At 39.6% G+C, this 72,089-nt stretch overlaps 1 protein-coding gene across 1 annotated transcript; it reads left to right on the top strand.

Annotated features, from left to right (window-relative positions):
- The first annotated feature begins 60,876 nt into the window (after positions 1-60,876).
- Positions 60,877-64,258, top strand: LOC127097040 (pentatricopeptide repeat-containing protein At5g04780, mitochondrial-like). Its single transcript, XM_051035555.1, has one exon. It carries the CDS (start codon positions 60,953-60,955, stop codon positions 63,536-63,538), a length of 2,586 nt encoding a protein of 861 aa, XP_050891512.1. The 5' UTR covers positions 60,877-60,952; the 3' UTR covers positions 63,539-64,258.
- Positions 64,259-72,089: the final 7,831 nt, after the last annotated feature.

Here is a 72,089-nt window from a genome sequence, read left to right as displayed (position 1 = left end):
TCCTAAACTAAAATTCATTTGCAACCTAGTACGAATTGAGGTGTGCTTTGAAATTTCATCTAGCTAAAACCTTTAACAAGTTCTATACTGAATTTTGCTTGAGGACAAGCAAAGATTTAAGTATGGGGGAGTTTGATAACACGAAATTATATCACATTTTAAGACTTAATTTAATTAGATTATATTATCATTTACTTTAATTTATCCCATTTTATCAGATATTATGCAGTATTTCTTTTCTATTTACATCAGGTACCCATTTTGAAGCAAAAGTGAAAAAGGGAAGAAAAGGGGGTGTAAAAAGCAATGAAAAGGAAACAAATAACCAAGACCAAGCCCAGCCCAAAAGAAAGCGCACGTTGCCCCTGTGACGGGCGTCACAAGGGTTGTGACGAGCGTCACGCGAAGTAGCCTTGTGACGGACGTCACACATGGTGTGACGAACGTCACACCAGTCCTCTATATTTTTGGCGCAAGGAACTCAACTGACCACGTTGAAGCCTACTTCCACGCACGCTTAACCCTCGGAACGAGACCACGCACACGGAAACCCTTGAAAAGTAGTTACACCAGCAGCTGTATAAATAGCAGCTAATTGGGAACTTCCAAACACACAGTTTTTGCACGCTCAGTTTTGCGGAAGCTCTGCCAAATTTACTTTTCACGCCTTTGCTTATTTTTCTTCCTTTCCAGCATTGTTCATTTTATTTATTTCTTTTGCAAGCTTTACTTTCTTTTTCCCCTTGCAAATTTACCTTTCCTGTTTTAGCTTTTAGATATTTTTCGCATAATAGTTTCTACACCGGAAACTATTGTGCAACTTTATACCGGATTTAACCTTACGTTATATTCGAGTTTTATTTCCTTGACTTAATTTACTGCTTAATTGAAGAATCGAAGAACAAATCCTACCGACTTGTGGTGGAGTGTTCAAGACCATTGTATTACGCATTCAGGTTCTTTAATTGTTATTTAATTTTTTTATGTTTTATTCTATTGTTTATTCATATTGCCTGCCTGGAATGAGTCTGTTTATGCATGATATAAATTCTTATTTATTTAGCATGTCTGGCTAATTTGCCTAGGTATCGGTATGTAAAGTAAGCAGAATAAGGGGTCGAGACTGAGTCGGTCCATCTAAACTTAAAATTAGAATCAATCTTTTTACGGTCTCAACTTACAGGTTTAATAACAAGATTTTTTACAAAAAGTAAAGGACATAAAGAAGTTAAAACCAACAGAGCGAGAGTTTGAGGTTTTGACTGGACAGTGTGAGTTAGGCATTAATTCTAGATCAGGGCGAGAGCAAGTTTTAGAGTTAATTAAATTCTGACCTTTTCCAAAAAAAGTATTTTTAAAGATTGAATGTGAGGACGAGAGTTAAGCATTTGGATTTAATCATATAACCTAAGTCAACAGAGCGAGAGTTTGAGATAAGGGTGTTTAAAACGGTCAGTATTTTCTTAAAAGGAGTTTCTGCAACTTTATTGCTTTCAAAATATGGTTTTTGACTTAATTATAAGTGACAGCAACATTAATATAAAATCATGGTTTATTCAACAGAGCGAGAGTTTGAGATAAAACCTTTAACCAATAAAGTTAACTGAAACGATTTATTTTAAAAACCTAGATACCGACAAAGACTTGATTCCCTAGTTTTGACGAACTACATACCGATATCCGTTTTATTAATATTTAATCTAGATATTAGTTTAGCTCTTAGTTTTTCCCCAAACAATCAAACATTTTCACCTTAGATTTACGTAGTAACTTTAGATAACGGTATATCGATTCATAAGTCCCTGTGGGATCGATATCTTTTAAAACTACGCGATAGAACTGTGCACTTGCAGTTTGTATCCCATTCTCGACTCACACAGTCGAGCGATCATTTAACAATTACCATGAATTTTCTGTTGAGGAGTTAGCTGCCATTCTCCGACTCCCGCTGAACGGACCTGGAGCGGTCCCAAACGGGTTTTCTCCTAAGGATTTATGGATCGCCATAACTGGGAGGACATATTACTCCTCCAAAGGTGCGAAAGCCTCGAGCATCCAGAATCCCTGTTTCAGGTATGCCCAAAAAGGGTTAGCCTACACATTGTTTGGTAGATGCGACAGCACTGGAGTAACTACTCAGAGAGAGCTATTTTTCATGTACTCGATGGCTTAAAACAAGACCATCAATGTAGCTGCCTTTGCAGCAGACTACCTGGGGAGAGTTGGCCGAGCAAACTCCGGAGGCATTTCCGTGGGAGGTTTGATCACCCAAATTGCATTGCATTTCGGGTATCAAGCTGTTTTACTCGAGGACACGCCAATTGCAGGTAATACTAAAATTGACATGTCTGCTCTGATTGCCCAAGGTATGATTGTGGTTGCCCCCACCTACTATTCCGTCCTCATTCATAAAAGATTTATCATCGCTCTGCCAGATCCGAACAGAGTTGCTATTATTGATTATGCGAATTGGCTGTATGTGAGCGCCGATCCCGATGCGGATGAGGGCCACGACACTGACCATTTTTATGCAAGTGAGCAATTTGTTGATGATCAGGCAGAAGGAACGGCAATAGAAGAGGAAGATCCTCAAGCACCGCCTGAGCAGTTTGCCCCACAACATCAGGAACCCAACCAGCAGGCGGCGGGTTCCTCATCTTGGTCAACTGACCAATGGGGCTGGATACAGACCGAAATAGGTGACTTGAGGACTGAATAGCAAAGGCAAGGCATCGAGCAAGCCCGTCAGGGGGCGATGTTGGATGAGATGAGCAGTGTCGCAACCTGAAAAATCAGAGGTGCGAAAAAACAACCGGCGAAAGAAAATGACAGAAGAGTCGCCACCGTGCGTTATTTATCCCAAAGGAGGGAAGGGAAACGCTCGAAGTAAACCAGGAGAAAGCAAAGGAAAAGACAAGGTCTCGCAACCAAATCTTGGGTTCGGGAGTCGATTATGCGAAGGGAAGGTATTAGCACCCCTACGCATCCGTAGTACTCTACGGGATCCACTCTTGTTTGTTTCTTGTCTAAAGGGTGTGTGTTTATCTAATGTACTATTTACTAAAATAGAGGGTCAAAGAAAATGACTCGCACGGATGTCGCATCCACTGCATACGTATCTCATCTGGAATGAGAATCAGAGTCTTCGTAGCTCGGGTACCTATGGGTGAAGGATAAATGTGCTCGCTAAGACATCGCGTCTTATGCCTACGTATCTCATCGGGAATGAGAATCAGAGCAAAACGTAGTTCAAACTAACTACGGGAACAAAAGTCTCGATTGCAACTAGGGCAAGAGAAAGGGAAGGTCTCGATCGCAACGAGGGCGAGAGAAAGGATCGCAACAAGGGCGAAAGCAAACAAGGATTAGTTGTTAGTTGTTAGTCAAACTCGGCAAGACATCGCATCTTGTGCCTACGTATCTCATCTGAACATGAGAATCAGAGTTGCCGTAGTTCGGCTACATAGGGATTGCCATCTGAACATGGACTTACAAAGGAGGACACCAGTTGTGTCAAAGGAGAGTGGGCAATGTGTTCACGTCCTAGCAGCAGGTGTCACAGCTCGCTGAATCGAGTCTTAGGCAGTTACCTCTTTGCAATAGAACGGACTACATGCCACAAGATCGGAGACGCTCTGAAAGGTCTAAAGATGGGGAAGCTCTTCCCTAGAGTTGTCATGCAATATGTACTTAAGTGTTAGGATTTACAAATGGGACTATCTACCTAATGTTAGCATGCAAAGAATATGGGAATTCTACCTATGTTATCATACAAAAGAATAAGGGAATCCTACCTATGTTATCATACAAAAGGATATGGGAATCCTACCTATGTTATCATACAAAAGGATATGGGAATCCTACCTATGTTATCATACAAAGGGTTCTATCTAATGGGTGCTACCTAAACGGAACAAGAATCGACGAATGGAGCAAGGAGAGGTGCTAGGGATAAGGATAGATGGCGATGCATGAAGCAATTGACTTACAAGGTTGATGGCGATGCATAAAGCAATCGACTTACAAGGTTTATGGCGATGCATAAAGCAATCGACTTACAAGGTTGATAGCGATGCATAAAGCAATCGACTTACAAGGTAAATGGATGAATACGTGCTGGTTCTGTTAAGTTTTGAAAATGATTACTCGACGTTGGGTCGAGGTTTTGATCTTGTTATGAAATGGTTATCGGATGTTCATTTTATTTCTTGTATTAACAGATGAATAAAGAATGAGAGAAATAAACATTATACAATTCATGGGAGAGGGATACATTTGTAATGAATGGGGATTGTACATGGCAATCAAACAATAATAATATACGCCTCATACAACATACAAGTAGGCCACAGTTAATCAAACAAGTAAGATATAAACAAGTATATAATCAAACCAAATAATCAAAGAATGAAATAATGAAGTATTAAACGATGTATGAGAAGTATAAACATATTAAACAATCAAACAATAAAGACATGTATGAAAGAAACAAGTATAAAAATATCAGATGAATAAGACAAGTGAAATTATGCACACAAAGAATCAATGAACAATTTAATCGGGAAATGATGCAAGGATCAAATAAAATCAAGATGAAAGGCCTCTAATATGTGGCACATGAGATGAACAAGGGAGGATCAAAAGATCTCTTCAATTGTCCTAAGCAATCCCTATGTCAAACATCAATCATAGAAAAGTCAACCGAAAAGTCAAGTTAACTTAAAAAATGTCAAATAAATAGTAAAATTAATCACAAAAATTATGAAAAATTAAACTAAGTTAGGTGGGGTCAGGACATCATCATCCCCCAAAAAGATTTCAAAAATAATGAAAATTGGTTATTGAATTAATTGAATCAAAACAAAAGTCAAACCAAAAGTCAAACAACAAGACTACGTGACAAAAACAACATGTCTGTGCTATTTTTATACATAAAAAAATAAAAAAAATAAAATAAGTGTTCACTACGTGACAAAAACAACATGCAGCAAATAAATGCTCACTACAATATACAACTTCAGTATACAACTTCCACTTCCCATCAAATGGCATGGTGTAAAAAGTAAAACTCAAGTATAAACTGAGTAGAATGCAATGGAGCTTTATTTTATACAAAATAATGACTTTATCATAGAGAAATATGGACCACAAGGTAGGCTCATGCAAAGATTTTCAGAAAAAATAAATGTCAAAAAAACTTAAAGTTTAAAAACAAGGCCTCATGGTGAGGGTTTCATAACAAGTATGGTATATTATTAACATGGAAAATAAGTATGGTATGGCATGGTATAAATGAAAAAATAGCATGAAGTATATATGGTAGGCATGGAAGAAACAAGTGGTGAACAAGTATAATAATCATGAAATGAGCAAGGCCATGGAAGAGAGTAGCAAATTTACCTAGTGGAGAAAGTCCACTGCTTCTTGTTGGAATGAGAGGAATGGAAAGGAATGAGATGCTCTTCAATGGTGCTTCAATGCTTGTGAGAGAGAAAGGAGTGAAACTTGAAATGAAACAAACTTGCCTTCCCCACAAAGTTCTGCAGTCACTAACCTTTTAGCTAGGGTTTAGAAGCTCTTAAATATGTAGGGTTTGAAGTGTGTAAATGTGCTTGAAAGATTTGTTTTTGATTATGTGCATAATGAACCAAAAATGTGTAAAAGTGAGGTGTGGAAAGAAATGGCTAAATGTGGCAAAGCTTAAGTGAGTGAACCAAAAGCAAATGACCAAATGAGGTAAAAATTGGTGTGTTGGTCGTTTTTGGGGTTTGGGTTGGTTTTCTAGTGCAGCACAAAAAATGGCCCCAACAGGGTGACTTTAAGACATTGTAACTTGATGAATACATGACTAAATGACAAGGCAATGCAAACAGTAGAAAGAGGGTAGGGAGTTTAACATATTTCATGTTGAACACATCTTGAAATGGTGAGTGGAAAGAGGTGAAAAATGGCCATAAAGTTCAGGTCTCATGGCTGCAAAATGGTTGGGCCAGTTTGGCCAAAATGCTGTCAAAAAATTCAGCATATGATGCCAACTTTAGATGAGTGTATCTTCCAAACTAATTATCCAAATGGGGTGGTTCCAAAAAGGTGTGAAAGAGGACATAACAAGGTACAATTGTCATGAAGAAAGTGTTTCCAAAAGATGCCTTGAAGTGCAAAAAATCTGGCCCATAAGTCTTGACAAATTTTGCAAATTCTGGACTTAGAAAATTTTCTAAGTGTCCTAAAATAAAGTCCTACTTTGACCAAGCATAACTTTCTCAATTTTAATCCAAATGAAACAAACTTTATATCTCTAGAAAGCTTGGAACAAGAGGAACAACTTTCATGTTGGAGAAAGTTTCAAATGGAGCTTGCATCTTGATGGAATATAGGCTTAAAGTGGGTGCAAAAAACCATAAAACTTGCCTTAAATGGAAAGTCAACTATTTCCAAATTTGGTAACTTCTCCAACTCCTGATTAAATGATGAATCCATGATCCAACCTTGATAAAATTTCACATATAGGCTCCCTTAGGTATGAATTTTGATATTCCACTTTCAAAATGTCGGGAGTTGACTTTTCTGGCCCCACAGTTGACTTTTCCCAATCTGTCTGATTTCCGATTCCATTGATCAATTGAAGCACCTCTGACTCAAATAAAGAGCTTATTTTTTGCATGTAGATCCTTGTGGACATATGGAGGACCATGGAAATAAGTTTCACTCAAGGAATCAGAAATAAACCGATTTTATACCAAATCCTAGTTTTAGGGCAAAAATGACTAGGATCTGATTGCACTGATTGCCAATGGGTCTTTCTGTGATAATTGTGGATCTTCTTAGGCCAAGATGCCTCTATAATCATGACATGAATGAACCCCTTCACTTCCAACCAAACCTTGCCTGTTGCAGGTAGCCATGAAACCCTGATTTTTTGATTAAACCCATATGCACACTCTGAGGGCTCTGAATCTTCCACTGATGAACTGAGGACCATAATAAGACATATGGAACCCCTTGAGACCCTTGAGACTTGTATATTTGGAGAATGAAATTCAATTCTCAGTCTTTCTCTCTGTAGGCTCCTTCTGTTAAGGAGTGATCAATAAAACCCTAATTTCCCAAGTCGCTGATGCAATATGCAATGAGTATGACCTAGTATGATGCTAATGCAATGTGAAACACAATCTCATGCTTCCAAGAAAAATGAAGGGTAAATTTTGGGGTATTACAGCTGCCCCTATTCAATCAACTGGAGACCCGAAAGGAAGATAGCAGCGATTTTCGCACTTTCGAGGTATCAAGGGATTGAATACAATAAAAACCCGGAAATTTACACTGAAGTGGAGTGAAGTAACAATGCCTGTCAGAATCGGCAAAGAGGTAATCTTAATCTGAATATCAACAAAGAATTCGTCTGGTACGGTGAGAGTCCATTCGGACACCGAAAAAAGAATGTTAGTCTGAATACCAAAATAAATGGTAACAGAGGAATAACCCATGACCCGAATGCCGCTCATCAGTCTGAATACTGGAAATGACTTTGTTCTGAGCATCGGAAGACACTAGATTATCGACATCGGTCTGAACACCGGGAAACTGGCCTGAATGCCACTTCGGTCTGAATACCGAAATTTGGCCTGAATGCCACTTCGGTCTGAATACCGGAAACTGGCTTGAATGCCATAAGTTGCGTCGACCTGAATGTCAGAAACTTCTTCGATCTGAACATCGGAAAATTGGCCTGAATGCCACTTCGGTCTGAATACCGGAAACTAGCTTGAATGCCATAAGTTGCGTCGACCTGAATGTCGGAAACTTCTTCGATCTGAACATCGGAAAATTGGCCTGAATGCCACTTCGGTCTGAATACCGGAAACTGGCCTGAATGCCACAAGTACTTCGACCTGATTGTCGGAAACTTCTTCGATCTGAATATCAGAAAAACTGGCCTGAATGCCACTTCGGTCTGGATACCGGAAACTTCATGCCTATCAGCCTCGGCAGAAAAAGGGAAAATGATAATTGAGGCGGCATGTGGGCCAACGACCCATGCTGGGGATAATAAGTCATGAACAAACTTCAGTCTGAGCACTGGAAACAAACTTCTGGCTTATCACTTGGGATACCGAAAATGTTTTATGCTTACATGCGTATGTTTGAATTTTTCAATGGCGTAATGCTCCATGAAAATGGAAATGCTATGCGATTTGGGAGGATGCAATGCAATATGATTCTACATGCAGGGATGCGAAATGCTAGGGAGAATGCCAAACCGAAGCAAGGAATCCTGTTGGGGAATGATCACAATCTTCTGGATTCTGGCACTACTGTTGGAGATGCACAGCATAATGAACTATGTGGGGAAATGACCGGCCGCGCGGTGTTCTGGCAATGGCGAGATACCGAGGCTCTGACTGGGGAGAGAACGGCGCTGCAAACCTGTTGTTGGGGGAAGTGATAGTGGTTCTGGCAACCATAATCTACGAGAGATGACTCAGCAGGGGGGAGCAAACACCGATACGGTACCGAGGTTATGCTTCCAGGAAAGAGATCATCGATTTGGGATTGAAATCCTCGATCTGGCATCGAACTCTGAGGAGCAGCTGCTTCTGCTGGGAAGATACAGTCTGGTACTGTCAACTCCGTTGGGGAGTGTAGTCTGGCACTGTCAACTCTACTGGGGATATACAGTCTGGCACTGTCAACTCTACTAGGGATATACAGTCTGGCACTGTTAACTCTACTAGGGATATACAGTCTAGCACTGTTAACTCCGTTGGGGATATACAGTCTGGCACTGTTAACTCCGATGGGGATATACAGTCTGGCACTGTTAACTCCGGTGGGGATATACAGTCTGGCACTGTTAACTCTACTAGGGAGTGTATAGTCTGAAACACATGCTTGGGAAGCACCTTAGTGAGAACCTGCTGGGAATCTTAAGGAAATGCCCCGAGTGTACCTGTTCTGAATAGATGATTCAAAATACTTAAAATTTACAGCAATTTTAAATGTTCATTGAGCATGTACCTGTAAAGCTCTTATGTTTTATGATGCAATATTTATCAAAAATTCGGACGTCATTTTTGCAAACAAAATAGTAAAATGAAAATGAACACAGAGATGTACTGAATAACATGATTTTATTGATTGAATGGCCTCTGAATAGGCATTTACATCAGGAAGCAATCCCTGGAAAGAGGTAATTGCACAAAAGATAAAATATAAATTAATCTAATGGCAATGTGAAATGGATTTCTATTGGGTTCCAATTCTGCTATGACTTGCCCGTCTTCAAGATCCTCTAGATGATCAGCCTTCGGAAAAAGGTGATTGGACTGTTTCTATCCTTTGAAAGTTTCCAGTCATCGACACAAGATGAGATTCAGAACTACTCAGAACGCAGTCATTCGCTTAATCCCTAACTTTTGTCTAGATCTCCCTTTCGGGTTTTCAATCCACCGGGATACCCATTTTTGCCTAAGTTGCCTTTTCAGGTTTTCAACTTACCGGGTGTACAATCTTTTAATTTTTAAATCCCTAATTTTTGCCCGAACCTTTTCATTTTCTTGGTTCGTCGGGATGCCCATTTTTGCCTGGACTGTTCTTTTTACCATCCAATGGGTCTATTTTATGCGAAGTATTTTTTAACTGTGTCTGAGTTTATCGGGGAAGTGAAGTCTTCGCCATCCATCGTTGCGAGCATTAAGGCCCCACCATCGAAAACCTTGGTGACGATATACGGTCCATCATAGTTAGGAGTCCACTTGCCCCTGTGATCTGTCTGAGGAGGAAGGATCCTTTTCAACACCAAATCTCTGACTTGGAAACATCGAGGGCGCACTTTCTGGTCAAAGGCTCTCTTCATCCGACTCTGATACAACTGCCCATGACAAATGGCTGCCATTCGCTTCTCTTCGATAAGACTCAACTCATTGAACCTTGTCCGAATCCATTCAGCTTCATCTAGCTTGACATCCAACATGACTCTTAGAGAAGGAATCTCCACTTCAACAGGTAGGACTGCTTCCATACCATACACCAGGGAGTAAGGGGTTGCCCCGGTCGATGTACGTACTGAAGTGCGGTACCCATGCAAGGCGAAGGGTAGCATCTCATGCCAATCTCTGTACGTAACGACCATCTTCTGCACAATCTTCTTTATGTTCTTATTTGCTGCCTCAACAGCACCGTTCATCTTAGGACGATAGGGGGAAGAATTGTGATGCTGAATGTTGAAGTTCTGGCACAACTCCTTCATCATTTTGTTATTGAGATTGGAACCATTATCAGTAATGATTCTCTCGGGAATCCCATAGCGACAAATGATTTCCTTCTTAATGAAACGGGCAACCACATGTCTGGTGACATTCGCGAACGATGCTGCTTCGACCCACTTGGTGAAATAGTCGATGGCAACAAGGATGAAGCGATGCCCATTGGAAGCAGTCGGCTCAATCTTTCCAATCATGTCAATGCCCCACATCGCAAACGGCCACGGCGAAGACATCACATTCAGAGGATTTGGCGGCACATGCACCTTATCAGCATAAATCTAACATTTATGACACTTCCGAGCATATTTGAAGCAATCAGATTCCATGGTCATCCAGTAATAACCTGCTCTCAACAATTTCTTAGCCATTGCATGTCCGCCGGCATGAGTACCGAAGGAGCCTTCATGAACTTCCTGCATTAACATGTTTGCTTCGTGTTTGTCCACGCATCTGAGCAAAACCATGTCGAAGTTCCTCTTATACAGTACATCGTTTTTGTTCAAGAAGAAACTGCCTGCCAGTCTTCTCAAAGTCTTTCTGTCATTGTTGGATGCCCCTGCAGGGTACTCTTGATTCTTCAGAAAGCACTTGATATCGTGATACCAGGGCTTGTCATCAACCATTAGTTCAGCGGCAAACACATACGCGGCCCTATCAAGGCGCATAATATCGATCCTAGGAGCATGGTTCCACCGAATCACCTTGATCATGGAGGATAGAGTAGCAAGAGCATCTGCCATCTGGTTCTCATCACGAGGTATATGATACAGCTTTACTGTTGTGAAGAAAGTCAAAAGTCTTCTCGTGTAATCTCTGTAGGGGACCAGAGTGGGCTGGAGCGTATACCAATCACCATTCACTTGATTGATCACTAGAGCTGAATCTCCGAAGATGTCCAGAGTCTTGATTCTCAAATCAATGGCTTGCTCAATACCCAAGATACAGGCCTCGTACTCAGCTTCATTATTGGTGCACTCGAAAGTCAGACGAGCGGTGAAAGGCATGTGGGCACCTTTCGGAGTAGTAATGACAGCGCCAATTCCACTTCCTTTGGCGTTGACGGCCCCATCAAACGTTAAAATCCACTTTTCATCTGGATCAGGTCCCTCCTCAACAACTGGCTCTTCACAGTCTTTCATCTTGAGGAACATGATGTCTTCATCTGGAAAATCAAACTTCATCGGCTCGTAATCATCAATCGGCTGCTGAGCAAGATAGTCTGACAGAATACTCCCTTTGATGGCTTTCTGGGATGTATACTGGATGTCGTACTCTGTCAGTACCATTTGCCAACGAGCAACTCTTCTGGTGAGAGCTGGCTTCTCGAATATGTACTTGACTGGATTCATCTTGGAGATCAATAAGGTTGTGTGAGTCAGCATGTATTGTCTCAATCGCTTAGCAGCCCATGCAAGTGCACAACATGTCTTTTCAAGCATTGAGTATCTCGACTCGCAGTCTATGAATTTTTTACTCAGGTAGTAGATGGCATGCTCTTTTCTACCTGTCTCGTCGTGTTGACCGAGAACACAACCCATGGAATTGTCGAGTACTGTCAAGTACATAATCAGCGGTCTCCCTAGGACTGGAGGCATGAGGATAGGGGGACTCTGCAAATACTCTTTTATTTTCTCGAAATCCCTTTGACAATCATCGTTCCACCTGATAGCCTGATCTTTCCTCAACAATTTGAAAATTGGCTCACACGTGGCTGTTAGATGAGAGATGAACCTTGCAATGTAGTTCAACCTCCCTAAGAAACCACGGACCTACTTCTCTGTTCTTGGCTCAGGCATTTCCTGTATTGATTTCACTTTGTCAGGATCCACCTCAATCCCTTTTCCGCTAACAATAAAACCCAACAATTTTCCAGATCTCACCCCGAAAGTGCACTTGTTCGGATTAAGCCTCGGCTTGAATTTCCTTAACCGTTCAAACAATTTCTGCAGATTCACCAAATGTTCTTCTTCTGTCTGAGATTTGGCAATCATATCGTCCACATAAACCTCGATTTCATGATGAATCATATCATGGAATAGAGTCACCATAGCTCGTTGATATGTTGCCCCAGCATTCTTCAGGCCAAACGGCATCACCTTGTAGCAGAAGGTGCCCCATGGGGTTATGAAAGTTGTCTTCTCCATGTCTTTTGGTGCCATCTTGATTTGGTTATAGCCAGAAAAGCCATCCATGAAGGAGAATACCGAGAACTGAGCTGTGTTATCCACCAAAACGTCGATGTGAGGTAATGGGAAATCATCCTTAGGGCTAGCTCTGTTCAGATCCCGGTAGTCAACACACATCCGTACCTTTCCATCCTTCTTGGGTACTGGAACGATATTTTCAACCCATGGCGGATAATTGGTAACTGCTAGAAACCCTGCATCAAACTGTTTTTGCACTTCTTCCTTTATCTTGACAACCATCTCTGGTCTTGTTCTTCTGAGCTTCTGCTTGACCGGAGAACAACCCTCTTTGAGAGGTAAACGGTGTACCACAATGTCTGTGTCAAGCCCTGGCATATCCTGATAAGACCAAGCGAAGACGTCAACATACTCTTGCAACAGTTCAATCAACCCCTTCTTTACATCGTCTTCCAAAGCAACCCCTATCTTGATTTCTTTCTTGACGTCCTCGGTGCCAAGATTAATCACTTCAGTAGACTCTTGATGCGGTTGAATGATCCTTTCCTCCTGTTTTAACAGCCTGGCAAGTTCTTCAGGGAGTTCACAGTCTTCGTCACCCTCTTCTTCAGCTTGGAAGATTGGGTTTTCGAAGTCGAAGCGAGCCATAGCAGAATCGTTATCAATAGAATCCGGTGATGTGCATCTGCATGAGTGATGGTATGTGCTTATGAGTGTGAACAGTGAGTGAAAACTAAACAAAACATTGCCAAATATTTTTATTCTTTCGAAATTTTGAAAACTGCAAAAAATAGAAAGACAATGAACAAAATATTTGAATGCAAAAGACGTCCTTCATTTATGATAAACAATGCAGGTATTCACATAGATGAGCCCTACAATGAGTCATTACGCCCTGGGCGGAACGTAAGACTTGGACATGCATGAATAAACAAAGAAAAATTACTCCTCTAGAAGAGTGACTTGGACAATTTCCTCGGAAGACCAATTGTTGATGACTTCACCCGGGATCCTCGGACGCACCCAGTTGTCGATGTCGCAATCACTATCTCCATTTTCATCGTTGATCGCAGAGATCTGACCATATTGGATGACGCCAGCACTAGAGAAAGTAATCGGCCCCTAACGAGTCTGAAGTGCTGAAGTTGTAGAAGTCAGCGCTGGTTGATACCCAATCCCGAACTTGTCGTCTTTCATTGGTAACTCCAACAGACGCCCCCAACCAGGAGCAACACCTGAATCCACCAAGGCTTGCGCCTGCTTGAAGGATGAGATAGGGGCTCCTGCTTTAACCCCTTCAATCGGAGCTGCGTCCTTGATCTGAACTGACTCAAAGGCCTGACAGAGAGTCTCTTGAATTTCACCTTCCACCTCTACATACTTGAATGTAGACAGGTTACTGACCAGGATGTCCTCCTCACCACAGACAGTGATAATTCTTCCATTGACCGGGTGTAGCACCTAAAATTTGCACCTATCATTATGCATACATTTTCATACTAGGTCATAGCATATCATGGTCCATTGCATAGCATTTGCATTGTCCCTCAGTTGCCTCAAGAGCAAGCAATCAAGAATCAGGTCAAACTAATCTCCTGATCAGTCGACCAAGCAAGCAAGGGAATTTCTCATTGAATCAAGGCCTTGAGGTTTGTCCAACAAGTTCACATGGCTTGGAGGTCTATTTGAAGTGTTCAAGTCAAGGGTTGAAGACTCAGAGGTCAGCAGTTCACACACAGACAGTCAAAAGTCAAAGAAAGTCAACTGTCAGTCAAAGCAGTGGATGGTGGTCATTCTTGTGGAATTTGGGCACCATGGTCAATAATCAAGAGTTCAAACAACTTGGGACATCATTTGAAGTCAAATTCTCAAGGAATTAGGGTTTGGAAGTCATCAGTCAATGCACAATCAGACAGAAACCCTAAAAGTCAACTGTTGGTCAACTGTCCATTTAATCAGTGATTGGATGATTGGAATTGGTTTGTGAGAGTTCATTCATGTCCAAATAGTCATCATATATCATGTCAAACACCATCATGGAAGAATTTGAAGCCAGATCATGAATTTCCCAAAATGGAAACTGGGCCTGTAACTGAAACTTGCCATAAATGGAAAGTCTTGATCCTCAAACTTACATTGTGATACAAGCCTCAAATGAATTTTTGCCCAACATGAAAGTTGAAGATCTTGTTCTCCCATTTCCAAAAAGTCCTAGAACTCTCAATTCCCATGTGTGGTTGGCAAGTTATGATCGAATCGATTTCAGAAAATCTTGAACTTCAGAAGGCCATATCTCTCAAACCGTTTGACCAATTTTGGTGGGGTTTTTTCCTACAAGTCACATTTGATCCCCTCTTTCCAAAAATATAAATTTCATGTGCCAAAACTTCACCAATCAAAATGGCATATTTTGACTTTTCTCATTTAAATGCAAGTTTGACCAAGAGTTGACTTTTTGATTTAAACATTTTTCCAACATTTGGCCAATTGGGACAGCTCATAAATATCATTTTAAGTGTGTTTGCAAGCTCAAATTATGCAGCACATGTGAATCATTGCTTAGTTGCTTGGAATTTGCAAAAAAAGGACACTTTCATCATGCTAAACCATGCTACTTCATACCATGCCTTGTACCTCAAAAGGACAGCAGCATTATGCATCATTTGCTGTCATTTGAAGCCTCATTTGCAGCCTAAAAAACCAGCAAAACAAAGGCCATGCTTGCTTGCTTGATTTTGGAGAAAAGTACAATTTGCAACCATACCTATCCATACTATCCATGAGCCATGCTTTGTATCTCTTAGCAAAAGATTTTATATCATTTTTTTTCTGTCAATTGAAGACTAGAAGCAACATACACAACAGAACTTGGGTTGGGAAAAAAAGTTTGGTTTTCTCTCAAAAATCCTATTATTTTCTCACTCTTTTTTCTCATTTTTCTCTCCAAGTCTTGAACCATTTTGCATCGTTCTTACTTTGGTCTTCATCAATCATCGTCACTAAGTAATTTTTGAGCAACAACCCACTGGAATTCATGAGAACTCAAGCTCTCCAAAGAAGCATGTCAACAATGGTGAAGTTTTGAAGTTGCAAGGTCATGCGTGTTTGACCCTCAATCTTCCTCCTAAAACTCTCCCTAAGCATTGTGGAAGACTCTCCAAGCATTGCAAGGCTCATTCCCAACTGGATTCACTTCTGTTGCTACAAGAGGTCAAAAACTAACTCTCATAATCTTGTCTTTTCTTGTGTTAGAACGATAGGCCATTGCTTGATGAGTATCATGAACTTTAAATCAATTGAAACCATGCTATAACGAGAGAGAACAGTGGATTTGAAATTTGATGGATGATTTTAGATCTGTTCGATTCATGTTGGTTTTGTTGTTTTTTAAGTGTGTTAATTGTTGTTTATTCATGCTTAATGATGGATCTATGATTCCATGCGTGATTTATGCTTCTGGGACCATTAAGATTTTTCTGGAAAAAATCCGTGCGTGAAGGAGACGATGGCTGCTCCTGCTGTGTTTTGAAACTGGGCATTTTCCTGCGGATTTAGCCGCGGCCTGCATAGCGTCCCGCTACGGATTTTCCTGCGGATTTCACTCCCTAGGGTTTTGCATGAGCCAGGCGCTGTGCATGGGAACGGGCCAATGGAAACATTTCGTTTCCCTGGCCAAAACGTTGCGTTTTGGATAAGTGAGCTGGGAATTACCAGTTTGCCATTCCCGGTTTTTAATTCATTAAAATCATTTAATTGTTTCACATTTTATTTCATTTTAATCACCCAACTTGCAAAATTCATAACTTGTTCATTTTTAATCCAATTGAGTTGGGAATTTTTGCATTGTGTCCATTACAATCTCTAGTTTTTTATCATTATTTTTCCAGATTTTTTGGTTGAGTAATTTTTAAATGGCCTTAGGGTTTGTGACATGTATGCAAATTTTGTACACTTTGCCAAATCAATTGTGAAATGATGAGAATGTATCCAATGGCTCCCAAATTTTTTGTGCTTAAACTAGACACACTCATGGTGATTTTGGTGTAGAGTTTGTGAATTTATCATTTGTGGTTTGTGTGATATGATTTTTTGAATTAGGGTGTGACAATTTGTGTCACACCATTGATGTCCAACTTCATGATTTTCATTGCCATGCCTCCTTACATCCAAATGATCCCAAATTTTGCATGAACCTACTCTTGTATGTCTAGTTGACTTGTGAATTTTCTTGGATTTAATTGAACTATTTTCCATTTGTTTGAGATTTTCCTTCTCTGCCTAGTCAAATGTTGACTTTGTGTGACACATGTTCCCATTTCATTTGTGAAATTCTCATACTTTATTAGATGGACATGAAATTTTGCATGAGATAACTAGACATCCTAATCTCTGCCATGGTTTTGATCCCATTCATTTATCATACACCATTCTTGACTTATGATTTTTCTAAGTTGATGCACGTTTGGTTGACTTCTTTGAGCATGTTCAAAATGGCTTTGACTTTCTGATTTTCATTGACTGCCTTCCACTTGCCCAAATGGGATGAAATTTGACATGCTTACCATGCTATGTGTTAGGTTTGATCATGATTTATTTGGTGATTTTTGGAAAATGTTTAAATTGCTTTTGAGTTAAGTCTTGCTGTTGACTTCTATGAGCTTCTGTCTGTCACGCTTTGGCCTAATTTGTTCATGAAATAATGATAGTGATTGATATGAATGTGAACCCAATTGGTTTTGTTTCCTAATGGTTTGAAAATGATTTTGGATGCTTGCCCTTTGCTGTTTTGACTTTCTCACTCACTTTTGACCCTAGGCTTGCCCTAGTGGTCCTGATACTCCCCTTTGAGCTTGTGATTTCAGGTTGACCATTAAATGGCCGTCGAGACCAATTCTTTTGACTGAACTTGCTTGAACATTGTTGTCTAACCTCTTTGTTTTGTAGGTGGCTTGGCTCACATGCCTTAAGCCTTGTGCCTTGCACATTCATTTGCCTCCAATTAACTGTTGACCTCTGTTTCCTTTTACTTTGTTTGAAGTTGTATACTAACATCTGCTTGACTGTTTCAGGTGCTTTAGTTGCTTTTAGTTCCTTGTGAACTTTTGCTTTGCTTTGCTTGTATAAGCAATTTGCATTGAGGTATGTCTCTTTGTCTTCATGTAGTCTGGAAGACCTGGCCTGTTACTTGGTCAGGCAACTGTCTGAAGCCCTCCTTAAGAGGCAATGTTTGTGGATGTTTAACTTTGTCCTTGCATAGAGTCAAAGTCCTCCTAAGTGAAGAGGCAATTGGTGGAAGGTAGGGATATGCAATCTATCCCCCACTATTCAGTGTGTCATCTGCTTTGCTCACACCACTGTGTTGATGCATTGCAGATACAAACCCAAGATCTTGTGCAATTGTACAGTTGAGTCAGTTTTAAATGTGTAGAAGGGTTCCCACTTTCTGAACCCACACATTCTTGTCTTGAGCCCTCCCTGGCCAGGGATAAGAGCTGTGAGGTCTCATCCTCACTTCATCCTTTCATCTGCTTCACCTTAGCCCCTCAATGGCAAGGTTAAGAGCAACATTCACCCAGTTCCAGAGGTTTGTTTGTCGAGGTTGATATGACCCCTTGACTAAAACCTAACCCTTGTTTGAGCCACTTGCTTGTGTATAGTGTGTGCTATCTGTGCTTGTAGGATTGTTTGACTTGCTTCCTGTGCAAGTTAGGTTTAGTTTAGACTTGCTTCCTGTGCAAGTTAGGTTTTGCTTGGCTTGCTTCCTGTGCAAGTTAAGTGTGTGTGTGGCTTGCTTCCTGTGTGAGCCATACTTAGGATAGGTTGGCCCTTGTGCCATTTAGCTAGAAACCTTAACTTAGGGATGATTTGCATGATAACATCTAGGCTCGAGTCGTAGTCTCCCTAGTTGTGTCTCCCTCTGTTATCTGGTTGGGCTAGTCCTTTATCCCTGCGTAGGGGAACTACATCGCCCTGATCTTCATACCAGATGAAGTATGTAGGCAGGAGATTGAGCTGATCTCTCCGGGTGCCCTTTTTCTTTTGTGTGAGTTGTTTGACAGTTGCTAGGCTCGAGTGCCTGACTCCTTAGCAATTTGTTGTCCTTTTGTTTGAGTGTGTGCTTGACAGTTATAGGCTCGAGTCCCCGACTCCCTACTAACTTGTTTTGTTGTTGTGTGCTTGGAAGCTGATGTAAGTCCATCGAGTGGCATTTGGGTTCCAGTGTGCGTGCGTTTTGGTTCGGATGCTGACATAAGTCCAGTGATTGGCGGTCGGGCTCCACGTTTGCCTATTTGTGTTTGTTTGTGTGCGTGTCAGCCGAGCTACGAATGCTCTGATTCTTCTCTCGTCCGAGAAGATACGTATGCATAGGATGCGATATCCTAGCGAGCATGTGTCGTTTCCCCAGTCCGAACTACTTCGACTCTGATGTCTATGCCTGATAGACTAAGTAGGCCCAGGATGCGACATCCTGCCGAGTCAGTTTCAGTCTGTCTCTTTCGTTTCTTTCAGCCAGTGTGTGTGAGTATTTGAGCAGTGTTTAGCAACCAATTTTCCTTCCTTTTGTGCGTGGATCCCGTAGAGTACTACGGATGCGTAGGGGTGCTAATACCTTCCCTTCGCATAACCGACTCCCGAACCCATTCTCTTTGGTCGCGAGACCATGTTCTTTCCCAGGTTTACTCTGAGCGTTTCCTTTCCCTCTTTTGGGATAAATAACGCACGGTGGCGGCTCTGTTGTTCTTCTTTTCCCGCCGGTTTTTCGCGCGATGCGACAGCTGGCGACTCTGCTGGGGAAATAGAGAAGTTGACCTATGCTGGTCCATCTTCCCTAAGCGAGTCTCTCCTAGCGCTCTCTAGGTTAGGGTTTTGGTTGCTTTGTGCTGTGTTTATTTATTGCATTCATTATTTACTGTTTGCATTCATTGTCTATTGTTTGCATCTATGTTTGCATTAATGTTTGCATTTATTCATCTGTTCACCTGGCTGGTTGTCTGTTTCTCTCTGTTGGGGTGGGAGTTCTATGAGGTAAAAGGCCCAATACCCAGGCTATGAGTGAAATCTAGGAAACCTAGGAATAGAGTGATTCATGGGAAGCGGGTGGTGTACGCCACTTAGCGGAACATTGATATCACGAGCAGTTCAGACTCTGATGGGGTATTATCGGTGCATACATCGGGTGTGCACAGGATGATATTCTTGAAAGGGTTGTTTATCCTGCGTTTCTCTTGACCTTACCCTGGCCTAGACTACACCCGTGAGTGGGGAAGGGTTCATCATTACAGGTACTGTTGGTGACTTATGGTTCTGTTGGTGACTTATGGTTCTGTTGGTGACTTTGGGTTCAGACAACAGTATATTCAGTTGACCTTGGGTTTTCAAGTTGGATTTGGGTTCTGAGTTTAGACCGAAGCTTCGACTTTGTGATCAGAGATGCACCGCCAGCCAGTTGTGTCTGCATCATGTGCATCATAGCATATTTATTTTCAAAAAGAAACGCAAAAAGAAAAAAAAAATGAAAAAAAAGAAAAAAAAAAACTAATCCCTGCATGCATATCATTTCTCAGGTACATTCCAGAGCTTGTTCACTGATAGAGATGGCAACAGTCCCAGAGTTGAAGCGGAAGACTTGTATCTACGTTTTTCACCGGGAGCCTTTGACGCCTCTGATTGAGTTGGGCAGTCTTGTGACCAGTGATCGTCTGGGGGGTTTCGTGAATCAGTATGGGGATATCCTGACAGTGTTGAAGACAGTAGTTGACCCGGTGCCGTTGCAGACACTTCTTCAGTTCTATGACCCGGAGCTTAGATGTTTCACGTTCCAAGATTACCAGTTAGCACCTACTCTCGAGGAGTATTCTATACTGATGAGCATCCCGATTCAGCATCAGGTTCCTTTCTTGGACGTACCAAAGGAGGTTGACTTTAAGGTTGTTGCCAGAGCTCTCCGGTTGAGTGTTAAGGAAGTTTGTGATAATTGGAAGCCCAGTGGGGGAGTTGTGGGTCTGTCGTTGAAGTTTCTTCTGAGAATAGCCAGAGATGAAGCAGAGAAGGGAAATTGGGAAGCTTTTCACGCGCAGCTTGCCGCCTTGATATATGGAATCATCCTATTTCCCAGTATGCCAAATTTTGTTGACCATGCTGCCATCAGCATTTTCATCAGAGGAAATCCAGTCCCCACCTTATTAGCTGATACTTATTATGCCATCCACAGTAGGCATGGTAGGGGTGGAGCCATCAGGTGCTGTCTGCCTCTCCTATTCAAATGGTTCATGTCTCTTCTGCCAGCCAGTGGACCGTTTGTGGATACTCAGAGCACTCTCAAGTGGACTCAGAGGGTCATGTCGCTCACCTCTTATGACATCAGATGGCAATCTTACCGGATGAATGTGAAGAATGTTATTATGAGCTGTGGAGAATTCCGGAATGTGCCACTCGTGGGGACCAAGGGTTGTATAAATTATAACCCAGTTCTTTCTCTTCGCCAGTTAGGTTTTGTTATGAGTAGAAGACCACGTGAAGCTGAGATAGCCGAGAGTGTGTACTTTGAGAAGAAGGATGACCCTGTTAGGTTGGAGCAGATTGGAAGAGCTTAGAAGTCCATTGGTGTCAGAGATGGATCCGTCTTAGGGAAGAAGTTTGCCATAGCCATGCCTGATTACACTGATTGGGTAAAGAAGAGAGTGGAAACTTTGTTGCTACCCTACGATAGGATGGAACCGTTGCAAGAGCAACCACCTTTGATTCTTGCTGATAGTGTGCCTGCTGAGCGCTATAAGCAAGCTCTGATGGAGAGTCGTCGGTTGAGGGAGAAGGAGCAAGACACCCATATGGAGTTGTACAAAGCTAAAGCTGATAGGTTGCACATGGCCCATCAACTCAGGGAAGTGCAAGGGGAAGATGCTAGCAGAGCAAGGAGCAAGAAGAGATCCTACGAGGAGATGGAGAGTATGTTAGATGCAGAACACCGGGAGCGCTTGAGGCTGCAGAGGGTTGAGGCCAGTTATCAGAAGAAGATCAGAGACTTGGAGAAGCAACTCAGAGATAAAGACATCCAGTTGAAGAAAGAGATGGAGTTGAGACAGAAGTCAGAGGATTATCTTGAAGGAGAAGTCTTGGAGCTGAGAAGACAGTTGAAAGAGAAGATCACTCCTTTACCAGATTGCTCAGAATGTTCGCTGTTGATAGACCAGTGTCATTACCTGAAGACCCTCATTCCGGAGGACCGTCTGCTATAGACTGTATCCTTGATTGTATTTTGTTGAGAATCACCTCCAGGCTTGTTGGATGGGATTCATTTGCGTGTAAGACATTTCTTAGATCTTTTGTTAAGAATCACCTCCAGGCTTGTTGGATGGGATTCTTTTTCTTTGTACGTTGTTTATTCAGATATTCTGTTGACATTGGTTGTATGCCTTTTTACCCTTATGTATGTATAAGGATGTCAGCATTTCCCTGTATCTGTTTGTCCTCTTGTTGCTGCAGGTTGCCATCTTTTCAGGATGGGTCAGGCTCTTTGAATGCCTGAGAAATGAGCATATCATGTGCATCATACGCATCATTAGCATCATACTCATATCATTTTGCATCACAGGTGTTCTTGATCGTGACTTCTCACTCTTGGTTCCTGTTCAGGCAGGATAGCTGATCAACGTCCGCACCGCTACTCAACAAGACTGAATCAACAGAGAAGTATGGATCAATTTCAAGCTGAGTTGGCTGAGATGAAGGCTAGCATGGCCCAGTTTATGAATATGATGCAAGGGGTTGCGCAAGGTCAAGAAGAACTTCGAGCTATGGTTCAGAGACAAGAGGCTGCAAATCCACCGGTCAACCATGCTCCACCAGAGGGAGGCCCGGTCAATGATAACAATGTCGCTACTGCTGTACCCGTCAACAACTATGCTGTAGGTGATGAATTGGGGGGTATTCGAATCAACGGTCAACCTATTGTTCCAGATGCCGCTAACGCCAGAGTAGTCCGTGCTCCGGCCCGTAATCCAGTTCCGATTGTTGACAGACAAGAAGATATGTTCTCTCTGCTCAGTGAAGACGAAGACGCTCTGGGAAGGGTTAATGAGAGAGACCGCAAAGTTGAGGCTCTTGCTGAGAAGATCCGTGCTATGGAAAGTCAAAATTCTCTCGGTTTTGATGTTACTAATATGGGGTTGGTTGAAGGTTTGAGAATCCCTCACAAGTTCAAAGCACCGTCCTTCGACAAATACAACGGTACTTCTTGCCCTCGCACCCATGTGCAGGCTTATTATCGAAAGATCTCTGCGTATACTGATGATGAAAAGATGTGGATGTATTTTTTCCAAGATAGTCTATCTGGGGCTTCTTTGGACTGGTACATGGAATTGAAGAGAGATTCGATCCGATGCTGGAGAGATCTGGGTGAGGCCTTCTTGAGGCAGTACAAGCATAACATGGACATGGCGCCTAGCCGGACTCAGCTGCAGAGTCTATGTCAGAAATCCGGAGAGAGCTTTAAGGAGTACGCTCAGAGGTGGCGTGAACTGGCTGCTAGAGTTCAACCCCCTATGCTGGAGAGGGAGTTGACGGACATGTTTATTGGTACTCTTCAAGGTGTGTTTATGGACCGGATGGGGAGCTGCCCATTCGGTAGTTTTTCTGATGTTGTCATTTGTGGAGAGAGGACTGAGAGTTTGATCAAAACTGGGAAGATCCAAGATGCTGGTTCCTCTTCTTCTAAGAAGCCATTTGTTGGGGCACCTCGTCGGAGAGAGGGTGAAACTAATGCTGTTCAACACCGCAGAGATCAGAACAGAATTGAATACCGTCAAGCTGCTGCAGTGACCATTCCGGCACCTCAACCTCGTCAGCAACAACAACAAAGAGTTCAACAACCGCAACAACAACAACAACAACAGCAGCGCCCTTTCCAGCCTAGGCAGAAGTTACAGGCTGATAGAAGATTTGATCCTCTGCCCATGTCTTACACAGAGTTATTACCCGAACTACTCAAGTTGGGGATGATTGAGTTGCGTACGATGGCTCCGCCTACAGTGCTGCCTCCCGGCTATGATGCTAATGTTAGATGTGACTTTCATTCTGGGGCACCAGGCCACCATACTGAGAAGTGTCGAGCTCTCCAGCACAAGGTCCAAGATTTGATCGATGCCAAGGCAATCAACTTCGCACCAGTGCCTAACGTCGTAAACAACCCTATGCCTCAGCATGGTGGGCATAGAGTGAACAACATTGAGGGGAAAGAAGCTGAAGATCTGGTTGTTAATGTGGATGATGTTCAGACTTCTCTGCTAATTGTGAAGGGCCGTCTGCTGAAGGGGGGTGTCTACCCGGGCTGTGATGAAGATTGTTTGGGCTGTGCAGAATCTGAGAATGGTTGCGACCAGTTGAGGACCGGTATCCAGGGTATGATGGATGAAGGTTGTTTGCAATTCAGTAGGGCTGTAAAAGATCGTGGAACAGCGTCAACTATCACCATTTACTTTAAACCGTCTGAAGAACGTGGACAAAGGGTCGTCGGTGCACCTGCAGCAAATGGTACCCCAGTTACCATTCCCGTGCCTGTAACCATCAGTGTTCCAACTACTATCGTCGCGTCTGGAAGAAGGGTTGTTGAGAATAGTAAAGCCGTGCCGTGGAAGTATGATAATGCTCACCGCAATTACAGAAGGGCTGAAAGTCAGACAAGACCAGTGAGTCAAACTCCAGTGACAATTGGTTTACCGAATAGAGTTCCTGCAACTGTTGGTCCGGCTGTGGATAATGTAGGGGGTCCAGGAGGTTTTACCAGAAGCGGTCGTCTGTTCGCACCGCAGCCTTTGAGGGACAATAATGCTGAAGCTCTCGCCAAAGCAAAGGGTAAGCAAGCTGTGGTTGAGGAAGAACCTGTTCAGAAGGAAGCGCCCGAGGGGTCATTTGAGAAAGACGTGGAAGAGTTTATGAAGATAATCAAGAAGAGTGACTACAAGATTGTGGATCAGTTGAATCAAACTCCGTCCAAGATTTCTATACTTTCACTATTGATGTGCTCTGAGGCACACCGTAATGCCTTGCTGAAGATGTTGAATTTGGCTTACGTGCCTCAGGAGATTTCTGTCAATCAACTGGAGGGTGTGATGGCCAATGTGAGCACCAGGCATGGTGTAGGATTCACCAACCTAGACTTACCGCCTGAGGGGCGGAACCATAACAAGGCCTTGCACATCACCATGGAGTGCAAGGGGGCAGTGTTGTCTCACGTATTGGTAGACACCGGGTCGTCGCTGAATGTGTTGCCTAAGCAGATTCTGAGGAAGATTGATGCGGAAGGGTTCGTGCTTAATCCCAGTGACCTTATTGTTCGTGCTTTCGACGGCTCCAAACGTTCTGTGTGTGGGGAAGTTACCTTGCCTGTGAAGATAGGCCCTGAGGTTTTTGATATCATCTTCTATGTGATGGACATCCAGCCCGCCTATAGTTGTTTGTTGGGGCGTCCATGGATTCATGCAGCAGGGGCAGTCTCGTCGACTCTCCATCAAAAGCTCAAATATGTCTGGAACGGCCAGATTGTGACTGTGTGCGGTGAAGAAGAGATTCTGGTGAGCCATCTATCCTCGTTCAAATATGTTGAGGTGGATGGCGAGATCCACGAAACCTTATGCCAGGCGTTTGAGACTGTGGCTCTTGAGAAAGTGGCGTACGCTGAGCAGAGAAAGCCGGGTGTTTCAATCACTTCTTACAAGCAGGCTAAGGAGGTTGTTGATTCTGGCAAAACTGAAGGCTGGGGCAAGATGGTGGACTTGCCTGTTAAAGAAGACAAATTTGGCGTCGGTTACGAGCCCCTCCAAGCAGAGCAGAATGGTCAAGCGGGTCCGAGTACCTTTACCAGCGCTGGGCTGATGAATCATGGCGACGTTTCTGCAACCGGTAGTGAAGACTGTGACAGTGATTGTGATCTGGACAACTGGGTTCGCCCGTGTGCACCAGGGGGGTCTATCAACAACTGGACGGCCGAGGAAATGGTTCAAGTTACTCTTCTGACAGAGTAATTTTCTTTTGTTTTGTCATTTTGCATGAAAATCCTACGTTCTGCCCAAGGCGTAGTGATTCATTTTTGTAGGGCCTCATCATGTTTTAATGATTATCATTAATGAAGGACATTTTTTGAGCAAATTTTGTGATCCCTGTCTTTCTGTTTTCTGTTTTCACTTTTTTTCAAAAAAACAGTAAAAATGGCAATGTTTTTTATTTTTGTGACTTCTTGAACTCTTTTTCTAAAAACGAAGCATCAAACATGCAGAAGCGATCTTATGGCATTCACTATGAACAGTTCTGTTATGGCTCAGTATGATTTCGACAATCCCATCTACCAAGCTGAAGAGGAGAGTGAGGAAGACTGTGAACTCCCTGCAGAATTGGCCAGATTACTGAAGCAGGAAGAAAGGGTCATCCAACCTCATCAGGAGGAGTTGGAAACTGTTAATTTGGGTACTGAGGACGACAAAAAGGAAATCAAGATTGGGGCTGCTTTAGAGGACTCTGTCAAGAGGAAGCTGATTGAGATGCTGAGAGAATATGTGGAAGTGTTCGCCTGGTCGTATCAAGATATGCCTGGGTTAGATACAGACATTGTGATGCATCGATTACCTCTTAGAGAAGGATGTCCTTCGGTCAAGCAGAAGCTTCGTAGAACGAGTCCTGACATGGCAACTAAGATCAAGGAAGAGGTTCAGAAGCAGTGGGATGCAGGTTTTTTGGCTGTTACAAGTTACCCGCCGTGGGTGGCCAACATCGTTCCTGTGCCGAAGAAGGATGGTAAAGTCAGAATGTGTGTCGATTACCGGGATTTGAATAGAGCGAGTCCGAAAGATGATTTCCCATTACCTCACATTGATGTATTGGTCGATAATACGGCTCAATCCTCGGTATTCTCTTTCATGGATGGTTTCTCCGGATATAATCAGATCAAGATGGCGCCAGAGGACATGGAAAAGACGACATTCATTACACCTTGGGGCATGTTCTGCTATAAGGTGATGCCATTTGGGCTGAAGAATGCTGGTGCTACCTATCAGAGGGCAATGACGACTCTTTTTCACGACATGATGCACAAAGAAATTGAAGTGTACGTAGATGATATGATAGCGAAGTCGCAGACAGAAGAGGAGCACCTGGTTAATTTGCAGAAGCTGTTCGACCGGTTGAGAAAGTTCAGACTGAGGTTGAATCCGAACAAGTGCACGTTTGGAGTGAGATCCGGGAAGCTCTTAGGCTTCATTGTCAGTGAGAAAGGGATTGAGGTTGATCCAGCAAAAGTCAAAGCTATTCAAGAGATGCCTGAACCGAAAACGGAAAAGCAAGTCCGTGGGTTTTTAGGGAGGTTGAACTACATTGCAAGGTTCATATCTCATCTAACTGCTACGTGTGAACCAATTTTCAAACTACTCAGAAAGAATCAAGCGATCAAATGGAATGATGACTGTCAGAAAGCTTTTGACAAGATAAAAGAGTATTTACAGAAACCTCCAATCCTTATACCTCCAGTTCCAGGGAGACCTCTGATAATGTACCTGTCAGTAACTGAGAACTCGATGGGGTGTGTATTGGGACAGCATGACGAGTCTGGTCGAAAAGAGCATGCCATATACTACCTTAGCAAAAAGTTTACCGACTGTGAAACAAGATATTCACTGCTCGAGAAAACTTGCTGTGCTTTGGCCTGGGCTGCTCGCCGACTGAGACAGTATATGCTGAACCATACTACCTTATTGATTTCTAAGATGGATCCAGTGAAGTACATCTTTGAGAAACCAGCTCTCACCGGACGAGTTGCTCGTTGGCAGATGATCTTAACAGAGTATGACATTCAGTACACGTCACAGAAAGCCATCAAAGGTAGTATTCTGTCAGACTATCTTGCCGAACAACCGATTGAAGATTATCAGCCTATGATGTTTGAATTCCCTGATGAGGACATCATGTATCTGAAGATGAAAGACTGCGAAGAGCCTCTTGTCGAAGAAGGACCGGACCCGGATGACAAGTGGACACTGATGTTTGATGGGGCTGTGAATATGAATGGTAACGGTGTTGGGGCAGTGTTGATCAATCCTAAAGGTGCTCATATACCTTTTTCTGCCAGATTAACGTTTGACGTCACCAACAATGAAGCTGAGTATGAGGCTTGTATCATGGGGATAGAAGAAGCCATTGATCTGAGGATCAAAACACTTGACATTTATGGAGATTCAGCTCTAGTGGTCAATCAAGTCAATGGAGATTGGAATACGAACCAGCCACATTTGATTCCGTATAGAGATTACACCAGAAGAATACTGACGTTCTTCAAGAAAGTGAAGTTGTATCACGTCCCCCGGGATGAGAATCAAATGGCTGATGCTTTGGCAACTTTGTCGTCTATGATCAAAGTTCATTGGTGGAATCATGTGCCACATGTTGCGGTGAATCGACTTGAGAGGCCTGCGTATGTGTTTGCAGCCGAATCTGTTAATGCTATTGATGAGAAGCCGTGGTATTATGACATCAAAAATTTCCTCAAGACTCAAGAGTATCCTGAAGGTGCGTCGAAGAATGACAAGAAGACCCTGAGGAGGCTAGCTGGAAGCTTCTACTTGAATCAGGATGATGTGTTGTATAAGAGAAACTTTGACATGGTCTTGCTCAGATGCGTGGACAGACCCGAGGCAGACATGTTAATGCAGGAAGTTCATGAAGGTTCCTTCGGTACTCATGCCGGCGGACATGCAATGGCTAAGAAATTGTTGAGAGCGGGTTATTACTGGATGACTATGGAATCCGATTGTTTCAAGTATGCTCGGAAGTGCCATAAGTGTCAAATCTATGCTGATAAGGTGCATGTACCACCAAGCCCTCTGAATATCATGAATTCGCCTTGGCCGTTTGCCATGTGGGGCATTGATATGATTGGGAAGATTGAGCCTACTGCTTCCAATGGACATCGCTTCATCTTGGTTGCGATTGATTACTTCACCAAATGGGTAGAAGCAGCTTCCTATGCTAACGTTACCAAACAAGTGGTTACCCGGTTCGTCAAGAAAGAAATCATATGTCGTTACGGAGTTCCTGAGAGAATCATCACTGACAATGGTTCGAATCTCAACAACAAGATGATGAAGGAGCTTTGTAAAGATTTCAAGATTGAACATCACAATTCTTCCCCTTACAGACCGAAGATGAATGGTGCTGTAGAAGCGGCAAACAAGAATATCAAGAAGATTGTGCAGAAGATGGTCGTTACGTACAAGGATTGGCATGAGATGCTGCCTTTCGCTTTGCATGGGTACCGTACCTCAGTACGTACGTCGACCGGGGCAACCCCTTACTCCCTTGTGTATGGTATGGAAGCTGTCCTACCTGTTGAAGTGGAGATTCCTTCTCTGAGAGTCTTATTGGATGTCAAGCTGGACGAAGCCGAGTGGATTCGAACAAGGTTTAACGAGTTGAGCCTTATCGAGGAGAGACGGCTAGCAGCTGTATGTCATGGACAGTTGTATCAGCGAAGGATGAAGCGAGCCTTTGATCAGAAAGTGCGTCCTCAAAGCTATCAGATTGGTGATCTAGTTTTGAAAAGGATCCTCCCTCCCGGTGCAGATAACAGGGGCAAGTGGACTCCTAATTATGAAGGTCCGTATGTTGTGAAGAAGGTCTTCTCCGGTGGAGCCTTGATGCTTACAACTATGGATGGTGAAGATTTTCCGTCCCCTGTCAACTCAGATGTAGTCAAAAAATACTTCGCATAAATTGACCCGCTGGACAAAAAAAAAAAAAAAAGAGTCCAGGCAAAAAAGGGGCATCCCGGCGAACCAAAAAAACAGAAAGAAAGGTTCGGGCAAAAATTAGGGATAAAATAAAAAAAATTGTACACCCGGTAAGTCGAAAACCCGCAAGGGCGGCTTAGGCAAAAATGGGTATCCCGGTGGATTGAAAACCCGAAAGGGCGATCCAGGCAAAAGTTAGGGATTAAAGCGAAGACTACAGTCTGAGTTGTCTGTACTTCATCGAGCTTTGTCGTCTGCCATCTCGAAAGATGTGATCTGTCCAGTCATTCTTCTCAGAAGCCAAGGAGTTGGGAGGAAAACTGATGATCTGTGAGTTATAACAGAATTGGGAAATAGTGGATGCCGTGTTCACATTGCCATTAGGATAGATTTTTCCTTTTGTGCGCAATTACCTCTTTCTAGGAATTGCTTCCCGATGTATTTGCCTCTTCAGGCACATTTTCAATCAATAAAAATCGTTATTCAGATAAATAGCTCTTGTTTTTATTTTTACTGTTTTGTTTGCAAAAATGTCAGAATTCTTGATAAGCATTGCATATAAAAAACATGAAGGCTACACAACAATGTGCAGAATGATAAAACATTTGAAAATCATTTTGAATGTTGAGGACACTTGAGCGTATCTTGTCCATGTACCCCCTGGGGGCATTTTGTTGTGCTGTTTGTTTCAGATTGGCATCTGTAAGGACGTTTCCTCAACAGATATTTTCCCCAAGCAAGTTTGGAAGCTATCAGAGCTATGTTCCCCTGCGAAGACGTATGTGGATAGTGCCTTCTATTCTCCAACAGATCTAAGGATTGCCTATCCCCAGCAGGCCTGTATTTGCCGATTTCCTCCCCGAGTGAGGCAGGTTCACTGAAATTTATCTCCAACATTTATCCTACCTGTGGACTGAAGGATATCCCCGGCGGAGTTTATCTTTCCCCAGCAGCAGTGCTATTCTTCAACATGAGTGTAAAGTCGCTTTACCATTCCTCAAGCAGAGTTCCCCGCAGAGTATTTCCCCAAGAGGAGTCTCCCCACAGAGTCAGAGTATCTGATCATTTCGGCTCCCTAGCCAGGGTTCATTCGCATTTTGCATGTAGTAATCATCGCATCCTCAAAAATTGCGTAGCATTCCCATTCAATATGGAGCATTACGCCATGGAAAAATTCAAACATATGCATTCATTTGTTAACCTCATCAGACTGTATCCCCGACAGAAGCGGATCATTTTTGTTCAACGTCAGCACCAAGTCTGCTACAGTTGCTTCGACAGCATTCAGAATTGATTATCCCCACAGAGGTTTATTTCCTCACCCGATGGTGACAGAAAGTCTATTTCTCCTCAGTGAGACCCCCAGCAAGTGATCAACCTTGCCTTGACATATCTCAGATGTCGTTCTTGTGATACCAGTAAGTGTCATGCCAGCACCCGCGTGTGCTTATTCGTTTGGTGTCGGTAAACACCATTGTTTCGGTGTCGGTAAACATCGAGTATTTTCTCCAGTCATCAGTAAATGTCTGTTCATCATTTTTTGGTGTCGGTAAACACCATTGTTTCGGTGTCTGTAAACATCGGATATTTTATCCAGTCATCAGTAAATGTCTGGTCATCACTTTTGGTGTCGGTAAACACCATTGTTTCGGTGTCTGTAAACATCGAGTATTTTCTCCAGTCATCGGTAAATGTCTGGTCATTTTTGATGTCGGTAAACATCATTTTTCGATGTCGGTAAACATCGAGTCCTTTTCGTCAGTCATCGGTAAATGTCTGATAATTCCCCAGCTAGAAATCCCCAGTAGAGTCATTTGTAAATGTCCTATCTGGTTTCCAGTTGCAAATATCTGTATCTCCCCAATAAAATTCTCATTCCCAGTCATCGGTAAATGTCTGGTCATTTCTTTGGATGTCGGTAAACATCATCTTTCGATGTCGGTAAACATCGAGTCTCATTCCCAGTCATCGGTAAATGTCTGGTCATTTCTTTGGATGTCGGTAAACATCATCTTTCGATGTCGGTAAACATCGAGTCTCATCCCAGTCATCGGTAAATGTCTGGTCGTGAAATCAAGATCCCCAGAAGTCGTCGGTAAACGTCTTGTCTGGTTATACCACAAGGATTTTGTTCCTCCCCAAGTGGAGATGCCATCGGTAAACGGCCCCGTTTTCTTCGATATCGGTAAATATCGGATCCCCAGTTACAGTAGCCATCGGTAAATGGCCAGTTTGAAGTTGACATCGGTAAATGTCAAGCTTCTTTGAAGCCACCATCGGTAAATGGTCTTGCTTCCTTATTACATCAATTCGTTTTTCCCAGCAGCCATCGGTAAATGGTCGTGCTGAAGTTGATATCGGTAAATATCAAAGATCCCAATTCTAACCATCGGTAAATGGTTTTGTTTCTCAGAAGTTTGTTTTCCCCAGACGCCATCGGTAAATGGTCGTGCTGAAGTTGATATCGGTAAATATCAAAGTTCCAGTTCTTCAACCATCGGTAAATGGTTTTGCTTTTCTGAAGCTGTCAATTGCAGTCGTCATCGGTAAATGACGTGGTTCTTTTGTATCATATCCAGTACTGTGCAAATTCTACGGTTCTTTGGTATTCAATCCCTGTTTACCCTGAAAGTCTGACAGCCGTTGCTATCATCCGTTCGGGTTCCCAGCTGATTGAATAGGGGCAGCTGTAGCACCTCAAATTTGCACCTATCATTATGCATACATTTTCATACTAGGTCATAGCATATCATGGTCCATTGCATAGCATTTGCATTGTCCCTCAGTTGCCTCAAGAGCAAGCAATCAAGAATCAGGTCAAACTAATCTCCTGATCAGTCGACCAAGCAAGCAAGGGAATTTCTCATTGAATCAAGGCCTTGAGGTTTGTCCAACAAGTTCACATGGCTTGGAGGTCTATTTGAAGTGTTCAAGTCAAGGGTTGAAGACTCAGAGGTCAGCAGTTCACACACAGACAGTCAAAAGTCAAAGAAAGTCAACTGTCAGTCAAAGCAGTGGATGGTGGTCATTCTTGTGGAATTTGGGCACCATGGTCAATAATCAAGAGTTCAAACAACTTGGGACATCATTTGAAGTCAAATTCTCAAGGAATTAGGGTTTGGAAGTCATCAGTCAATGCACAATCAGACAGAAACCCTAAAAGTCAACTGTTGGTCAACTGTCCATTTAATCAGTGATTGGATGATTGGAATTGGTTTGTGAGAGTTCATTCATGTCCAAATAGTCATCATATATCATGTCAAACACCATCATGGAAGAATTTGAAGCCAGATCATGAATTTCCCAAAATGGAAACTGGGCCTGTAACTGAAACTTGCCATAAATGGAAAGTCTTGATCCTCAAACTTACATTGTGATACAAGCCTCAAATGAATTTTTGCCCAACATGAAAGTTGAAGATCTTGTTCTCCCATTTCCAAAAAGTCCTAGAACTCTCAATTCCCATGTGTGGTTGGCAAGTTATGATCGAATCGATTTCAGAAAATCTTGAACTTCAGAAGGCCATATCTCTCAAACCGTTTGACCAATTTTGGTGGGGTTTTTTCCTACAAGTCACATTTGATCCCCTCTTTCCAAAAATATAAATTTCATGTGCCAAAACTTCACCAATCAAAATGGAATATTTTGACTTTTCTCATTTAAATGCAAGTTTGACCAAGAGTTGACTTTTTGATTTAAACATTTTTCCAACATTTGGCCAATTGGGACAGCTCATAAATATCATTTTAAGTGTGTTTGCAAGCTCAAATTATGCAGCACATGTGAATCATTGCTTAGTTGCTTGGAATTTGCAAAAAAAGGACACTTTCATCATTCTAAACCATGCTACTTCATACCATGCCTTGTACCTCAAAAGGACAGCAGCATTATGCATCATTTGCTGTCATTTGAAGCCTCATTTGCAGCCTAAAAAACCAGCAAAACAAAGGCCATGCTTGCTTGCTTGATTTTGGAGAAAAGTACAATTTGCAACCATACCTATCCATACTATCCATGAGCCATGCTTTGTATCTCTTAGCAAAAGATTTTATATCATTTTTTTTCTGTCAATTGAAGACTAGAAGCAACATACACAACAGAACTTGGGTTGGGAAAAAAAGTTTGGTTTTCTCTCAAAAATCCTATTATTTTCTCACTCTTTTTTCTCATTTTTCTCTCCAAGTCTTGAACCATTTTGCATCGTTCTTACTTTGGTCTTCATCAATCATCGTCACTAAGTAATTTTTGAGCAACAACCCACTGGAATTCATGAGAACTCAAGCTCTCCAAAGAAGCATGTCAACAATGGTGAAGTTTTGAAGTTGCAAGGTCATGCGTGTTTGACCCTCAATCTTCCTCCTAAAACTCTCCCTAAGCATTGTGGAAGACTCTCCAAGCATTGCAAGGCTCATTCCCAACTGGATTCACTTCTGTTGCTACAAGAGGTCAAAAACTAACTCTCATAATCTTGTCTTTTCTTGTGTTAGAACGATAGGCCATTGCTTGATGAGTATCATGAACTTTAAATCAATTGAAACCATGCTATAACGAGAGAGAACAGTGGATTTGAAATTTGATGGATGATTTTAGATCTGTTCGATTCATGTTGGTTTTGTTGTTTTTTAAGTGTGTTAATTGTTGTTTATTCATGCTTAATGATGGATCTATGATTCCATGCGTGATTTATGCTTCTGGGACCATTAAGATTTTTCTGGAAAAAATCCGTGCGTGAAGGAGACGATGGCTGCTCCTGCTGTGTTTTGAAATTGGGCATTTTCCTGCGGATTTAGCCGCGGCCTGCATAGCGTCCCGCTACGGATTTTCCTGCGGATTTCACTCCCTAGGGTTTTGCATGAGCCAGGCGCTGTGCATGGGAACGGGCCAATGGAAACATTTCGTTTCCCTGGCCAAAACGTTGCGTTTTGGATAAGTGAGCTGGGAATTACCAGTTTGCCATTCCCGGTTTTTAATTCATTAAAATCATTTAATTGTTTCACATTTTATTTCATTTTAATCACCCAACTTGCAAAATTCATAACTTGTCCATTTTTAATCCAATTGAGTTGGGAATTTTTGCATTGTGTCCATTACAATCTCTAGTTTTTTATCATTATTTTTCCAGATTTTTTGGTTGAGTAATTTTTAAATGGCCTTAGGGTTTGTGACATGTATGCAAATTTTGTACACTTTGCCAAATCAATTGTGAAATGATGAGAATGTATCCAATGGCTCCCAAATTTTTTGTGCTTAAACTAGACACACTCATGGTGATTTTGGTGTAGAGTTTGTGAATTTATCATTTGTGGTTTGTGAGATATGATTTTTTGAATTAGGGTGTGACAATTTGTGTCACACCATTGATGTCCAACTTCATGATTTTCATTGCCATGCCTCCTTACATCCAAATGATCCCAAATTTTGCATGAACCTACTCTTGTATGTCTAGTTGACTTGTGAATTTTCTTGGATTTAATTGAACTATTTTCCATTTGTTTGAGATTTTCCTTCTCTGCCTAGTCAAATGTTGACTTTGTGTGACACATGTTCCCATTTCATTTGTGAAATTCTCATACTTTATTAGATGGACATGAAATTTTGCATGAGATAACTAGACATCCTCATATCTGCCATGGTTTTGATCCCATTCATTTATCATACACCATTCTTGACTTATGATTTTTCTAAGTTGATGCACGTTTGGTTGACTTCTTTGAGCATGTTCAAAATGGCTTTGACTTTCTGATTTTCATTGACTGCCTTCCACTTGCCCAAATGGGATGAAATTTGACATGCTTACCATGCTATGTGTTAGGTTTGATAATGATTTATTTGGTGATTTTTGGAAAATGTTTAGATTGCTTTTGAGTTAAGTCTTGCTGTTGACTTCTATGAGCTTCTGTCTGTCACGCTTTGGCCTAATTTGTTCATGAAATAATGATAGTGATTGATATGAATGTGAACCCAATTGGTTTTGTTTCCTAATGGTTTGAAAATGATTTTGGATGCTTGCCCTTTGCTGTTTTGACTTTCTCACTCACTTTTGACCCTAGGCTTGCCCTAGTGGTCCTGATACTCCCCTTTGAGCTTGTGATTTCAGGTTGACCATTAAATGGCCGTCGAGACCAATTCTTTTGACTGAACTTGCTTGAACATTGTTGTCTAACCTCTTTGTTTTGTAGGTGGCTTGGCTCACATGCCTTAAGCCTTGTGCCTTGCACATTCATTTGCCTCCAATTAACTGTTGACCTCTGTTTCCTTTTACTTTGTTTGAAGTTGTATACTAACATCTGCTTGACTGTTTCAGGTGCTTTAGTTGCTTTTAGTTCCTTGTGAACTTTTGCTTTGCTTTGCTTGTATAAGCAATTTGCATTGAGGTATGTCTCTTTGTCTTCATGTAGTCTGGAAGACCTGGCCTGTTACTTGGTCAGGCAACTGTCTGAAGCCCTCCTTAAGAGGCAATGTTTGTGGATGTTTAACTTTGTCCTTGCATAGAGTCAAAGTCCTCCTAAGTGAAGAGGCAATTGGTGGAAGGTAGGGATATGCAATCTATCCCCCACTATTCAGTGTGTCATCTGCTTTGCTCACACCACTGTGTTGATGCATTGCAGATACAAACCCAAGATCTTGTGCAATTGTACAGTTGAGTCAGTTTTAAATGTGTAGAAGGGTTCCCACTTTCTGAACCCACACATTCTTGTCTTGAGCCCTCCCTGGCCAGGGATAAGAGCTGTGAGGTCTCATCCTCACTTCATCCTTTCATCTGCTTCACCTTAGCCCCTCAATGGCAAGGTTAAGAGCAACATTCACCCAGTTCCAGAGGTTTGTTTGTCGAGGTTGATATGACCCCTTGACTAAAACCTAACCCTTGTTTGAGCCACTTGCTTGTGTATAGTGTGTGCTATCTGTGCTTGTAGGATTGTTTGACTTGCTTCCTGTGCAAGTTAGGTTTAGTTTAGACTTGCTTCCTGTGCAAGTTAGGTTTTGCTTGGCTTGCTTCCTGTGCAAGTTAAGTGTGTGTGTGGCTTGCTTCCTGTGTGAGCCATACTTAGGATAGGTTGGCCCTTGTGCCATTTAGCTAGAAACCTTAACTTAGGGATGATTTGCATGATAACATCTAGGCTCGAGTCGTAGTCTCCCTAGTTGTGTCTCCCTCTGTTATCTGGTTGGGCTAGTCCTTTATCCCTGCGTAGGGGAACTACATCGCCCTGATCTTCATACCAGATGAAGTATGTAGGCAGGAGATTGAGCTGATCTCTCCGGGCGCCCTTTTTCTTTTGTGTGAGTTGTTTGACAGTTGCTAGGCTCGAGTGCCTGACTCCTTAGCAATTTGTTGTCCTTTTGTTTGAGTGTGTGCTTGACAGTTATAGGCTCGAGTCCCCGACTCCCTACTAACTTGTTTTGTTGTTGTGTGCTTGGAAGCTGATGTAAGTCCATCGAGTGGCATTTGGGTTCCAGTGTGCGTGCGTTTTGGTTCGGATGCTGACATAAGTCCAGTGATTGGCGGTCGGGCTCCACGTTTGCCTATTTGTGTTTGTTTGTGTGCGTGTCAGCCGAGCTACGAATGCTCTGATTCTTCTCTCGTCCGAGAAGATACGTATGCATAGGATGCGATATCCTAGCGAGCATGTGTCGTTTCCCAGTCCGAACTACTTCGACTCTGATGTCTATGCCTGATAGACTAAGTAGGCCCAGGATGCGACATCCTGCCGAGTCAGTTTCAGTCTGTCTCTTTCGTTTCTTTCAGCCAGTGTGTGTGAGTATTTGAGCAGTGTTTAGCAACCAATTTTCCTTCCTTTTGTGCGTGGATCCCGTAGAGTACTACGGATGCGTAGGGGTGCTAATACCTTCCCTTCGCATAACCGACTCCCGAACCCATTCTCTTTGGTCGCGAGACCATGTTCTTTCCCAGGTTTACTCTGAGCGTTTCCTTTCCCTCTTTTGGGATAAATAACGCACGGTGGCGGCTCTGTTGTTCTTCTTTTCCCGCCGGTTTTTCGCGCGATGCGACACCGGGAACTTAATCTTCTGGTGTAGAGTTGAAGAGACTGCCCCAGCATTGTGGATCCAAGGACGACCCAGAAGGCAACTGTACGAGGGACTGATATCCATCACATAGAATACGGTGTTGAAGGTTTGTGATCCAATCTGAATTGGCAATTCTACTTCTCCAAACACCGACCTCTTAGAACCATCGAAGGCTCTCACCATGAGATCGGAAGGTTTCAAGATCAAACCTTCTACTTCTAACCTTGACAGGGCTCTCTTGGGTAGCACATTGAGAGAGGAACCTGTATCCACCAGAACATGAGATAACACGGTGTCTTTGCATTCCATTGAGATATGCAAAGCTTTGTTATGGTTGCGTCCAGCTGGTGTTAAGTCAGAATCAGTAAAACCCAACCCGTTGCTTGCATGAACATTTGCAATGATCCCTTCTAGTTGGTTTACTGAGATCTCCTGAGGCACATATGCAGCATTAAGGACCTTTAGAAGTGCCTCCCTGTGTGCCTCTGAACACAATAGGAGTGAGAGAATGGATATCTTAGACGGCGTCTGAATCAACTGATCGACTACCTTGTAGTCGCTTTTCTTTATGATTCTCAGAAGCTCGTCCACATCCTTCGCAAAAGTGGGCTCAGAACCAGCCTGGGGTGCAGACGTACCCTCACTCACAACTTGCTTGCCTTTGGCTTTCGCCGCAACATCAACATTATCAGGTTGGATAACCGGTGGTGAGAACAGTCTACCACTTCTGGTGAATCGCCCGATTCCACCAACATTGTCCACTGCGGGACCTTCAACTTCGAGTTCAGACTTCTGACCCTCTTCTACCCTCAAAAGTCGTTCCACCCCATGATCGTGTGTGTATACACTCCCCCCATAATGCCAAGGAATGGCCCTATCGCTTGTGAAAGGTAAAGGACCAGGGGTTGTGATTGTCATAGCGGCCGGTCGCACTGGTGGCACTGGTTGCGCTTCTGGCACACTGATCTGATTAGTCGGGTAAAAGATGGTGATAGTAGCGACATCATAGTCATACTCAGGAATCTCATTCATTGAAACAGAAACATCTGGAACACCGGAATCAAGTTCAGTTACATCAAAATCAGACACATTGTTTGGTATATCAGCAACAACATTTGAAAAATTAAATACATCAATGGGAAATACAAAGTCAGCAGGAACAACATCTGTGAATTCTTCAACAGCATCTTCAAATACCTCTTCAACTACCCCTTCAGCAAACTCTTTGACAGACAAGTCTTCAACTTGGAGGGTACCATTGTCAAGCAAGACCTGGATACCCTACTGCAGCTTCAAGCAATCCTTACCCTGTGTAGCGCAATCCAAACAACCTTTCCCACAACCGGGGAAAACATCGGCCTTCAGCAAGCATTCCTTAATTTCCAACAACGGAGTCTTCAACTTCACCACATCCTTAACAGACTTGGCTTCTTCTTCCAGCATATTCACGTTTGCACCACCGTGCTGTGGCATGGGATTGTTGACGACATTAGGAGCCGGTACAAGGTTGATAGCCTTTGAATCTATGAGATCCTGAACTACGTGCTTAAAAGCTTTGCAGTTCTCAATATTGTGGCCAGGTGCCCCAGAGTGGAAACTACACCTAGCATTGGCATCGTAACCCACCGGAAGTCTACCAACCGGAGGAGCTAGAGTGCGTAACTGCACAAGTTGTAGCTGTTGAAGACTAGCAAGCAGTTGAGCGCACGACATTGGAAGAGTGTCGAAACGCCGGTCCATCATTCTCTGCCTCTGTTGATAGGCGGGTCTGTTACCTGGTTGTTGTTGTTGTTGATACTGAGCTTGCTGACGTTGTGGTTGTTGTTGTTGTAGTGGTGCTGCAGCCGGGATAGTCACAGCTGCAACATACGGTCGCTGATGATAGTTTTGAAAATAATTCCTCCTGTTTTGATATGAAGACACAGAATTCACACCCCCTTCCCTCTGCTTCTGTCCTCCCATAAATGGCTTCTTTACTCCTGATGAAGATCCACCTCCATTGTGGCTCTTGTAGGTCTTCAGGTAATTCTCTACCCTCTCTCCGGTAGAGACCACATCAGCAAAGTTGGAGGCATTGCACCCCACCAGACGCTCCAGGTAAGGTCCAGGCAACATATTCATGAACATGTTGGCCATTTCCTTTTCCAACATGGGAGGTTGAACACGGGAAGCTGTCTCCCTCCAGCGTTGAGCGTATTCCCTGAAGCACTCATTGCTTTTAAGAGACAGGTTCTGGAGTTGAGTTCTGTCTGGGGCCATGTCTGCATTATACTGGTATTGCTTCACAAAAGCTTCCTCCAAATCCCTCCAGCAACGGATGTGAGCTCTATCCAACCTCATGTACCATTCCAAGGATGCCCCAGCTAGGCTGTCCTGGAAGAAGTACATAAGTAGCTTCTCGTCATCAGAATATGCAACCATCTTTCGGAAGTAGGCTTGCACATGGGTTTTCGGGCAAGAGCTACCATTGTACTTGTAGAAGATTGGGACTTTGAACTTTGGTGGGACCCTCACGCCTGGGACCAATCCCAAGTCAGAAACATCTACCCCCAGAGGGTTTTGTCCTTCCACCGCCTTCAGCCTCTCCTCTAATCTCTTGAACATGGGATCCATGCCATGGCCCAAACCAAAGTCTTCTGGCAGCAAGAACTGATCATCTTGATCATCGTGAATGGGTTGTTGATCAAGGTTGTTATGTGGGATCGGGACAGGCCCCGGTCCATTAACCTCTGCAATTGGAGGATCAGTCACGACCTCTGGTTGAGTAGTTGCGGGACTTCTTTGTATCATTTGTCTAATCTCTTGTTGTCCTTGCGCTACTCCCTGAACCACATCCATGAATTGGTTCATGCGGACCCTCATCTCAGCAAGTTCTGCTTGTAGACCCTCCATAGCTTTCTGCTGGTTTCTGCGGGTACCGTACCGGTGAATTCCTGAATCAGCTATCCTGCTAGTGGAACACCAAATAATATGAGAACACCGCAGCGGTACCTGTTATGCAAGATATGAAAATGACTATGTAAATGCAATGACATGTTTATCAAATCCAAAAGGTATTCTACCCCCTTGATTCCAGTCTCACATCAGGTGAATAGTGCAAGAAGACCGAGTCATGGATAAACTTCTGAGATCAATATGCCATAAAGGGAAACCACCATACAAACAAGTTCAAGGAAATGGGCCTTAGCCGAAGGTACATCAAAAGAGGATCTCCACAACAAGCCTGTGGATCATCACCACACAACAACAAAGCAATAAGTAAAAGGAGGAGCAATAATTAGGACTCAGCCTCCTGTGTACAAACCATGAGGACTACTTCTCACTTCAGCCAGCAATGCTATCGTGTCAGGATGATTTGGGAATTCTATCAAACGCCGGATAAGCAGATTCCTCTGGTGAATAACTCCATCCAACTCGTTAATGTGCTCTCTGTAGTAATTCCCATCATCTTCTCCGAATACCTCTTCAAGTCTGGATTTCTTCAAACCTGCTAACACCTTAAGTTCTTCAATCTATCCTCGAGCCTCATTGAGTTGACCGGTGATGTAACCATTGGTAGAACGGGCACACAGAAGCTCATTGTTCTTCTCCTTCAGCAAAGTCTTCAATTTCTCCATCTGACCAGTCAGTTCGGTCACCATCTCCTCCTCCTTTTCCTTCCGAGAAGTTGAAAATGCATCCCATCGCTCTTGCCACCCAGCTAATTTACCATGAGCATCCATTAATTGTTGCTTGACTCGCCTCAACTCAGAACTGGATGATCCCAAGGCCTTGTCTGTCTTCCTGAAGAAGTCCACCTCCACACCTAATTTCCTTTCTGCTTCCCCTTGCAATCTGACGGCTTCCCCCTTCTGATATTCTGCCTCATGGAATTGATGCGTATAGTCTTGCAACTTCACACTTAACTCCGAGTTTTCAATTTGAAGTCCCTCCATGGCTTTCTTCAATTTGTCATACTCCTCTCGGCTCACCATTGTTGACTGCGCAGGAGTAGGTGGATACAAAGGTTCTTCTATAGGAAACGGCAGACCCAACTCTTCGACTCTTCCTTGAAGCCACTCTCCATACTGAGGGTAAGTTCTACAATCTCCTTTTCCAAGCACAGTTCTTCCTCTCTTGATCACTTTGAGCCAGGCCTCAGCTGCCTTACGGGATACAGTCAAATCAGGCGAAGAATGGAAAAACAGAGATTCTTCCACATCCTTTTCCAAAGGCGGAGTTCTTAAAGCATATCCAAACTGTCTGACTGCTAGAGAAGGATTATAGTTGATTCCTCCTCTTCTTCCTACCAACGGTACATTTGGGAAGTTCCCACAACTGTGAAAAATATCCGCCCGAAGCAAGCTCCGGTCAGACCACCAAGAAATATCTTCAGCTCTCAACCCCATCAACCTCTTCGACCAACTCAACGAGTCCTCGACATCAACGAACGCTCCTGATTTGGGTAGGTGAGAACCGAACCACTTATAAAACAAAGGCGCACAACAATTCACCAATCCTCCTTTTCTATTCTCATTCCTGTGGTGCACCGAATGAAAGAAATCTCCTAGCAAGGTCGGCACTGGATTTCCCAACACGAAGAGGCGTATTGCGTCCATGTCCACAAATTTGGCAACATTAGGGAACAGGACAATCCCATACACACAAAGAGCCAACACAACATTGAAACCCCTCTGGTCACCATCTTCAAGTTTCTTCTTTGCTTCTCCCAGTAAGAAACTTAAATGAAAACCACTGACTCCTCCCTTCTGACACATATTAGCCTTCAAGACTGATTTCCCCAAAAATGTGGCCGAAGCAACCATGTTGAGATCGGGCAGAAGCTCAGAACTGTAGAATAACAACTGTGACTTGATAGGAACTCTGAGAAAACTGGCAATCTCCTCCAAAGTAGGGACCAAAATATAACCCGGGAATGTGAAACACCTCAATGGAGGGTCATAGAACTGCAGCAGTGTAAAGAGAGCACCGTGTTGATCTTTGGAGAGAATCGTGACGAAGCTTAGAATCAAACCGTAATCCTTCCGGAATCCTTCTAGAGAATCGTGATCCATTAACTTCATCAGTTGTTGAATAGGCTCCAAACAAACCACTGGAAACTTGTAAGCGACGTGTCTCTTTCTGCCAATATCCATCTCTGGAGAACTATAAAACCCCGACCGGAATCAAGAAGAAGATGTAAACCCCCTAGAAATGGATAAACATGTGTTAAATGATATGAATGCAGAATGATGTGATGCAATGCAGTGTCATGGAAATCAAGATTGCTGTATCTGCTTGAACATCTGTCGGGTTGCACTGTCTGAAGAGAAACCCACTGAGGAATATAATACAAGACCAAAACTCTGCTCCAGAAAACCGGGTTGGTTGGAGGTTAAGGTTTCCTGAATTTAGCCCGCCCCTCACTGGTAGGTTCTAAGAACAGAAGTTTGTCAGCTTTAGCCCTTCAGTCGAGAATAATACGTTTACCACTGAAGGTTTGGCATTATTACGGGATAAAAGACCTCCGCTGACTCCTCTCAACAGGATATCCTAAAGCAAGTTCCCAGTCTCGGGGTCCTCGGATTAAGCAGCGAGAATGCGCCCACCAGAGCTAACATAAACGCGTCTCGGAGGAGAGGCCTCGACTGAGTTCTCGGGAAATGGCCACCAGAGTCGACGATTTCTAAAGGAACGTTTGTCGTTATGGAACACCCATAGGACAAAATATATCCAACAGAAACCTCGTCTGGAATGTGGGTCTCATGAACGACTTAACGTAGCAACATACCACGCAAGCCTCATGACTATCCACTCTAACACCTATGTGTACACTCAAGCCTGGGTAGTGGGCTTATCTCTCATAGAACAGTCCCAACCCAACAAACAAACAACCCACAGAACCCACAGATACAGAAAACATATGTACATGAATGCAATAAGGTAAAGCAGGTAAATGCTGAAAATAAATAACTGTACAAAAGAATAAACACCCAACAAACAAGAAACCTACAAAATCTAGGAGGGACTCACTTAGGGAAACCGGGTCCCCAGCAGAGTCGCCAACTGTCGCAACCCGAAAAATACAAGGGTGCGAAAAAACAACCGGCAAAAGAAAATGACAGAAGAGTCGCCACCGTGCGTTATTTATCCCAAAGGAGGGAAAGGAAACGCTCGAAGTAAACCTGAAGAGAAGGAAAGGAAAAGATAAGGTCTCGCAACCAAATCTTGGGTTCGGGAGTCGATTATGCGAAGGGAAGGTATTAGCACCCCTACGCATCCGTAGTACTCTACGGGATCCACTCTTGTTTGTTTCTTGTCTAAATGGTGTGTGTTTATCTAATGTACTATTTACTAAAAGAGAGGGTCAAAGAAAATGACTCGCACGGATGTCGCATCCACTGCATACGTATCTCATCTGGAATGAGAATCAGAGTCTTCATAGCTCGGGTACCTATGGGTGAAGGATAAATGTGCTCGCTAAGACATCGCGTCTTATGCCTACGTATCTCATCGGGAATGAGAATCAGAGCAAAACGTAGTTCAAACTAACTACGGGAACAAAAGTCTCGATTGCAACTAGGGAAAGAGAAAGGGAAGGTCTCGATCGCAACGAGGGCGAGAGAAAGGATCACAACAAGGGCGAAAGCAAACAAGGATTAGTTGTTAGTTGTTAGTCAAACTCGGCAAGACATCGCATCTTGTGCCTACGTATCTCATCTGAACATGAGAATCAGAGTTGTCGTAGTTCGGCTACATAGGGATTGCCATCTGAACATGGACTTACAAAGGAGGACACCAGTTGTGTCAAAGGAGAGTGGGCAATGTGTTCACGTCCTAGCAGCAGGTGTCACAGCTCGCTGAATCGAGTCTTAGGCAGTTACCTCTTTGCAATAGAACGGACTACATGCCACAAGATCGGAGACGCTCTGAAAGGTCTAAAGATGGGGAAGCTCTTCCCTAGAGTTGTCATGCAATATGTACTTAAGTGTTAGGATTTACAAATGGGACTATCTACCTAATGTTAGCATGCAAAGAATATGGGAATTCTACCTATGTTATCATACAAAAGAATAAGGGAATCCTACCTATATTATCATACAAAAGGATATGGGAATCCTACCTATGTTATCATACAAAAGGATATGGGAATCCTACCTATGTTATCATACAAAGGGTTCTATCTAATGGGTGCTACCTAAACGGAACAAGAATCGACGAATGGAGCAAGGAGAGGTGCTAGGGATAAGGGTAGATGGCGATGCGTGAAGCAATTGACTTACAAGGTTGATGGCGATGCATGAAGCAATCGACTTACAAGGTTGATGGCGATGCATAAAGCAATCGACTTACAAGGTTGATAGCGATGCATAAAGCAATCGACTTACAAGGTAAATGGATGAATACGTGTTGGTTCTGTTAAGTTTTGAAAATGATTACTCGACGTTGGGTCGAGGTTTTGATCTTGTTATGAAATGGTTATCGGATGTTCATTTTATTTCTTGTATTAACAGATGAATAAAGAATGAGAGAAATAAACATTATACAATTCATGGGAGAGGGATACATTTGTAATGAATGAGGATTGTACATGGCAATCAAACAATAATAATATACGCCTCATACAACATACAAGTAGGCTACAGTTAATCAAACAAGTAAGATATAAACAAGTATATAATCAAACCAAATAATCAAAGAATGAAATAATGAAGTATTAAACAATGTATGAGAAGTATAAACATATTAAACAATCAAACAATAAAGACATGTATGAAAGAAACAAGTATAAAAATATCAGATGAATAAGACAAGTGAAATTATGCACACAAAGAATCAATGAATAATTTAATCGGGAAATGATGCAAGGATCAAATAAAATCAAGATGAAAGGCCTCTAATATGTGGCACATGAGATGAACAAGGGAGGATCAAAATATCTCTTCAATTGCCCTAAGCAATCCCTATGTCAAACATCAATCATAGAAAAGTCAACCGAAAAGTCAAGTTAACTTAAAAAATGTCAAATAAATAGTAAAATTAATCACAAAAATTATGAAAAATTAAACTAAGTTAGGTGGGGTCAGGACATCATCATCCCCCAAAAAGATTTCAAGAATAATGAAAATTGGTTATTGAATTAATTGAATCAAAACAAAAGTCAAACCAAAAGTCAAACAACAAGACTAGGTTAGAAATAAATCAAAAATAAATTGAAAATGGGAAATAAAAATTCAATAGAAGGTCAAGTTGACCATGAGACATTGGTCAACCATCATCCCAAAAGTCAGAAGTTAAAAATGATTCTAAGTCATGAGAATAAAATTAATGAAAAAAAGTGTGTTAAAATGGCCTATTTGAAACAAATAATCAAAATAAAATATTAACATAAAATAAAACGAAAATAAAAATTAAAATAAATTAAATAAGACAATAAGGAAAATAAAAAATATTTTTTTATATTTTTATGAATAAATAAAATATTTTAAAATAATTAAAATCTAAACAGAAAATAATATGGAAATAAAAAAAAGAATGAAAATAAATGTGAATAAAAAGATGTGAGTGGGCCAGCGCAGGGGGGTGGGAACAGCAATGTGATACCAAAGCCCAGCCCACGGAATTGCCAACGTTACAAAATAAAAAAAATGAATAGCATTAATTTAACAACTTTCATTTATGCCTTAGCGGATGAAACAAGGTGCTGGTAACGGGACAGACATGGGTTCGAACCATGTCTGTGCTATTTTTATACATAAAAAAAGAAAAGATTTTCAGAAAAAATAAATGTCAAAAAAACTTTGTTGGAATGAGAGGAATGGAAAGGAATGAGATGCTCTTCAATTTTGCTTCAATGCTTGTGAGAGAGAAAGGAGTGAAACTTGAAATGAAACAAACTTGCCTTCCCCACAAAGTTCTGCAGCCACTAACCTTGTTTTTGATTATGTGCATAATGAACCAAAAATGTGTAAAAGTGAGGTGTGGAAAGAAATGGCTAAATGTGGCAAAGCTTAAGTGAGTGAACCAAAAGCAAATGACCAAATGAGGTAAAAATTGGTGTGTTGGTCGTTTTTGGGGTTTGGGTTGGTTTTCTAGTGCAGCACAAAAAATGGCCCCAACAGGGTGACTTTAAGACATTGTAACTTGATGAATACATGACCAAATGACAAGGCAATGCAAACAGTAGAAAGAGGGTAGAGAGCTTAACATCTTTCATGTTGAACACATCTTGAAATGGTGAGTGGAAAGAGGTGAAAAATGGCCATAAAGTTCAGGTCTCATGGCTGCAAAATGGTTGGGCCAGTTTGGGCAAAATGCTGTCAAAAAATTCAGCATATGATGCCAACTTTAGATGAGTGTATCTTCCAAACCAATTATCCAAATGGGGTGGTTCCAAAAAGGTGTGAAAGAGGATATAACAAGGTACAATTGTCATGAAGAAAGTGTTTCCAAAAGATGCCTTGAAGTGCAAGAAATCTGGCCCATAAGTCTTGACAAATTTTGCAAATTCTGGACTTAGAAAATTTTCTAAGTGTCCTAAAATAAAGTCCTACTTTGACCAAGCATAATTTTCTCAATTTTAATCCAAATGAAACAAACTTTATATCTCTAGAAATCTTGGAACAAGAGGAACAACTTTCATATTGGAGAAATTTTCAAATGGAGCTTGAATCTTGATGGAATATAGGCTTAAAGTGGGTGCAAAAAACCATAAAACTTGCCTTAAATGGAAAGTCAACTATTTCCAAATTTGGTAACTTCTCCAACTCCTGATTAAATGATGAATCCATGATCCAACCTTGATCAAATTTCACATATAGGCTCCCTTAGGTATGAATTTTGATATTCCACTTTCAAAATGTCGGGAGTTGACTTTTCTGGCCCCACAGTTGACTTTTCCCAATCTGTCTGATTTCCGATTCCATTGATCAATTGAAGCACCTCTGACTCAAATAAAGAGCTTATTTTTTGCATGTAGATCCTTGTGGACATGTGGAGGACCATGGAAATGAGTTTCACTCAAGGAATCAGAAATAAACCGATTTTATACCAAATCCCAGTTTTAGGGCAAAAATGACTAGGATCTGATTGCACTGATTGCCAATGGGTCTTTCTGTGATAATTGTGGATCTTCTTAGGCCAAGATGCCTCTATAATCATGACATGAATGAACCCCTTCACTTCCAACCAAACCTTGCCTGTTGCAGGTAGCCATGAAACCCTGATTTTTTGATTAAACCCATATGCACACTCTGAGGGCTCTGAATCTTCCACTGATGAACTGAGGACCATAATAAGACATATGGAACCCCTTGAGACCCTTGAGACTTGTATATTTGGAGAATGAAATTCAATTCTCAGTCTTTCTCTCTGTAGGCTCCTTCTGTTAAGGAGTGATCAATAAAACCCTAATTTCCCAAGTCGCTGATGCAATATGCAATGAGTATGACCTAGTATGATGCTAATGCAATGTGAAACACAATCTCATGCTTCCAAGAAAAATGAAGGCTAAATTTTGGGGTATTACAAGCAGCATGATGCGACAGTTGATGTTGCATTTTTCGCAACCACCTCCTCAGTAGGACCCTGTAAGTTCCCTCCTCCGTGCTTGGTCACAAACATTGTGGACAATGTTGAGTTCAAGTGTGGGGGAGATTTTATGTCTTTTATTTGCAATTTATTTGTGTTATTTTTACTTTTTAATTTTATATTGAATTTGTCTGTTGAATGTACATTATGCTGCAAGTGTGTGTCAAGTCTGTGTTGACAGGTTAGAAAAGTAATGATCACAAGTGAGAGTGGATGAAAGATCACACCACTCACCATGGCTTGTTGTGAAGGATCTCCCCAGAAAGTGACACTGCTGAAAGTAAAGATCGGACGCAACGTATACAGCTTAACCGACACAAGTATCCTGCACACTCCGAAGTAAGAAAGCAATTGCACCAAATTAAGAAGCACTATGGATCCTGTCAAAGCTGAACCAAACCAAGTGAGTCAGAAAAGGCCAAACACATTAATCATCATGAGCGGCATTCAGGTTTGTCTTTATCACTCTAAATTTGTGTAGACTCTCTGGGACTGTCACTGCATGATACACACACTGAGGCACGTTGTTTATAATTAACCCCGAGCCTTTCTAGCCATCCCGCATTATTATATCCTTCGTTAACCCCCTTTAGCCTATATCCATTTTTTTTGTTTAAAACACCATGAATATAACCATTGGCCAAAAACACTTCCTCACCCTATTCAGAGTCATAAGAATGCATTCCAACTGTGTTAAAAAGCTAAGTTTGGGGTAAAAATCCCAAAAGCTCGCAAAGCCTTAGAAAGTGCAAAAACAAAAGAAAAAGACAAATTGAGGAATCGAGAAAAAGAAAGAAAAATCGAACAATCGATGATTCAAAGGAAAGAAGCACGAACGAGAGCAGTCGGTAAAAATAAAAACCGAGGAAATAAAAGAAACAAACACAGGATGTAACATTGACTCTGAACCAAAAGCCCCTTGTGTTTCCTTTTTTTGAATCCATACCCTAACCCAAGCCAAGCTACAACCCGAAAGACCTCAAAAGTGTGTGTGTTGTGTGTAGGTGATGAGAAAAGAGAGACTATTCAAACTTGTGAGTGATATTGCATACTTTGAATTATGAGTGTAAACAGTTAACCCCAAGAGAATTGGTGAGAATGTGAAATAAGCTGACAGGTGAAACGGTGCTTTAAAGTGGGAGTGTGAATGATGACTTACGAGGATGGGTAGGACTTATGGAAGGAAAGGGAAGACGTTCGCGAATGATCTCAGCAGTGGTGGAAAGCATCAAGAATTCTGGGGAGTGATAGTGAAACATTACTTGGGACAAGCAATGAGCTAAGTTTGGGGTTGTGATCAGTCACCATTTATAGTAAGTTTTCATTACTGATCCGACGCAAAATAGAGACATTTGATACACTGTGCAAGCATTTAAGGTACAATTCGAGTAGTTTTACTTCCGTTATGTTATTTACGCATTTTTAATTTTTGTTATGTTTTACTTTGTTTATCTTGATTTTATGCGTGGGATAGCTGTGTTTTTGTTCGACAGATCCAGGTAGAAGAACCGGAGAACTCAGAACACGACCGTGCGAGAGTTCGACATGCTAAAGAGCAGAAAATCCCGGTACAGGAGGCCTGGCACGGCCACCCGTGTCACCTGACACGGGCCGTGTCGGGGCAAGAAAAGCAGAAGAAGATAATAGTAGCCTGACACGGCCACCCGTGTCAGCTGACACGGGCCGTGTCAGGCAGAAACTCCCCTCGTGTTGGGCATGCCATTGGCGTGTCAGGAGAACAAGTAGGTTGACACGGCCACCCGTGTCAGCTGACACGGGCCATGTCAGCCCAAACCTAATATTTCCAATTTTTTTGGGCTTTTCATTCTTCGGGCTTTGTGGAGACATCTTTGGACCTGTCCAACTTCTGCTGGGAACTTTCACTATAAAAAGAGGTCTTTTGCCAAAGGAAAAATCATCCTGGAATACAACAAACCACAGTATTGTGAAGCAATCAAGTATTACAAAGATCAACGCATTTGGAGAGCTGAAGAGATTCATGAGCGGGAGCGATTGAAGATCAAAGTCATCCAATTACTTGTAATGTGTAATTTTTATCTTGAATTTGTTTTAAACAATATGAGTATCTAAACCCCCCAATGCTAGGGGGTGTCCCTGATTTAGAATTGTAATGAATTTGAGTTTACATTTGCATTTATAATATTTTGTTTACGGTAACCTTTTGATGTGTTCATTGCTTTCTCTTTCGGACCAATCGAGATTGATCTATGGTTATCACTTAGGTTGGACCGCCAGTGATAAGGTTTTTCATCAGGTTACTCTGCAGTAGATATCACCTAGGACTGGGGATACCCTGTATGAACCAGAGCATTCTTGATATTATACAGCTTAACTTCACCCTAATTGGCTATGGACATAGGAATTAAGGTAGATTGATTAAAGGTTTTCTCATCAAGGACTTGGGAGAAATACCCTTGAGAACTGGTAGTAATTGATATTTGTTGATGCAATAGTAACTCAGAGTTATTACAGGGATAAATCATACACCTTCCCTGGCATTGTTCCTCTTTCTCTATAAACCCTTATTTTCATATTTCTTTATTATTTTCTTTTTACAATCAAAAACCTAAATTAATACTTTTTGTTTAATTGAATGATAATTTAAACTCAATACTAACGTATAGTCCCTGAGATCGATATTTGGGGAATTTCCCCATTATTACTATAAAATGCAAAATAGCACACTTGCTATTTTCCCGATCATTGCGCTAAATCATGAAGCCACCACCAACCGCATAAACCTTCTTCAAACCGACATGAATCAACACTTCTCTGATCTCTATTCACATCTCAATATCCCTCTATATGGTCCAAATAACCCGGATGCTCCCGCTCCTATATTTACGCCCATTCAACAACAATTTCCATACCAAGGCAACAACTACACCAACACCAACAATGACATGAACCAACCTTAGTGTTTTTCTGTTTGTGTGTATTATTTTTGTTATAGGTTGCTAATAGAACATTTGGTTTCATTATGTTTTAATTATGTCTAATATTTGAACTATTTTGGTGTAAGGTACTTGGTACCACAACTTTGTTTGTTTGCATTATTTATGATCTCAATTTTGGAATGCATGAGGTTGTTTTTACTAGTTATGCTGTATATTCTATTTTATTTTTGTCATGTGATTATCTTTCACCAATTTTTTCCTTCTTTTTGATAATGTCAAAGGGGGAGAAAGGTGTTATGAATTATGCTTGTATGCTTGTGAATTTCCTAAGGTACAAATGATACAAATCTCCTTCAAGATGATCAAGTCAACATGATCATAAGCTTCTCAAATTTAGGGGGATTTATACATCTCAGGGGGAGAAATTTTCGTTTCCGGAAATTGTAACGGATCAAAGAGGTTTATTTTTCATCATCAAAAAGAGGGAGAATGTGAAGTCAAACTTCTCTATGATGAATGTTTTTGATGAAGACAAAACTCCAAGCAACAAGAAGGCAAAAATTTTACTCAATAATAAAGCATCTTAATTCAAGAAGTTAAGCTTTTCATTTCAAGAAGGTATAATGAGAATACTTACCTTCACTAAAGCCTTAGATGCTCAAGTATTCATATGGTTATTACATAACTTTTCATAGTGCATGGAAAATGTCTTAGAATCATATTTCTCATTTTCAAACTGGGTAAATCGATTTACCTTTAAGGGAAACCGATTTACCACTGAATCTTTCATATTTTATAAAAGCAAAAATTAATTTTTTCACTTAGGTAAATCGATTTACCACTTAGGGAAATCGATTTACCACTGGAGCATTACTTTTCCAAAAGCAAAATTTTAAGTTTTTTAACTAGGTAAATCGATTTACCTCTTAGGGAAATCGATTTACCACTGAAAGTTTTTGAAAAATTTTAAACGTTGCAACAGGGAAATCGATTTACCCATTATGTAAATCAATTTACCACTGTGCGTTTCTGAAAAATCAGTGGCTTGTCAAACACCTCTTCATGCGTCATTTCATGGAGTCTTTTCAATTCATCTTTGACAATTGTTCATGATTCTTGCAGAACATTACCATGTTTCATTTGAGGTGTTATGTGCATATAAATTCATGATCTTTCAAATTCAAACGTCACCTCTTCCAATCAATCTCTTAGAATTTTCAGAATTCACACTTATTGTTTTAAACCTTTTTTCAAGATATTTTCTATATATTTTCATATCATTCAAAACAGAAAATTCTTGAGCAATCTAATATCTTTGTGTTATGAATTATTTTCATTGGAAGAGAAGATCAAGCAAATTGATATATCACTTAGTGTGATCATTATACCACAAACTTTACATTGAAACCATTGTTGTAATCCATATTTTATTTTTTAGAGTTTGTTGAAAAATAAGATTGTGTGTTTTGTAAACACCTTGCTGTCCAAGATTGTTGGAAGCAAGAGAGTTGAGTTTGAGAGGATTGTTCTCATATCAACTTGGTGAACCACAAGAGGTTGTTCTTGGTGATTGTGTCTGTCTTGTATAAGTCATAACAGATAGTGAAATCTCTTTCATGTTGAAAGGGGAATAGAATACTATCGATCTGTGAGGGGAATCAGGATATCTCTTCGTGTTCTTTATCTTTCCGCACTCTTATGTTCATCGCTTAACATAATCAGAAAAGTAAGAATAAAGTTTTTCATAAACCGGAAAAAGTGTTCAAAGATCCTAATTAACCCCCCCTCTTAGGCGCTACTCAACTAACAATCGCTTGAGAGAAGTACACCCGAAATTGAATCACATGATGTATTACAATTTCACTTAAGAGAAGTATTACATAAGTGCAATATCAGTTGAGATAAGCACATTTGTATTTGTGTTATGGGCTTAGTCCAGTATCATAGAGAGAAAATAACTTTAGAGTCTAAGAGCATGCATATCATAATTTGAGTTGTGATTAAACTTGATATTATCGTGATTTATATTGATATTCTATATTGATTTCTTTTATTAAGGTTTCTTTGAGATGAGAATATTTATATCTAGAAAATGTGAACTATGTAGATGTTTAGTATTAATGGTTTGTGTTAAATGTGATTTGATATGATACGATTTTTACTTGATAATTTGTGTGTTTTTCTCAATTATTTTATACTGTTACATGTTTTCCAAGTTCACCCTTACCGTTTGTGTTTTTCTGGTTAGGCCGTGCATTTGGAAAATTGTAGTAAATACATGTTAATGAGTCTTGAAGTTTAAATTTGGAAGAAGTCTCACTCTGATAAGTGACATCGGGTTGAGAAAATTAATTTTAAAATGTTTCTATTTTTCCCATTTAAAAACTTATAAATATTTAGTTTAGCGATGTATATTGTTTTAATTTAATGGATCCTTCTTTTAAGAATAATTTATAATGTGTAAGTGAATGAAATGATGTCCTTTATTTAAACAAGATTTTGAAACTCATAAATGCTATTAGTTTTGAACACTTTAAATATTTATAAATATCAATTATATTCTTCTGAAATTTAGGGTGTCATACCTGCCTAGAGTATCCCCTTTTAGATTATGTATGATACCACCAACTTCGCTATAGGTGTTGATTTAGGAGAAATTTAAAAGAAAAGAAAGTTAATGTTGTATATTATGTAACACGACCCTCGATGAAATGCAGATCAATTACGCAACAACGAAAAAGGAATGTTTATATGTAATATTTGCCATCCATAAATTTCATTCATATCTAGTAGGATCGAAAATTATAATTTATATTAACGTGCATTGATAGAGTACCTCATGAATGAAAATGATGCTAAACCAAGATTAATCGATTGGGTTATGCTTTTTCGGAAATTTGGACTGAGAATGTAGTTGCAGATCATCTTTCGAGACCGTTTGTGACAAAAAGAGACAAGTTACCACTTGAGAATTCTTTTCTAGATAATAAATTATTTGCACTGATATAGAAGAAAGCACCTTGGCATGCAAACTTCGTAAACTTCCTAGCCGCCATAGTGTTACCACTATATCTGAATTATCAACAAAAGAAGAAACTTTTTCGAACTTGAAACATTCCAATTGAAATGAACCTCAGCTTTATATGAGGGATTGATGGGATATTTTGAAGGTGTATTCCTGAAAAGGAAATGGAAAGTGTCATGTTCCACTTTCATGCTTCCTCCCACGGTGTTCATACAAGCACATCAAAAACCATTGCGAAAATACTCCAGATTGACCTGTATTGGTCATGTCTCTTTAAAGATGTACACTAAAATATAACCAGTAGCGGATCTATTAGAGAGAGGAAGGGTACAATGACACCCCTCAATTTAAAATATTTTTGCTTATATATATATATATATATATATATATATATATGATGTTCAAACCTATAAAAATTGGAGTGTTATAAAAACTGTGACGAAATGCTCGAAATCGTAGTGTTGAGAAGGTCATTAGAAACAAGAAAGTATATTATGATTCAAAGGAAAATAAAGAAACAAAAAATCAGAAACAGAGTAAAAAGAAAAAAGATAGGGTGAGGCGGCTGATTGAAAAAGAGAGAAAAGGTAGTTAGGGTTTGTTTATAATAATGAGTAATGAGGTTGTATATTTATTCTAACCAACATTCTTGGACTAATAGGTAGGCATGGCAACGGGGCGGGTCGGGGACGGTTTTTACCTCCCCCAAACCCAAACCCGAATCCCAAAACAATCCCCGTTCCCCGCCCCAAACCCAAACGGGGATGGAGAATTAAAATCCAAACCCGTCCCAAATGAGTTCGGGTTAGGTTCGGGTATCCCCGCCCCGCCACCATCCATTTAGTAAAATCAATTTTTTAATATAAATATTTACTTTAAAAAAAATTAAACTATATTATAAATAATAAAATAAATCAATCTAAAAAAATTTCGTAGATACATTTAAATATATTAAATAATTAATACAAATCAAAATATTAAAACATTGACCACTTATTTAATATTCTAAATCATCAAAAATAAATAATAGTGTACATAATAAAATAAACGGGGCGGGTTCGGGGTGGGTACTAGTGTCCCCATTACCCGACCCGTCCCCATTCTTTATAATCGGGGAAAACTCAAACCCAAACCCAAACCCAGTCAAAGCGGGTTTTCCCCGTCAATTTCGGGGCGGGTTCGGGTGGGTACCCGCGGGTACGGATTATGTTGCCATGCCTACTAATAGGCCAACATTATTTAAAGTAAAACTCTTTCAATAAAAGAAAACATATTCTTTTTTTATTGCTTAGTTTTTAATTAAGTCTTGTTTTCTAAAATAAAGTCTTATTTTTCTTATCTTAAATAATGTAGTGTCTTTTTACTATAAATCAACATCAACATGAAATTATTATTATTATTATTATTATTATTATTATTATTATTATTATTATTATTATTTTTTATTTTTTTTAAGTTTTTAGTTTTTGCGTAAACATTGTTTGTTTTATTATTATAAATGAATAAGAAATAATATTTTTATCTTCTTGTACGAAAGAACCTAATAAATATATATATATATATATATATAATATATATATATATATATATATATATATATATATATATATATATATATTATATTATATATATATATATATAATATATATATTATATATATATGATCAAATGACACCAAAGTGTCAAATTTAGTAACATGACATCTCCGATAACTCTTCACCCTATGTTCGTATAATAAAATCTACCATTAAATTGAAAGTTATTATCTATAGATCACGTCTATAAAATTTCACATCAATAAAAAATTACTTGATATGTTAAAGAGAATGGTAAAAATTAATGATTTTCATTAAATTTTGTAAGAGGTTCGTTTTTATGTATCTTGTTAACATACCAAATGATTTACTATTGTTATTAAATTTTATAGACATGATCTATATGATAATAACTTTCAATCAAATGGTAGATTTTATCATACGAATATGCGGTAAAGAGTTAGCGAAGGTGTCACGTTACTAAGTTTGACACCTTGATATCATTTAACGCCGACTATATATATATATTATATAATATATATATATATAATATATATATATATATATATATATATATATATATATAATATATATATATATAATATATATATATATATATATATATATATATATATATATATATATTATAATATATATATATATGAGTCAGAATTAAATGATAACAATGTGTCAACCTTATTAACATGTGTCAAACTTATTAACATGACACATCCGATAACTTTTTACCTTGTATTTGTATAACAAAATCAACAGCTGGATTGAAAGTTGTTATCATATACATCACGCCTATAAAATTTTACATCAATAGAAAATTATTTGATATGTTAAAGAGAATGATAAAAGTTAACATTTTTTATGAAGTTTTGTAAGACGTTAGTTTTTATGTATCTCGTTGACATGTCAAATAATTTTCGATTGATAATAAATTTTATAGACATGATCAATATGATAATAACTTTCAATTTCATGATGAATTTTACTACACGAATATGCGGTAAAAAGTTATCAGAAGTGTCATATTATTAAGTTTGACACTTTAATATCATTTAATCCTGACTATATATATATATATATATATATATATAATATATATATATATATATATAATATATATATTATATATATAAATAAATTAAATAGTAATTTATTGAATGAATTAGTAATCAGATTTGGTTTAAATTTAGACTCATTATTTAAATTATCCTTTGAATTTGATTTATTAGATTAAACATTAAAAAAAAGTGATAAATTTAGTCATTTGAATTTTGTTTAGTGTTGATAGGTTGTGCACTTATTTATTAATTATTTAATAATTAAGTTTTTTGGTGTTTAATACTATTAATAGTTTTTTGCTATTTTTTAGAGTATTATAGTGTTAAACATAAAAATAAATAAATTATATTTTTTTATGACTTTTGTGAATTTTAATTATTATATTTGAGTAAATATTCACTGCTCCCTCCAAATGAAGGTAGGATCCTAAGTTCTTAATTTTTTTCTCAAAAATAATAACACTAAGGTGTCTAAAAATAAAGGATAAAAAATACACATTCGATAAAAGAACTGAAAAAAAGGCTTAATTAATAGAGTTTTGTTATGTATGACTTTTTTATATCTATATTTTATACGAAATTTCAAAAACAAAACTACAAAATATTTTGAAAATAATTTTTTGGCATAATTAGTTACAAAGTCTCTAAATTTAATTTAATGTTTTATTTTAGTTTCTTAACTAAAAAATGTTACAAGTCAGGCATTTAACTTCACTTATATTATCATATTTGGTCATTTCCGTTAAATTCCTATAAAAACGTTAAGTTCTAGTGACGTGGCGTGGCAGTAAGGTCATTGGTAAAAATTTGAGTCAACATATGTATTAAAAACTGATACACTGTTTAAACTGCGAGGGTTTTGTTTTTGGAGGAACCTATGCTGACTCAGATTTGTACCAATGACCTTGTTGTCATGTCATGTCACCAAAACTTAACGTTTTTTTGCAAGAAATTAACAGAAATGATCAAACAGGGTAACAAAAGTGAAGTTAAGAGACTAACTTGTATTGTTTCTTAGTTAAGGGACTAAAACAGATCATTAAATTAAGTTTTTTTTGGATCAAAATAAGAATTTTTATTCCAAAGCAAACAAATACAACCGATCCTCTACGGATCCAGATAAGCGGAACCCCATGACTAAGGAACTAAACAAACCAAGACAAATCCCAAATTAACATATACATATATTAGTTGTATTAATATGAGCTATAAGTTTGGTACTTAAGCAATATCTCATGATAGTTGTATAAGTGATGTGATCTTTAATTCTTGTTTGAGAAAACCATACCATATATTGTCATCCATATGTTGTACACAGTTTCAATAACTGCAATATATTTGCCTTCTTCACCCTTTTTTTTGTGTTTCACAATTCAACCATTTAACTTCATTTTTCCATCTTTTGGGGCCCCTATTATATCCAAGTCATTTCATGACTTCTTTCCACACTGCTTATGTGGTTTGACACTCAAAGAAAACATGATCAATATTCTCATTTTTCTAAGAGAACACACATTCCCCATCTGTATGAATTCCAAAACGAGCATGTATATCCTCTGTATGCAACTGATCCATTAGGTCAAGACAAAGCACAAATAAAGCCCATGGTCTAGCATGACTTGAGAAGAAAATTTTCCTCAAAGTAACCCACTCCTTTTCTCCACATAGCTATGTGTACATTGTTGCAACTTTGTATCTTTTATGTTGTTGCATTGTCATCCAGTATCTACTATGCTGCACGAAGCCTCTGCATTTCATGATTCCTTTAAGAATTCAAGAGGTGTTTTGAGGCTCTCCCTAGTGCATAATGTCCTTCCCTTTTAAATAGTATGCATCCACCCATTTTACACACATCTTGCCTGCTTTCGATTGTAAGTTCTAAAGCAACTTGATCAACATGGTTTTATTCCATACTACTAAGTCTGTTAGATTGAGGCCTCATAAACTTCTTGGCTCACAGATTTTCTCCTAGGATATAGGCGCTTTCATGCAACTAATGTCTTTGCCACTCCAAAGGAAATTCCTACAAACGGACTCCACTTATTTGATTACTTTCTTTGGTATGGGAAACACCTGCGTCCAGTAGGCAGTCATAGCAAACAAAACACTTTTAATCCATTGACATCGACCTGCATAGCTCAAAAGCTTGACAGTCCAATCTCTGATTTTACTCACTATCTTATCAGTCAAAGCTGGAATTGACCAATACTCAACTTCATGTTAGAGAGTGGAACCCCTAAATATCTAAAGGCGAGTTTACTTGTTGTGAACCCCATAGTCTGCATGATTTTATTTTGTTCATGATCAATCACACCATCAAATTATCCCTTGGTAAACATTATTAGGTCATCTGCAAAACATATGTTAGTAATTTGCAGTTTAGCACATTTGGGATGATAATTGAAATTATGATTCCTATGCAACTTTTTCACCACTCTATGTAAATACTCCATATGAGCACAAATAAAAGAGCGGAGACCGGGCCTCCTTGTTTGAGAGCTCTTTTGGCTTTAAGGGTTTTTGTATGATATTCATTGATGACATATTTGTAGGAGACATTGCAGATGCATATCATGATCCACTTGATGTATTTTCTTGGGAAGTTCATCTCTTTCATGATGTTTTCTAAAGCCCTCATTTGTACAATATCATATACCTTCTGAAGTTCCATTTGGATGACACATCTAGGGGAAAACCTCTAAGGAGTTCACATGCTATGATAATGTTATCATGAATGGTTTTTCCAAGCACAAATGTTAATTGACTGTCATCCATCAGGTTGTGATTACCTTACTGAGTTTGGCTGTCAGGATCTTTGAGATGATTTTGTAAATAGTTGTACAACATGTTATAGGTCTCATGTCTTTCATAGTCTTTGTAGCAGGGGGTTTTGGGATCAATGTCACCATAACACAATTCACTGCAGTGTGAAGCCTATTATTTTGGAAGAAATCCTGAACTGTCATTATCATATCCTCCCTAATAACCTTCCAGCTTGCTTTAAATAATTTTGCATTAAAGCCACCAATACCCGTGACTTTGTTATCTCCAATACCCTCAATGGCCTCCCAAATTTTCTTGCCAGTGACAGGTTAGATCAGATTCTCCTTTTGTAATGTTAATGGGCTAAAACATGTATTAAGCCTAAAAATTTCAGTTTAAACTCTGAGGTTTTTATAACCTATTAGACCTCTTATATAAAATAAGTTAATAATATAAAATTAAATTTTATAAATATACCATACACAATTATATGTTCACAACTTAATAAAATAAATATTTTAAAAATCCATTAAAAATTTAATACAATAATATCAATAGTATACATATAAAAAAAGATACTTTCATAATAATGAAACGTGGTTGGAAAAAAACTAATAACAAAGTAATAAAATTTAGTAGTTTGTGTGGTTGTAGAAAAAAAATAAGGAATTCTTTTTTGTGAATGGGGAATATTTTTTAATTTTGACATTTCAAAAATTCTTACAAAAATGGTCAATTTGATGCATTTTTTTGAATTGAGTGATTTTACAAAATCAGCTTCGATTCTTTGGTTCAAACGGTTTTGGTTGATTCAATTCGTTTTTTTTTTTGGATTTTACTTCAGTTTTGATTCACTAGCGGTTTTGAAAAGTTGATCGGACCAGATTCAACTCTGATTCCCAATCCAACTGATTAAACCGACCAGTTCGGACTGACTTTTATAACATTGATTAATACATTTATACATTTATCTTTAAACTCACAAAATTTATAAAAATAGCTCAAAGAATAAAAACTTTATTAGCTTCACAAAAACAAAATTGTTTTAGCAAGAGGGTAAGGTGACACTCTATATTGTATTTTTTTTCTCTCAGTTGTTTGATAAAACTAGCTTATAGTTGATAACTGATAACTGATAGTTGATGGTTGATACCTTATAATTGATAACTGATAACTGATAAATTAATTTGAGTGTTTGGTAAATTAGTTGTTACACTAGTTGATAGATACAAAATGACATAAAAGGATATTCTTAATTAAAAATTGGTGGTTCATTATCTTATTATACTATATTATATTATTAAATTATTATATTTTTATAAAAATAAATGTATTAATAAAAACATGATTTTTTTTAATATATATGAAAAATTAAAGATAACATCAAAATATATTAAATTTGTATATAAATTTTAAATAAAATTTAACGAGATACACAAATTAATAACATTGTAATTTTGAATTTAGATAGATTAATTCAAAATAATAATAAAATTAAGTTTATTGTTTAATATTCTATAATAAAACTCCGATGATATCTTGAATTTTTTTGTTTTGATTGATCTCATTGATTCTCCTATGACTTTCACTAACTTGAGAATTATGAACTTCAAAATTCATTATATACTTTAGATGTTATTTAAAGACATTAAACATTGCAATTGATTCTCCACAGACTCAGTGGCACCTCACCCACTTGCTACACACACCCCACATCTTGGGCCTAGCGTAAATCTTCTTAGCCCATCTTCGGCCCATCAAAAACTAGTCTTCATTTCTTCTACGTACCCATCGTCTCTGACTCGCTTTGTCTCTCACAATTCCACCTTTGACTCGTCCTAGTCATCACGCACCCTCACTTCATGCATGGAACTTCACACCCACTTGATCAAGTTTGGATTTTCCCGCCACCCAAGTCTCAGAAAACATTTGACATCACTTTATTCCAGCTCTCGTTGTTTTGGGCATGCCCGTGACCTGTTTGATCAAAGTACTGAACCAAGTGCGGTTGTTTCTTGGTCTGCATTGATATCACGGTATGTGCAAAATGGGTTTCATAAAGACGCCTTATTGGCATTTAATGAGATGTGTACGTTGGGACTTAAGTGTAATGAGTTTACTTTCCCAAGTGTTCTCAAAGCATGTTCAATCAAAAAGGATTTGAATATGGGGAAAAAGGTTCATGCCATGACTGTGGTTTCAGGGTTTGAGTCTGATGCTTTTGTTTCCAACACTTTGGTTGTTATGTATGCTAAATGTGGGCAGTTTGGTGATTCTAAGAAATTGTTTGGAATGATTTCGGAGCCGGGCGTTGTTTCGTGGAATGCCTTGTTTTCTTGTCATGTGCAGAGTGATTTCTTAGGTGAAGCTGTTGATTTATTTAAACGAATGGTTGAGGGTGAAGTAAGACCTAACGAGTTCAGTCTTTCGATTATATTGAATGCCTGTGCTGGATTGCGGGATGGGAGTCTTGGAAGGATGGTTCATGGTGTTTTAATGAAGCTTGGACATGGTTTGGATCAATTTTCTGCGAATGCGTTGGTTGATATGTATGCTAAAGCAGGGAGGATTGAAGATGCTGTTGCTGTTTTTCGAGAAATTATACACCCTGATACTGTTTCTTGGAATGCAGTTATTGCTGGTTGTGTTCTTCATGACTATAATGAGCTGGCTTTGATACTGTTGAATGAGATGAAAAAGTCGGGAACTTGTTGTCCCAATGTGTTTACTTTATCAAGTGCCTTAAAAGCTTGTGCTGCAATGGGGCTTAAGGATTTAGGTAGACAGATACATTCTTGTTTGGTAAAGATTGATACTGATTCAGATTTGTTTGTGGCTGTTGGGTTAATAGATTTGTATTCCAAGTGTGAGATGATGGATGATGCAAGAAGAGCTTATGATTTGATGCCAACAAAGAAGGATAGTATTGCATGGAATGCCTTGATCTCCGGTTACTCACAGTGTGGCGATGACTTACAAGCTGTCTCACTTTTTTTCAAAATGCATCATGAAAATATAGAGTTCAACCAAACAACTTTGTCGACGGTTCTTAAATCTGTGGCAAGCTTGCAGGAAATTAAGGTGTGCAAGCAAATTCATACAATTTCCATGAAGTCTGGAATTTATTCAGATTTCTATGTTATAAACAGTCTTCTTGACACTTATGGAAAATGTAGTCATATAGATGAAGCTTCTAAAATATTCGAAGAGCGCGTTTTGGAAGATTTGGTGGCTTACACATCCATGATAACGGCATATTCTCAGTATGGCGATGGGGAGGAGGCTTTAAAGCTATATTTGCAAATGCAAGTTGCAGAGATCAAGCCGGATCCGTTTGTCTGCAGTTCTCTTTTAAATGCTTGTGCAAACTTGTCGGCATATGAGCAAGGGAAGCAACTACATGTCCATGCCATTAAGTTTGGGTTTATGTCTGATATTTTTGCCAGTAATTCTCTTGTTAATATGTATGCAAAATGTGGAAGCATAGAGGATGCTGGTCGCGCCTTTTCCGAGATACATCAGAGAGGAATCGTCTCATGGTCTGCAATGATTGGAGGGTTGGCTCAACATGGACATGGTAAAGAGGCTCTTAAGTTGTTCAATCAAATGCTTGAAGATTGTGTGTCACCAAACCATATTACATTAGTCAGTGTTCTCTGTGCATGTAATCACGCCGGTTTGGTAAATGAGGGGAAACAATATTTTGAAACAATGGAGGAAAAGTTTGGTATCAAACCTACACAAGAGCATTATGCTTGCATGATTGATCTCCTTGGAAGATCAGGGAAACTAAATGAAGCAGTGGAGCTTGTGAATTCCATTCCATTTGAAGCTGATGGATCAGTTTGGGGGGCACTTCTCGGTGCTGCAAGAATCCATAAAAACGTTGAACTTGGTCGGAAAGCTGCAGAGATGCTTTTTGTTCTCGAGCCAGACAAATCTGGTACTCATGTTCTCCTCGCAAACATTTATGCATCAGCAGGGATGTGGGAAAATGTTGCTAATGTTAGAAAGGTTATGAAAAACAGCAATGTGAAGAAGGAACCTGGAATGAGTTGGATTGAGGTCAAAGACAAGATACACACTTTCATTGTTGGAGATAGAAATCATTCTAGAAGTGATGAAATATATGCTAAATTGGATGAGTTAAACGAGCTTCTAAGTAAAGCTGGATACAGTCCCATCACAGAGATTGATATACATAATGTGAACCAAAGTGAAAAGGAAAAGCTCTTATATCATCATAGTGAGAAACTTGCTGTAGCTTTTGGATTAATAGCTACACCACCTGGAGCTCCGATAAGAGTAAAAAAGAATTTGAGAGTTTGTGTTGACTGCCACAGTTTTCTCAAGTTTGTATCTAAGATTGTTTCAAGGCAAATTGTTGTTAGAGATATTAATAGGTTCCACCATTTTAAAGATGGATTATGTTCTTGTGGTGATTATTGGTGATATCATTAAGATGACTCATTCATTATATACACAACATCGAAAATGCTGGTTTTTTTACAAACTTGGTTGTAAATCAAGCATACTCATGACACGGTGGTCCAACATGGAAAAAGAAAGGAAACACTCGGCATTTCCATCTTCATCGATCGCGACAACACCACCGTATCCAACCTCACTGGCCTTTCAGACGCAAAGACTACATTGCCCGATTTCCAGTTGTTGCCGAGGATTATCGTTCAATTCTTTTTAGTGGAGTGTTCAATATGCGGGGAAAGGCGTGTGAGGTGGTGATTGATACTGTGAGCAGTTCTGTTGGCCCTTTGAGAGCCGTTGGTCAAGGAAGGACGCCGGTAAGGGAATCAATTTTGTTGATATAAATTTTATCAATTAATTCAACTTATGTACTGATATTGCAGAAGTTTCCTCAAACTGTTTTTGTGAGGATTATGTCCTTGCACACATCCCTATTGCTTGTAAAATAATTACAAAGGGAGTGTCTTTCAAAAAATTCACTGGCATACAAAATTTGTGAATGCATCATTTAGAATTCTAGATTGTTTTAGTTTCAATTTTCATTTAATTTGTATTTAAATGCCATTTAGTTTTGTATTTCATTTACAATTGAATTTGGATTATTGTATAAAATCCAAAGGTAGTTGTAATATGTAACCGAACTGTGAATTTGAGAATTAGAGAAATTTAGTTACAGGATTTTCTCTATTATTCTCTCTGCAACTTTTTATCATCTTCTTCAGTTATTGTGCATTAATGAAAGTTTAGTATAAACTCCAATAATTGGTATCCAGATATCTGATTCTGATTCACGGGAAACACGAGTGTATTGAGGTGTGTGTGATTGATTTCGTTCCTGAAATTCGTGTTGAATTGAAGTTCGAAATCGAAGCGAATCCCAAATCCTGATTCTCAGGATTTGGGAACACAAATGTTAGTGAGAACTGAGTGATTTGCACAAGAATGAAGATGAACGACAAAAATGTAACTTGAATACAAAGCTTCCAGTATTCGACGAAAAGAATTGGAATCAGTGGTCGATTCAGATACGTGTGTTGTTTGGCGTTCAAAATATTCTTGATCTCGTCAATGATAGTTACACGTCAATTGCAGAAAATGCAATAGAAGTGCAAAGAGATGTGCAACGTGAAACAAAGAAGAAGGATCAGAAGGCGTTGTTTTATATCCATCAGTGTGTGAATACGAAGGTGTTTGAGAAAATTGCCGATTCGATGGCGGCGAAGGTGGCATGGGATACACTAGTGCGGTGATATGGCAGTGACGCATCAGTGAAGAAGGTCAAGTTGTAGTCCCTTTATAAGTAATATGAGAATCTCAGCATGAAGAACAATGAGAAGGTGTCGGATAACATATCCAAAGTGATTGTGATCACGAGTGAGATGAAGTATTGTGGAGAAACGCTAATCATTTAAAAGGTACTGAGATCACTTACTCCTTAGTTTGATTACATAGTTGTAGCCATAGAACACTCTAAAAACACCAGCACCATGAGAATTGAAGAGCTTCAGAGTAGTTTACATGCACAAGAGTTACGTCTGATTGAAAAGAAACTCTGAAAGAGAGTCAGAACAGGCTCTGAAAGCTCCTTTTGTCAAGAAGAACCAGAAGCAGACATGGTTAGAAAACAAGAAAAAAAGTGGTGGTGGTGTTCAAAAGTTAGAACGCTCTAACTCTGAAGAGAAGAAACATAAGAATGTTCAGAAGCGAAAGAAGAAGTTTGATAAGAGAAATGTTCAGTGCTATAGTTGCAACAAGTTTGGCAATTTTGTTGCTGATTGCTGGTCAAATAAGGTTTGCAAGGATGAAGAAGCCAACATACCCAGAGGAGATTATGATGATAAACCTGTGCTATTGATGGCATCTTAGAATGCATGTGGATCAATGGTAGACTGGTGGTATATGGACATTGGCTGCTCAAATCACCTAACTAGAAACAAACAATGAGTTATTGATTTTGACTATGGTAAAAGGACCAAGATCAGATGTGCTGATGATGAGTATCTAAATGCTAAAGGAATGGGAAATGTCAAAGCGAAATTGAACAATGACAAAACTGTATTGATCAAGGATGTATGATATGTTTCTGGCATGAATAACAATATGATGATTGTAGGTCAACTGATTGGAAAAGGATTTTCAGTAACCATGAAAGACAATCTCTTGAAGTTGTATGATTGTAATTAGAAGCTGATTATGCAGTATGAACTGGAAAGAAACAGAACATTCAAAGTGAATTTTGCAACAACAGACACTCAATGTCTTAGTGCAAGAAATGCTAAAAGGGAAAGTGAGTTGTGACATGATAACACCGAAATACATAATTTATTTTGACTCGATTTGCACATGTTTTAGTATCATTTTATTGCATTTTATAGTGTTATGCTAGTAGTTTATGCATGTTTCAGGTACTTTACGAGTAAGAGTCGATTTATGAAGAAACCTGACGAAAACGACAAAAAATGGAGAAAAGTGGCAAAAAAATACACTGATAGCCATCTACATGGCGCCCGACATGACCCCTGCCATGACTAGGCAGTCATGGAGCCCACCAGAGAAGAAATAGGAATGCAGAAGACGTAGTCAAAGGCTCATGGCGACCGCCACAAGCATCATGGTGACCGTCATGCATATAAAAAATGTCAAAAATCACACTTTGCACTTGTGGCGAGCGCCATAAGCTTCATGGAGACCGCCACAAGCTTCATGGCGTCCGCCATGAAGTTCGTCCCCTGAAAAATCGCAACAGAAAGAATCAGTCTTTCCCCATTCTCCCATATTTTTCTCCCACGAAGTTTACACGACCATGACTCAATTAAGCACCTATGACACTATAAATTTTGAGTTTTTAGGAGATTTATCCATCCAAGTTTGTATGCATAATTTTTATTCTTAGTTTTAAGCATAAAATACATTCAAAAGTGATAGAGCTCTCGCATTGGGGGACTATTACACCGTAGCTTTTATGATCTTTTTATTGTAAGATTGGATCAAAGTAACTGTGCCGTTATTAGAAGTTATTTTCCGTTCTGTGTACTCTAAGTTATTTCCGCCTTAATTCCAGTTTTTCAAGTTCTTTATATAACTGCTTTAATTTAATTCTATTTGTTTGAAATTTATTTACTTGCAATGTTGCTGTTAATTTCTGTTACCATGAATTGTATGTTTATGTTTAATACCATGTCCGGCTAAATGGTTGAGTCCGGTATGTGAGGACCGTCGTTCCGCCGGGACTCGGTAATAAGTTGACGTAAACCTTTTTATAAATTATTTTTCTGGTTTTGATTTTTAATTTTAAGTCTGAAAAGTTTTGCACGAGAGTGAAAGCATTAAGGTTTCGAGTCAAGACCACGAGAGTGTGAGGCTAGAACCAGATAGTAAAAATTGGACATTAATCCTAAACACAGCGAAAGAGCTTTAGGATTGATTAGAACTTATTGGTTTTCAAAAAGTATTTCCTGATTCAAATGGGCTAGCAAGAGCAGACATATGGTCTGGAAGTATATCTAGAGTCAACAACACGAGAGTGTGAGATAAAGGTTTTTAAATTAATAATTTTCTACTGAAAAGTGATTTAATACATTAGCACATGTCAATAAATTATTGAGTCCCCGAGGCACACCGGGATCCACATTCCAGTCTGTCCTTTCTGATATATTTTCTAAACTTTATTCTAATTTTAGTTTTAATTTCCCCTAAATCACATTTTCATAAGCCTTAGGTTTACATAGCACCAATAGATAGCGTTAAGTTTGATTATTGGTGCTTGTAGATTCAATATCTTTTAAAACTACACGATATAACTGTGCACTTGCAGTTAGATATTTCGATGGACTCACTAAGTCGCGATCAAGACACAAGAGATTGGAGAATCTGAACTACAAAAGCTTAGGGCATCCGAATTTAAAGAATCTGGTATATGGAATTCCAAAGATTGTGGCACCAGACAAATCAGATGATATATGCATGAGAGACAAAAAATCAAGATGGCCATTCTCATCAGAAATGCCTCCAAGAGCAACTCATGCTTTAGGTGTGGTGCATTATGATGTATGTGGGCCTTTTGAGGTACATTCACTTGGAGGGAACAAGTACATTGTGTCATTTATGGATGATTCACAAGAATGACATGGGTAACACTCATTAAGTTCAAACATGAGGTGTTTATTGAGTTCAAGAAATTCAAAGTGAAGGCTGAAAATCAAAGTGGATAAAGGTTGGAGATCTTCAGAACTGATGGTGGAGTGAAGTTCAACTCAACAAAGTTCAAGAAGTTTTGTGAGGAACATGGTATTGAGAATGAGGTGAATGCTCCATACACTCCATGACATAATGGTCTTGCTGAAAGGAGAAATAGAACTCTGCTTGACATGACAAGGAGCATGCTGAAAGAGAAGAATTTACCCCACACATTGTGGGGTGAAGCAATTGTAACTTCAACATATGTGATTAACAAATGTCCAACAAAGAAATTAAATGAAGTAGTTCTTATTGAGAAATTTACTAGAAGAAAGCAAAATGTTAGCCATTTCAAGGTGTTTGGTTCTGTATGTTACAAACATATACCATATGCTACTAGAAGAAAATTGGATGACAAAAACAGAGTCATGTTGCTTATAGGTTACCATAGTACATGTCCATATAAGCTCTATTTCCCAGTCGCCAACAAAGTTAAAGTCATTAGAGATATCATAGTGAAAGAATCAGAAACATGAGATTGAAGCAAATCTCAATCCAACTCCAGTGAAATGTCAACACTAGAGTCTGATTCTGCCTCTGAAGGTGATTTTGGCTATGAAGGTGAGTCTGAATTTGAAGATGACTCTGACTCTGAAGGTGAGATTGAATTTGAGGGCAATTCTGACTCTGAAGGCGACTCTAACTCTAATGGTGGATTTGACTCTGAAGGTGATCCAGCCTCTGAATTGATCCCGCCTCTAAAGGTGGAGCTTCTAAAGGTGGAACTTCTAAAGGTAAATCTTATGAAGGAGGGGCTTCTGAAGGTGGTCCTGCTTCTGAAGGTGAACTTGCATAGTTCCATAGGCCACAAAGAGTTAGACAAATATAAGGAGACTTGCATATTTTGAGTTATTGCATGATACTGAGATTGACTATGAAAGGGAAGTCATACATAGTGCCATGATGGTGGACTCTGAACTTGTCGGCATCAATGAGGCTCTCAAGAAGGTGTTGATAAACTCCATGAATAAATAACTTGAGGCCATTGAAAGAAATAAGACATGGGAATTGACTGCTCTACCTCAAAACAGGAAAGCGATCAGTGCGAGATGGGTTTTCAAGATAGAGGTGAAGTCAGATGGTTCAACTGCTAAGCATAAAGCAATGTTAGCAGCTAAAGGATTCCTACAAAAGTATGGTTTAGAATACTTTGAAGTGTTTGTACCTGTAGCTAGACATGAAACCATGTGGTTGATTATTGCTATAGCTACAAATAAGAATTGGCCTCTGATACATTTAGATGTAAAGTCAACTTTTCTGAATGGTCCATTGCAAGAAGAAGTTTATGTGTTACAACCTCCTGGATTTGTGAAAAATAACAAAGAAGGGATGGTGTACAAGCTACATAAAGCTTTGTACGGGATGAAACAAGCTCCAAGGGTCTGGAATTTGAAAATTGATTCATTTTTCAAGCATATGGGATTCAAAAAATGTGGAATGGAGTATGGTGTGTATGTGCAACATACTTCTGATGGCAATGTGATTTCGGCCTGTGTTTATGTAGATGACATGCTTCTGACACGAAGATGTACTTCTGAGATAAACAAGTTTAAAAAGGTGTTGATGAATGCATTTGATATGACTGAACTTGGAAATATGGTATATTTTTTAGGGATGAAGATTTTACACTTTAAAAAGGGAATCATTATGCACCAACTGAAGTATGAACTTGAGTTGCTTCCGATATTTGAGCTGATGAATTGTAAGTCACCAGTCACACCTACTGAGACAAATCATAAGCTGGATTTTAATGATGGTGGTAAGGATATAAATGTTACAACCTTTAAATAATTGGTTGGTTGTCTGAGATATCTATGTAACACCAGGCCTGGCATATGTTATGTAGTTGGAATGATGAGTAGTTATATGAGAAAGCCAATATGGTCACATTGTTAAGCTACGATCGATATTTTAAGGTATGTAAAAGGGACTCTAAGGCATGTAATTTTGTTTCCATATGGAGTGTTAGATGATGCTGAGCTGTTATGCGACTCAGACTCTGACTGATGTGGTGACAGAGTGGACAAAAGAAGCACTACATGATACATGTTTATGTTTATGTATCTTAGAGCTCTAATTTTTTGGGGCTACAAGAAGCAACCATTGGTTGCATTGTCAACCTGTGAAGCTGAATACATAGCTGGTGCTTTGTTAGCTTGTCAAGCTGTTTGACTGATGAATTTGCTGTAGGAATTGAAGTTCAAGGTGAACAAACCATTCAAATTAATGATTGACAACAAATCTTCCATAAGTCTTGATAAGAATTCAGTGCTTCATGGAAGAAGCAAGCACGTTGATAAGAATTCAAGGTGTTGTTGATTTTTAAACTTGAATTTGAATTAAGAAATGGTGTTGAAATGTAATTCAACCTTGAAGATTGTTTTAGTTTTAGTTTTTATTTCATTTGTATTTGAATATTTATGTATTTGAATGTCATTCAAGATTGTATAAAATCCAAAGGTAGCTGCAATTTGTAATAAAATTGTGAATTTGAGAATTATAGAAAGTTAGTTAGAGGTTTTTCTCTCTTCTCTCTCTTTGCAACTATTCATCAACTTCTTCAATTCTTATGTATTAATGTAGGTTTAGTGTAAACTCCTACATGTATGACCAATATATTATTACTATTATTATTATATTATATTATATTATATTATTATTATTATTATTATTATTATTATTATTATTATTAACTCATGAAAATATAAATGTTTAATGAACAAGGAGAAATTTTTACTCAAATAACCCAATTTTTAAAAAAAAGTTCCCAGAATAATCTACGTTCTAGATTAATTTTCAAACTAACCCACTTTTCAAAAAAAATGTTAAAGCACAGCTTCCTATTGAATTGGCGCCTGGTCTCTAATTTAAAGAGGTGACGCCAATTGAATTGACTTCTGCACCTATTGTTGCCAATTCAATTGACGCCTATGTGTTATTTTTAAATGTAGTCACCAATTGGATTGACACCAATGTGTATTGTATCATTTTTAGTATAAATAGAGGTGTAGTGAGATTCATTTTTCAACATTTCTTTCTCATTATCTTGTAATATTGCAAATATGGTTCGTCTTCGACGCCGCCAAAGGAAAGTGATTTATTCGAGAGAGAATCCTCCGATGGAGATGCTCCTATGGAACATATATAGTTTCGTGCTACTATAGAGGGAGTTGATTCGTTGGTTAGACGGTGACATACCTGAAGGCGAAAAAATTAGAAATATTGAGAGACACGATGCACTGCGGGGGTGCTCTGACATTGGGATAAATTTTCCAATTGTGTCCGGGCTGACGACATATACTACATAATCTTATTATTTTATCAGCTGTATCCATTTATGTTCTAATACGCGTGTTATTTGGGCGTCCTTTTTTCTTTCTTCGCATGTCATCGTTGTGTCAAACTAGTTCGCTTGATATGGAGACCAATATTCCTCCATTTATAGTACTGCGAAGCTTTCGTTGTAGACATTCATAACATTAATGGTCTTGTAAACATCAGATAGATGGCTGTAAGCATCCTGACGAGTATGTGCGCATGTCGCAATGACATGCGAGCAAGGTATACGGAAGGCCTGAAACTTGCCATAGTCGTACCAACTTCTGTTTAGTCTGACAACATATGATAAATTTGGCATCTCCTCATTGTGGTCCATTGTTTCCTACACACTGAAAGTTTGTCTATGACGGTCAAAGACTGTAATCACGTGTGTGCTACCTTTGATAGTTTCCTCTTTCATCATTTTCATGCAATATTCACTGAATAATTGACCCGACATTAACATTGCACTCCATCTTTCTCCTCTAGTTGCGAAGGTCGATGTCAATCTAAAATAGGTTGTTCTCACCAATGTGGTTATTGGTAGATTTCTAATGCCTTTAAAGACGTCGTTTATGCATTCCACAAGGTTTGTTGTCATGTGTCCTCATCGACATCCTCCGTCAAATGTCCTTGTCTACTTCTCCATTGGAATGTTATCCACCCACTTTCCCGCATCTGCATTTGACAATCTAATTCCGTGACGATGATGTTGAAATGACGGTTCAGTTAGAGCATATCCTGCAGTTCGGCATGCTTTAACACATCTCATATCCCCCGGCAAACCTCGGAGAATGGCATCTACGAAGAATTAACAACCGATGGAACTATAAACCTTGGCAACTCTTCACAATCAAAAAAATTACATAATACACACTGGTGTCAATCTAATTGGCGACTGCATTTAAAAATAACACATAAGCGTCAATTGGATTGACAACACTAGGTGCAAAAGTCAATCCAA

The sequence above is a fragment of the Lathyrus oleraceus genome, chromosome 6 (genome assembly GCF_024323335.1).
Source record: "Lathyrus oleraceus cultivar Zhongwan6 chromosome 6, CAAS_Psat_ZW6_1.0, whole genome shotgun sequence".
NCBI lineage: Eukaryota > Viridiplantae > Streptophyta > Magnoliopsida > Fabales > Fabaceae > Lathyrus > Lathyrus oleraceus.
This window is presented reverse-complemented; position numbering and strand designations above follow the sequence as displayed.

What these genes read in the sequence shown, in the direction of transcription:
- LOC127097040 (XM_051035555.1), top strand. Translation starts at nt 60,953, where the DNA reads ATGGAACTTCACACCCACTTGATCAAGTTTGGATTTTCCCGCCACCCA.